The following is a 60948-nucleotide window of genomic DNA, read 5'->3' as shown; positions in this document are numbered from 1 at the left end:
CAGGTGGAAAGGTGTCACTCTGTTCCAGGGGAATATAGGCACAGGAACGTTATGGTTTGCCCTTCTCTTCATGAGGGCTTTAATGCCGTAGCCTTGAATAGAGAGTTCTAGTGAAAAGTGACTCAATCATGGGCGCAAACTGCGGCTTGATTTGTGTGAGAAGCTCTGGAATCCAATGCAGTAAAAGCTTCCTTGGTTTTGAAGGAAATAGGAAATCGTACTATGTCCAGTATGTCAGTTTCTCATCACCGGCTCTCTCATAAATTTCTCGTTTCCTTCAAACATTCCCTTAATTGATGAGGTATTTCTAAAATCTCTGCATTTTTCTTCCCATGTTGGCCCTGTACATCCGCAATGGTAACCATCAAATGGAAAAGATACGATAATTAAGATAAGCAATGAGATTAAGAAAGGCATGGTAAAGCAAGAAGCAGACCGAAAGTGGAGAAGGGGATCTTACAAAAACTGATCTCCCTCCGGGCAACTGTAATATGTACGTACATGGGTACCATACGCACTCTCCCTGTCAATCAACCAAGGGCTTTTGAACGATTGCTCTGGCGTTTCTCTCAGAACATCCTACCAACTTGGACCAAGATGGTGAAATGGGAAGAGGAAGCCGGGAGAAAATGCGATCCCTCGAAGAGAAGATTCTAACCTCACTGGTTCGTTTCCTCGTGCAGGGAACCCATCTTCAGCAAAAAGGATCTCTCTCACTGCTAGAAGATGGAGTCGAGTTCTGTCTCTTCGCTTCCGAGCTCTTCTGTGCTTCTGGAAGCTACAGAAGCTTGTGATTTTAATCCTCTGATGGTGTCAGATGAGCTCGACTGCTTCAGCGATGAGGCTTCCGCATTTTCTGGATTCTGTAATCTTGGTGTTCCATTCGATAGATTTTCGGAAGGATCTACTCTTCCAACTGCATGCAGTACTAAAACTGCAAGCTGCCCATTAGAGCCTTCGCCTTCATCCGAGGAGCTTGATGTCCTGGAGGCAGAATTGAAGTCGATCCATGATGCTTTAATGGAGGATGTTAATGTTGGCAACGCTGGTTTGGCCGAAATAGGGTTTGGACAGGACAACTCTTTCGGGAATACACCCAGAAGCGCCAAAAAACCATCTCTGGAGGAGGCCTCTGCTGAACAGAAATGTACCGACATAGCCATGGTTTCTCTTCATCTCATTCAAAACAAAAGGCCCTTCAAATGCTCTCATTGTGGGTGTGAGAAAACTTTCAAGAATCCTCAGACACTGAAAATGCATTCCAAGACTCACAGTTCCGATGAGGTTTCTCTTCAACTGAGCTCAGAACCAGTTCCTCATGCATGCAGGGCAGGACAGAACAAGAAGATTCCATGTAGATGCCCAGTCTGTGGAGGGACATTCGTCGGCCTTTACGAACTGAGGCGCCATTTCGGCAGGAAGCACTCAGAGGGGGAGAAGATGCATTGCTGCAAGAAATGTGGGAAAAAATTCTATGTTGAGGTGGATCTGAGAGACCACCTAAAGCTCTGCGGAGAGCCCATAGGATGCAAATGTGGGATGAAATTTGCATTCAGATGCAACCTTCTGGCTCATAAAAAAGCTCATCCAGAATGCATGTAGCCGCCTTCCAGTTGCCGACTCTATTCTCTTGATGCAGAGGCAGCTGCCGAAATGTCTCAAGATCGGATTTCACGCCTTGAGCTAGCGTTAAGTGAGTGCGAGATGGAAGGTGTCAATAGCTTCCTTTGATTCTGAAAAGAAGAACATTAGTTTGGTTGTTTTGGCGTAGATCGTCACCTTGTCCAAGTTGGATTTGATCATGTCACGGTTCATGGCTATGCTTCTCAATTTGGGCGGTACCGTAATGTTCAGGAATACAAGTAGAAAAGTTGGTTTTGAGGACTTAGTCATCCTTTTGATGACTTGAGCGCTCGCTTTTCTGTTAGATCTGCTGAAGCGAAGGACTTTTGTTTAGTTATGATTAAGAAATGAGAGCTAGTTTTTCCACCGTCATTTTATATTATCAGTGGATGCTCTGTTTCATGATCTTAGGCCGCCATATGCATTTGTTATTAAGGAAAAGCCTTGAGCAAATGTGCCTCTTAAGTGATCCATCAGTTTATTTTCTAAACCTGGCTTTGAAGGCCATAGAACTTTTGTTGCATGAATATATTTTCCTATAAATTGATACCAAGACACTTTTATACATGCCAATTTTATATATTAACAAAAGGTAAACACTTGTGGCTCGTCGCGTGTGATCCTGAAACTGGAGAAAAGATGAGACGAGATAGCGACATATAATACCGCAGGTCCGCAGCTGGTGATCCTGAATCTGTCGTCCTATAACTTAGAAGACACAATATACGCTGACCATTCAGTTCTGCAACTCCGCCTTTATTTTTGAACCGTTGCAGGAGGCCCACACATCTGAAATAATTGTGACCGTTCAAATTTCCGAATCCTGGCCCCCTAAAAGTAACTTGATCCTTTCACTGTCGTGCCCCATTAGGAGTCGAGGACTCCAGTTATTCCACTTGCTTAATACTTTTATCAAATTACGTTTTCTTGTCTCAAAATTTTCATGATCGCGAATGAGAATTCTCTTATGTCCACAGTCGTGACCATGTTTTGGCAACATTGCTGACTGATCTAAGGAACTCGTACCTTTCTCTTGCACCACCTGTCCATTGTAACGTCTATCAATAATCCAAAGAGGCTTTCAAACTCTGCAGCAGAGAAGGGCTGTAAGAATCAAACTGTAATGTTTTCAGTAAGTTGCTACATGAAACATTTTTTTTTTTTCTCGTTACCAACTGCATAATATTTCTCTTGAAGGGTTTTAAAACATTCACGGGTATCGCATATTCTGAAACATCTACGAGCACCTCCAAACTGGCCTTAACGGCTGATACTAGCGCTGCATCAGTTTGATCACCGTCATACAGTATCACCCGATACACATTGTTCCTCGTCGGCCTGTGTTTGTGAATTAAAACAATTACTTAAACTGATCAAAACAATAAAAATGATAAAACCATGGTCGGATAGAGAAGGATACTCAACATTGTTGTACACAGATGACGCCCTCTTTTTTCTCTTCGCTGTTTCTTTCATAGATATTCCCATCCCAAGATCCAGCGATTAGGCCAAAAGGTGTGTAACGGGCGAACTTGAGCCACCAGAATCTAATCAAATCTGATTTACTAAAACCTATACTGAGGTTCAAACTCAAATCGACCTTTTTGAAACTACATGTCCATCCAATTAGAGGGCAACTTCCCTGTATGGGAAAGCCGCAAGATGACTTGTTCATATGAGTTGAGGTGTTTGGGAACTGTAAAATCATGTGAATCGAACCCAAAAATTGGTTAGGTTAATTGAACACTTTAAAAGATGTTTCATGAATCCGCCACATTTTTTTTAAGTAGATGCATGGTAACGGTCATGTTCCCAAACAGCCCTAGCTGTCTTGAAAATTACAGATTAAATTTAAATACCACAGGTGGGAGCTAACACGTTTGCAAGGTTTTAAAAAGTAGCGTGATTTGACCAATTTTTTAGTCTTCAAAGACGTTCGGAACATTACTGTAACAGGTTTGATTTTCTTTAGCTAAAAAAATTACAATTTCTAGAAACAAAAACTAACCTCATGCGACTTGAAACTCCGATTTTCAACCAGTTATCACGTAGAATGGACCTGTGGACAAACAAATAAACATGCCCCATGACTGGATGCCTTGGTTAGACCACTCAGTCTGCGAAAATATATGCGAATCACAAGAGTTTTATGATCCATCCGTCTGCCTGCTGAAGTTGGCGACATGCTACACAAGTTCCCGGCACAAGAAGCGCACTTTCCACTATTTGTATAATTTAGTACAACAAATATGCCTCTATTTTGCACAGCCTTCGCTTTTGGTGCAAAGGCGGCTAAGCTGCAACATGAAACTCACAGGATCAACCGCTTCCCTTTGAATGTATGGAAACACCTTGAGATAAACAACTGAAGCCGCAGACCAACATAAATTAAAATAAATCAACAAGTACGTCATTAAGCTATGAAGACCATTTGAGATCACACAAATCAAGAAGGGGCAGCCTACCAGCCCGGCCCCCGCCCACAAACCAAAAAACTCAGCAAACTGGAGCTCCAATCCACCATGGCCAAGGCCCATGCTCTTCAGATCAACATAGCTCTGTATCAGGAACCCCAACTCTTTTGTAAGGTTGTAAGTGTACACATTTTTCTAAAACTGGTCTCATATATGCAGCCTCATATATCCAGGCTGCCTAGGTCAACTGAACCTGCATTGACCTGGATAAGCTCCTTCCGAGCATCCACCTGAAACATTAGCATGTAAATATTGTTCAGAGACGGCAGTTCCAACAAATTTTGAAATAAACCTAATCTGGCTAAACCAAAATCAAGAATCTGAAAAGTTGAAAATCATAGGAGATGAGTCCCTTGAGCACCTCTGAAACACATGGTCAAGCCGTTTGACAGACTAACAAGCCAGAGTCGAGGGAAAGCATTTTAGGCCTATATCCCCTATCCCTGTAAGCTCACTACTTGTACTTTGGGATGAATAGATTTGCTTGCGATATTGACATACACTATGTTGTTAAGGCCTCCCCTAAGCCTCGGTTAGGCATTGACTGAGTGGAATTCCACACCCGTCGCCTAAGTCCACCACTTAGGTGACAGGATATGTGTTGGTGCCTAAGTTCGCCTAGGCTGGCCTAGGCTCCAACATGCCTAGTCCATGGGAAACTGAAAAGTCACATTCCCTTTCAATTAAAGTTTCTTAATTGAGTGTAAATTGTTATGTACTTTATGTCATATTGATTACATATATTTATGTATTGTTATGTTGATTATGTTGTTATATGTACTTACTGTTAATCACTTAGTCTATTATATAGTATTGGGATACCTCACACCTGTCATATGTATAATATGGTTATGCCTTTCTTTAAGTACAAATTGGATTAAAGCCTTCTTGTGGATTTACATTCCTTCTTCTAGAGATTAGATCTAGTCTTTTTTTTTGGTATTAGATTACATTTAATGGGTAATGTTAAACTCCTATTAATTTTGCAAGTTCAATGAACTAAACAATTAAATTTTGATTGTTTAAGTTGATTATGCTTTGTTATATTGCTACTCCATATACAAATAGTTAATTAAAATAGCTTGACATATTTAACATAACTAAAAAAATTCAAAAAAATTGGTCGCCTTTTTTGCCTAAGCCTCGCCTAGGCGCCTAGGCAGCGCCCAGCCTGGGCGCCTTGACAACATAGCACATACATCATCTGAAAGAGAACATACACTGAAAGGCATTTGCTTACCCTATTACCCATAAGTGCAGAAAACACATGATTTGCCTCTGCAGCATCTTCAACAACCAACTGCTTTAGCATCCTTCTTTCCGGATCAAGAGTAGTTTCCCACAGTTGTGCTGGCATCATCTCCCCCAGACCTTTTTATAGAGGGAGAAATATTTTTAAGTGATGCGAGTAAATTTGCAATACATGCCCAGAGTCAAAAGAAGATGATCAACACTCAACTAACACAATTGGATGCAAACATATGGAAGTAATTATGCAAAACATCTTACCCTTGAACCTCTGAATAGTAAGAGGGGTATCAGGTGACAAAGAAGTTTGCAGCTTTCTTAACTCCTCTTCACTGTAACAGTAGTAAGCTTGTTTGCGACGTTCCACCTGGTTTTTAGATGGAAGTAAGTTTTCAAATGAAAATTAAAGAATAATTCACGGCTGATGCAACCAGAAACCTCATAAAACAACTAACTAATTTTGTTGGCCACAGGAACCGCACCTTGTAAAGTGGTGGAACTCCAACGTAGATGCAACCTTCTTCAAAAAGAGCTTTCTTTAACCACACGAACAGGCAAAGCGGTTAGTAAAACAGTAAAAATCAAACAGGCATTGACCCTAGTAGGAATCTCAATAATGGCTTCCTTAGTGCAGAGTTAAGTCTCAGCACTATACTACTAATGCCCTTTGAGAAAGCAACCAAGGGGCAGACCAGCTCTACTAAAGAAATAAGATCATTTTACAATTATGCTGAAACATACATAAACTTGTGCGCTCAACCTCATAATAAAAGCTCGTAGCACAGAAGCTCAACTACAAGCATCTAAATAGCCTGTCCAACCTAGCCTGTCTGCCAGCAGTTTGTAAATCTTGCAGTCAGTAATGAAACCAATATTTGGTTACCTGGTATCTGAAGAAAAAAGTCAGAAGAAGAGTACGGATGTGAGCTCCATCAACATCAGCATCAGTCAGAATAATGATCTTGTGGTAGCGAAGGGTGTCTATCTTAAATTCTTCTCCCTAATGTCACGAAAATGAAATGGGTCAGTTGAACAACTGAACAACTAAATTAGTTACAGAGGTAATGGAAAAAATCAAAGCAAACAACCTTCACACCGAGGCCCAATGCAAGAATGAGATTCTGAATTTCTTCATTTTTATACATTGCTGCATCATCTTTACGCTCAACATTCAAAATTTTACCTCGTAATGGCAGAACTGCCTGCCAAGAAAACATTTAGACAAATTATGGTCAAAAAGAAAGAATACAACCACATAATTTTGCCAGAGGTGGACTATGATGGTTATGAAAGAAAAGGCTTCCTGTACATAACTTCTGAATCCTGATATAGTCACTGATCAACAAAATCTCCTCAACAAAAGAAAAAGAAAACAACGTTTAAAGCATCTGACCTGAAATCTTCTATCACGACCTTGCTTAGCACTTCCTCCAGCAGAATCACCCTCAACTATAAAGATCTCTGCAAATTTTTGTGCCATTTAGAAAAACTCAAGAACTAAACCATGAATCAACTTGCACTTGAAAATGTTCCAGTACAAGCTGATGGCTGATCTTACAAGAAATGCAACATCCAATTCTACTGAAGCAATGAAAAAAGTACAGTGCAGACCAGTATATTATACAAATACTCGTAATCAAATGGTAGCACAATGCTCAACCCCTGGCTAGATATGCGTTACATGAAGTAGCTACAAGCCTACAACCAATTAGTCCACTACATCCCTTACAGATAAAGTAAGGTCTAAGTGTCATAATGACTGTAGAGTTTATCATGTCCTATCACCTTATCTATTATTAAATGCTATATACATTGAGAATCGTCGAAGTAACAAAAAGGACAGATTTCCTTAAAAATTGAAGTACCAGTGAAGGATATGAAGATCACAACAGGGATGAACTTGGAACAAAGGAGAAAAAAATTGTAGAATATGAACATGCATTATTTGAATCCAGAACAAGGAACCATAATCAATAATTTGGACTAAAAACCATACCACATTCTTCAGGATCTGTAGCAGAGCAATCTGCAAGCTTCCCAGGAAGAGAAGATGATTTCAGGACACTTTTTGTCCTCACTAATTCTCTTGCCTTTTTAGCTGCCAAAGCCGCCTAAATATAAAAAAGAAAAAGGCCTTCAGTTCACACAATAACCAGCATTAGAAAAACATTAGCCACAATGACAACAACCAACAAAGACAGGTAAGACCAGTTTACAATGCAAGATAAGAAAAAGATTTTCTTCAGGGGAAAACAAGGCACTTGGAAATGTAAGTAGATAAACATCAGTCTCCTATCAATTCCTGATTTTGAAAATTTCTCAAGTGAAATACAGGACCGAAAATATGGCAAAGTTTTACCATGAGGCGAAAAATCTATAGAGTACATTTTAAGAAAAGATGAGGATACAAGCATAGACCATATGGCCTTTTGTATGATAGCTCTGCAATGATTGCAATTTATTATTTTAGAGGACACAAGAATCTTTCTTGGCACTTAGCATTTTCCTCAGCAAAGAGATCTGCCATCCCTATAACTCAGCATGTAATAGAAGAAGTAGAATACCTTCAAAGCATTGAGGGACTTTGAAAGAATCAAGTCCAGGACATCCGGATGCAACTCTAGGTACTCAGTCAGGTAGTCATGGACGGCTTGATCAACCACTTTTCGCACTTCGGGATTGCCTAACCTTGTCTTTAAAGTTTAAAGTAACATGTGGGCACAAGCATAAGTATAATGCAACGGCTCTCAAAAACTTAAGCATAACATTTGAAAATTTGAACAATAATTCATAAATTGAAGCAAAAATCAGACAAAAATGGAAGCAACCTTAGTCTGGCCTTCAAATTCTGGACTCGGAACTTTGACAGCGATGACACAAGCTAATCCTTCTCGTACATGTTCACCACTTAGAGTCACATCCTTTTCCTGGACAGCAAGAGCCAAATGCAAATGAAAGTAAGGTGTTGAAACAACAGCTAGCAAGGTCATATATGTCAAATTTTACAAGATGTGCAACTATTTGTGCACATATTAATAGACAGGAGGCTGCTTATACGCAACATTTGTTACATCTACAATTATATGATGCAACAGATCCACAATTGAGCAGGGAATCGCAATATATAAACAACACATATCCACTTTTTCAAGTGGAACTTTTTATAACCCAACTCCACGAATATTGCACTCTGGACAGGAAGAGCCAAATTCAAATGCAAATAAGGTGTTGAAACAACAGCTAGCAAGGTCATATATGTCAAATTTTACAAGATGTGCAATTATTTCTGCACATATTAATAAGATAAGTTCGACAGGAGGCTGCTTATATGCAACATTTGTTACATCTAGAATCAATATCATCTACAACTATATGATGCAACAGATCCACAATTGAGCAGGGAATTGCAATATATAAACAACACATATCCACTTTTTCTAGTGCAACTTTTTATAACATCCACTTTTTCTAGTGCAACTTTTTATAACATCCACTTTTTCTAGTGCAACTTTTTATAACCCAACTCCACGAATGTTACACTCTTCTAGCTTCTTGTGCCACTTAACATCTTTTCAGTAAATATTTCCAAGCAATGATGATTAAGGCTCATTAAGAAAAACATGAGCAGAGAAAAAGACTCCTGCAGATTGAATCATCAAAGCCCACAGAACAACCAGAATATGCAACCATTAAAAAGAAACATCTATACAACAAAGAAACAATAACCAAGTGACAAGCATATCCCACTACTTTAAACATGCTTAATTGATAAGCACAGCAAGGTTGATTAATGCTAATAGCTCTGCAGTCGCGTACAAATGAATGGAAAAAAGGTGTGAGGGAATAAGGCTACACAGATGCAATAAGAAATGAGACCTTGATGACATTACAGTAACAAACTAATAATAGATTTAAAACATTTCATCTGGCAAACCAAATACTACTCACAAACTTGCTGCTACTTATACCTGCCATTACACCATAGGTTGTTGACTGTTTATATTACAAGGCTGAGAAATGCTAAAACTCATCAAAGTAATGGACCAAGCCATTTCCCACAATATCAGGTAGTCAGAAGACAATGAAAATGGAGAAAATGGAAAATACTCAATCTGCATATTTTATGTTTACCATGGAAATGCACCCCCTAAAAGTACCCTTGGGTACTTAGGCCTTGGAAAATGTTAACCAAGCCAGCCTATGTATTTTAGGATGAAATGGAAAACACCATGAAAGCCCTAGAATACAAGTTTTTACTAAACCATTATTTAATGAGAGAGACACAATTTTTGTAAATAATATCATTATAGTGGTTCATAAAAAAGGCAACAGACACCAATACACTTAAAACTACTTCACATTTTAGATCAAGCTTAATAAACCGTAGGTCATTAACCACGTTTTCACTCACAATAGCAGAAGAATGTCACATCACAGAAATATATAGAATAGGTTTACAAAGTACCACTCCAAGCAACAGAACATTACAATTTAAAGGATGCACCTTAATGATCTTAGACTTTTTCCCAAGGTTATTGAGTGTTCTTGTCAATGAGGCTTTGAGACCATCTATATGGGTGCCACCATCAATTGTCCTGATACTATTTGCATAGCCCAACACGGTATCTGCATATGCGTCTGCACACCTGATTGAGAAATAGTAAGTAGCCAAAGCAAAACAAAAGACAGTCTTAACATTATCCAATAAGAAAAAATCATAGGATAGTTTGAAACACAGCCAAATGTAATGGGTAAACACAATCCCAGTATGACATTTCTGGACAATCAACTGTCCTCTCATCACTTGGGGTTACCGACATTCCATGGCACTTAATTTTTATAGCCAAGACTCCAAAATAAAAAAAGGATGGTTGACGCCACGCATCTAACACTTCCAAGTGCTTCATAGTCAAAAAGTTAACCATCAAAATTGACCATCTAATATGTCATGTAAAAAATACTTAAAGCCTATATTTCTTTGTTGTTTGAGCTGGGGAGATTAAAGTATACATTCTAGCCATAGAATATTCTAATCTTTTAAATAGTACTCTATTTCTCAATATCTATGAAATACTGTAAGGCACAAGTACTGTGACAGACAAGTGAACGCTTGCATTTAAGATCATAAGAGATTAAAACCCTTGGCTGAACCCAACAAGCACTTAGCAGATGAGATGGAAATTTAACTTAAGTATTTTATATTTTTAAAATCACTCAATACCTCCGTGCTAAACTTGAAACTACAAACAACAACGCACAGAGGCATGTTCAAAAGGCACTTCTTGGTAAATGATAAACTGAAAAACATATTGGCTCTAATTTCTAAAGGAGAAAATGGAAAAGGTACAAATATTTTACCACTGAAGAGCTACACTAATGGTAATTCCATCCACTTCTTTAGTGAAAGACACAATGTCATGAATAGGTTTCTGCAAAGAACAAAAAGGATGTCAAAACTATTGCAAATGCAAAGAATGTCAATCATTTACTGAAAGCAGCAGTAATGACAAAATAAGATAGCCAGTGATGCTTGTTTCTTTTCATTGCCAAAAAAACTGTAAATTCATTACAAGTGCTTTCTGCTGTTAGATGTATCATGGCTTTTGGTTCAAGTTTTTTGTTTTACTTTTTGGGATGTATAGGGTAGGTCAGATCTGGATAACTGCTAAGCTAGTCACAAATATCGTTCTCGGGTTTTTATCGGCGAGGTTTTTCTTGTGGTGCTAAGGTAAGTTGTCCTTTATTTTAAATAGGGCAATTGTGACTACTGACTACGAGGTCAGGTCAAGGTGTTCAGAGGTCTAACCCAAAATTAGGATCCCACACCATAGTGTACTTAAATCTCAAAAGAGGCCATCAGGAAGGAAAGAAGCCTTGGAAACTTTCCACCGCAAAGCGGAACATTTTGCCCTAACCTTAGATTCCTTTTCCTTTCCTTATTTAAATTGAAGGCCACCAAGATGTTTGGAGGAGCCAACCAGTGCCTTAGTTGCAGTTGCTGACAACAAATCATAGGCATCTCCATAATCAAGGTATGACTTCAACCACCAGATTTATTGCTTGCCTGGAGCTTACACTATCATATATTGAATGTACTGGTCACTAAGTTTTTGCACCTTCATTATACCTCAAAGAACTGTGATGGTTGGTAAGTATTATAATTAGTCGGCATTATAATTGAAAATTTATGTCTTCAACAGTAACAGTCATTTTGCATTTACAAGTAACCCAACCTGTGTAGTAGTGATGCTTCTACTGAGCTCTTGCCATTTTTCTCATTCCATTTTTGTTGGGCAAGGTCTTTGCTAATTGCTAGTATCCATATGCACCTCTTGCATTATAGGAGAAGTGAAACATAAGTATTTATTATGTGTCCGTGCTATCAGGTGTACTGCATTCATCCTTTTACAGATCCCTTTTATAATAGACCATCATATCTGTGCTTTTGCTGCAAATAAACTACCCACATGCGAGAATTGCAGAATGTCTAAACAGTTCCACTACTAAGGTTAATTGTATGTGTGATAGGTCATGGCTTCATTGTGTACATCACATCACCAATATACCATGCCAACACCATATTTAAAAACGGATAGATGCCTAGTCAGGTCACCTCCAGACCCAAAATTTTTTATCTAACACCATATATTGTAGCACAATCATCAGAGTCCCTCTTATACACGGGTGTGCCTGAAGTGTTGGTGTCAACTTGCCTAGACACAGGTGCAACTACAGACATGCCTCCGACACGGCACGAACACGGTGCCTGGTACGGTCAACGTACCCAGGGTTGCATCCGACCTTTTCCGGACACGGTCAGCACTGACCGACTCCTCTTTTGTCCATTTTTTGATACTTTTTTCACTGACCGACTCCTCTTTTGTCCATTTTCTGATACCTTTTTTCACTGACCGACTCCTCTTTGACTTCTTTTTTTAGCCAACTGCTCCTCTCCATTACCTTGTCCCTGCATCATCTTCATCTCCATCTTTCATGTCATTTTTTCCTTGCTTCTTTTTTCCACTTTTCATTGGCCAATGATTTAAGTCCTTCCATTCTACAACACATTACAACTGCCCTGTTCTCTTTTCCACTTTCGTGACTGCAACTGCATACATGCTGTTATATATTGCTGTATCTGTAATTATATGTTCAATATACAACATAAAATTTATATATTCAATACATTACGATATAAGTATATGCATTGTATTGTAATCTTAATGAATGTATTTCTTCATATTGTGTGTGTGTGTGTGTGTGTATATACAGCCAGCCGTACCCATGTACCCGTGATTTTGAATTTTGTCCGCACCCGTACCCATGTGACATAGCATCAGAGTCTTCAATTGGTTTCTGAACTCTGTAACAGGTTTAGAAAGCTGAACAAGACTAGACCTCCTTTTAAAACAATGCAAAAACATAGAAATATAATACCTAAAAAAACATCACAAAAAAAAATTGCTTCATGGTAAGAAAATCATGAGAAAGGAAGACTGCACAAGCAACATGATCAGATAGTTGCCATTCCATGAAAAGAGTTTTTTTTAACTATCCACCTTCCGACCTAGAGGCCATTCCATGAAGAGAGATCAATACCAAACCAAAATTAAGAAACAGAGATTAAATATGGAATTGGAGAGCAAACAAATCAGGAAAAAGGAAACATACTAAAATCCTGGTAAAATTCAGGAACAAAAAGGGTGGGACCTCAAGGCAATCTAGAAGAGCACAAATAATTGATGGATCAGCATTACATGAAAAAATTATGCAAAAGGCAGGACAAAAGAACATACTTTGTCATTATTCAGCCACTTCACATACTCAACCAACCCACCAGCATAGCAGTACTCATTAGATTGTCCCTTTGTTGGATCAATGTCCTCTTTTGTCAATGTGATTCCCAGCTATAAGAAGAGGAGACATGTTCAGATCCTTTAGTCATAGTTACAGTACAAATTGTCAAAACCTAATCTGCTAATGCCACCTATGTGTGAAGCCCCTAGAAGGCCACACTGATTGGAACTGTGACTCCAGAAAAAGAGAATCCAAGTTAATGTACAACTGACACAAATTATTTAAACTAGCTAAAAAAGGTCGATATAATCTATCCTTGCATACTCTAATGTTTAAACCCATCGTACATCTTCTTTTCTACATCTGCAGAAGGAGATTAGAAGCAAATAGGTGTTTCCTGCAGCTAGGCTTGTGCATAGATAACATAGATGGACAGATGGACCCAAAATCTCATTTTCTTTATATTTCATATACTGAAATACTTATTGGGTTATTAACTTGTAAAGGACCATGACTGCAGAAAATAGAATAACAGAAAAACTGTACCCCAGGATTTAAGAAAGCAAGTTCTCTAATACGTCCAGCAATGGTGTTATAGTCAAACTGGATCTCTGTAGTAAACACTGAAAAAAAAAAAAAAGTATCAATGTTTACTTCACAGAATTCTAAAGCACAGAAAAAGACACACTATAGGCTCAGATATGTCAAATTGTCAACAAGATATCAAATATGTGAGACAAACATGAAAAACTATGGAAAGAAGGATACTCATGTTATGTTGTTAATCACTTAGACTTGCCCACATGTATGTACATACTGCTGTAGATTACAGCATGCCCTCGTTGAACAGAGACAAGCTTCATGCAATTCAAGATCAAGGTTGAAAACTGTAATTTGTTCAAATATCAGGGAGAGAAAACCAGCTTGATTGCCTCATGGGAGCAAGAGCATACACAACTTTGGCTTGTCCAAGGAGTAACTGCCAAAGACATCAAACCATAATGGCAGGTCTGACAACAATGGCTCCTTCCCACAACCAAACCTTATCAGATAATTAAGCGACACAACTGCACCTATATTCATGACATATTCTCAAAAATGCCCCAATGACATCTAATGAAGTTACCAATGTAAACTAGGCCTACCAATATGGTGATTATGCCATGCCAACACAAGAAACATATGCTAGTTGTCGACATGAAAAACCAACAAATTCACATGGAAAAAGCATACAAACCTTCTCTATCTGGCCAAAATCTTATTTGTGTTCCTTGACGAGTACTTGATTCAGGTGCAAGCTGGACGGTATCAAGAGCTGTTATTGGCTTTCCCCGTGAATAAGTCTGTTGATATTGTTTTCCATCCCGCCAAACCGTAACCTCTAAAGCCTGGTAAAAGGAGCCAAAAATGGCATGCTGAAGTCAATATATTCAGGCTTTGTGACATCTAAGCAATATAATTAGAAAACTTGGTGCTTGATAGGATCAGGTACATCCTTTTCAGTTACTAACAGTAAGTCAAAATTATTCATGCAATAATCCTGTAAATGTATAGAACAGATAACCCAGAACTGGCATTAAAACCTAGCAGCCTGTTTAACATAGTTTTACCCCAAAACGGCAAGATTATTCTACTGGTATAGTTTTGTTTCCAATGAGTTTACATCTAGCATGTACAAGACTTGACATCAGTGCATAGTCACAAAAAATGTTCTCGTCTTTTAAACGGCAAGGTTTTTCTCAGGTGTAATATGGCGAGCTTGAAAAAAAATGAGAAAAATACGGTAAATTTTTAAAAATAAAAAATACTAATGTTTAGGAATAATAAAATAAGTGAGAAACTAATAACACAAACATAAAAAAAGTAACTAAATAAGCAACAAATAAAAATTAGAAAATGAAAATGGTATTAAAAAAAGTAAAAGAAAAAACAACTAAAATGAAAAAAAGGTTACAAAAAGAACACATTTTTCACGCTTTTTCTGTTTTTGCATTTTTCTCCACAAAACTGTGTTTTCCTCTTAAGTCTTAAATGACTGACTAAAAGACCGTGATTTTTATGACTATGCTTCAGTGCCAGAAACTAAAGCTGGCAAGCTTAAAGCCTTAAAACATACCCCACAAATATGGGAAACTAAACATTGCAATGGAAGGAAAAGAGCCACAAGCAATAAAGGAACTATGCTGCATTAAACAAAAAAAAAAAGAAAAGAAAAAAGGACAATAGCTTTCTTAGATGGACAACATTGAAATGAATTCAAAATTTTAAATGTCACCAATTCCATTTGTGGAACCACCATACTTATTGAATCAATGTGAATCAGGCAAAAGATTCTGGAAGACTGGAACAACAGCTACATGACAGACCTAAAGAGGTCATTTGTATTTGACTTGATTCATCAATATGTTTCCGTCTTTATTTTCCTTTGTGCATACATACACATGCTATGAATGGTCTTGATGTAGTCTAAAAGGGAGGAGCTCCACAACAAAGATTCTCACATTCAGGTTAAAGTTTTATGTGATTATAGCAGCTAAAGCATCAACCTTCAGTTATAATAACATAGCAAAGATGCAATTCAGCATCTCATGGGCATGAATAAGAAGCTTGACCAACAAAATCAAATCCAAGAGATAAATAATGAAACTGAAATATGAGACAGAAGAGCACCTCAGACAATGCATTTACAACAGATAAGCCAACACCATGCAACCCCCAGAAACACTATATCCACTACTTGAACCACCAAATTTGCCTCCAGCATGTAACACCTGCCAAGTTTCAACTTTCAACATAAGGAAATAATGGCTGCAGAAGTTCATTTATCAATAATACTAATAAAAAAGAAAGCAGAGTACAAAATGCAATCAGAGCAGAACCTAACAAAAGAGGACATTTTGTCCCAATGAGGGGATGAAACCAGAACTCGGCCATTCCTACAGGCTTCAAGAAATCCAATAAATTTCAGTTTTTCTGGGAGTTCAACTGAATATTGATGCAAAAATGTAAGAAATCTTAAGTGAAAAACAGATTCATGAAATGAAAAACAGATTCATGAGATGTTTACAGTGTTTCTCAAGCTTTAGTCATGAATCAATCTATGCATGATTGTCTTAGAAGAAGATTTTCTCTATGAAAGAAATCTCTTTATCATTTGATGGAGAAAACGATTTAGAGGCTGAAATGTGAAATAGGAGTTTCTGAAGACATCAATCATTAGCAAAAAAAGTTCATTTAGTGTATTTAATATGCAATGACACACTTCTGCACTCAACACTTGCAGGTTCATATTAACAGGTTTATCTTGAGGCTGGATGTATAGAGATAAATTTCTACATATAGATCATATCTAGATTGAAAAAGATATCCAAAGCAGGACTAGGTTAATGTTTATCTTGTTTGCTATACTCAAAAGCTAATCCACTCTAGATTTAACTCTTCAATATGGTTATAGCTCTATTCTGAAAAATCATAAAAAGAACCTCTCCTGATAATTCAAAGCAAAACCCAGTTTCATCTTTTTCTTTTTGTCTAATGCATGCGGTGATACTGCTTACACACTAGTTACTATTTATTGTGGCAATTAAAAGAAAGACAACTAGTAAAACTAAGAATAAGAATGCTCCCACAATCTTACCGTCAAGACAGTCTCTAAGGAAGACTTCCTTGTAGTAGGATGTAGTTCAGTAGGAATCTACATATAAACAAGAAATTTCAGCTCAACAAATGGCTAGCAGGATACAATAAATAGAGTTTGATCAGTAACTGAAATTACTCTGGAATACACAATACAGAAAAGTTTTGCTGCCACAGTTATGAAAGTTGCAACAGAGAAAACCATAACACAGAGATGCAAGAAATGTATTTAACTTGATGCTTATTCTATCTATCAATCTCTAGAATAAATGCATCAGTAAAAAGAATGCCAGGAGATGGTTTTCAGTGACCAGGTAAAGAAAATGTCTGCCTAAATTTCCTGTTATACATTAGACCCTGCAGTAGAGTGAGTAACATGTAAACAAAGCAACTTTTTATATCAAATCATGTAAATCAATGACCTAAAGAAGAATATTCGCATAGCAAAAAGCAAAGATCATCATTATAGCATCTTCCAATTGATCATCATTCTTTGTAGCATTTTCAAATCTATATATTACCAGGGCTATCTTGTTGTTAACTTTAAGAAGCACTTGCTGGACATGGATACAACAAAAAGATCAAGAAGCGAGCAGTCTAGGGCCTGACAGAACCAAAATTCAGGCAACAGTTGACATGTCAAATACAGAAAGGAAAAATAGTTGATTATTTTCTATTTTGGCCTTAAGATAACATCCTTTCCATTACCAATTTTCATGTATACAAGATCACCAACTGTTTTTCATGGCTCCAAATTTTTGCTCAAAATGTTGAACTCAACATCTATTTCTTAAGGCAACCATGTCAATGACTTCAAAGGCCATAAAAGTTTGGAAATTAAAGTATGTGCCTTCAGCATCAAGAGAACAGAAAAAGAATGACCCTTCCATTTCATCTGGAATGCAGAATAGATATGAGAAGACAACGGCAAGGTGAACACATCATGCAGAAACGACAGATATAATCGTCTGACACTTACGATATGGAGAAAATCCTGCATAAAAGATGAGAGTCCAAATATTTGCCAAGGTATATGTCCTTGAACTATATCAAAAGCAGTCTGCACCCAAGTCTGGGTGTGGGTGTGGGTGTGGGATATGGATTGGACACAGCAAAATCATACTTTATACTTTTTGTGGTATATTTTGGTTTTCTTCATTTAGCAATTTATGTGAATTGAATATAAATAAGGAATAGATATTTTTTGCTTAACATCTTATGTCGCCATTCATCCCTACATATATATAATTGTGTCCTCAAACCCAAGTTTTTTAAAAAGCACTGTCTGCACTTGCACCCACCTTGAATCTAGTGTAATCTACCATAAATTAGCACGTGCCGAACCGTAATTGAACTGGAAATCTGATTTCCCATGTAAACTTGAAAAAAAAAAATCTATGGAATAGATAATATGAAAAGTTAAAAAATAAAATAAACTCTAATAATGAAATATCTATTTTGGTTGAGCTGAGAACGCTACAAGTGGCCAACCTTCAAGGTTCAATCATTGAAGGAGAAAAAGAATGAAATAGAAACTAAGAAAAGTACACCAACTTCACTGTTTAAGCTTCCATTGGCTGTACCCAGATTCTAGAAAGTTCGGTGCTTACCCCACGCCCATCATCAGTGATGCTTACAGAATTATCTGCATGCAAAAGAACATCTATCTTTGATGCAAAACCTGCCTGGGCTTCATCAATGGCATTATCCAATATTTCATAAACCTATAAAAAATACATACAATTGTAAGACTAAAAGTCAAACAACCAAGCAGACTGATACACATGGGGAGGGAGGAGAGACCAAGTGATGCAACCCACGAGGACCAGTGCTTCCAATATACATTCCTGGTCGTTTCCGTACCGGCTCCAAGCCCTCCAGTACCTAAATAAGGCAACATTGAATTAGCAGAAATTTTTCCCACACATCCTGCAAAACATATTAGGTTCATAAGAGGAATGTAATGAATCCAGGAACACATAATTTCTTTACTATTTTGCCAACTTAAGGGATTATATGTTAATGTTTTGCCACTGCTTGTGACAGTTTTTTATGAGCACCAAGATAGTGAATCTTGTGATGTATGAATACTCTAATATTAAAGTAATTGAATGTAGATGGTGAACATCCTCCAGTTTGTGTAATGAAAATGAAATTGCTGAAGGGATAGCCCAAAAAAAGAAAGACAAGATCAGGATATGAGAAAACTTATCATACTACATTCAATGATTCCATCTTAACAAAATAGATAGATATTATCTTGAAGGACAGAAAATACAAGTATCCTTGAATAGAAATGGTACCCAGACAACAGCAGCTTATGGATAAACCCTACTTTGCTGATGGAATGGAAAAACTGGCAAGAAGTTGAAAGCCACACTAGGCACAGAGGGGAAAATCGTATCAGTTTCTCTCATGTTTTCTGCCTTTCCTATAATTCCGCATTTTTTCAACTTTTCCACCACTAGTTTCAGCTATCACGGAAATTAGTTAAAAGTGATTCACAAATAAAGCATAAAAATCCGTCATATATTCCCATATTGATAGATGTTTGAACTATTTTACAAAATACTGATGGTAATAACTAATAAACCAAGACAAACGTCGCTGACCTGAATTTGCTCTGACCCATATGCTGTCGTGTTCCGCATCTCTTGAAAAGCTTCGGTAGATATACTTGAAGACATGAAAGCTCTACTCGCATGGACACTTCTTGTCGTAAACAAACTCGGAACCCTTCCATATTTTAATCTAGTGCTGCAATAAAATATGAAGCAAGAAATATTTTATAAAAATAAAAAATAAAACGTCAAACCCATTGTTTTGCAACAGAAATACTCCAATTAGTGCACGATTAAGAATCTAATGCAGCACCACAAGATAATTTTAACCATGACAATGTCTGCAGAGGAAAATGGGAAACCAACCCGATTACCTACATCGTGCCCGTCAAATAAAAGGAGCTCAGAAACCAATGAGAAACAAATAACAATTCAATGTCAAGAATCGCAAAACCCACAGTAGGATATCGGCTGTGCTAATGCATTTGATGCTTGGACGTCTGCTATGGTGCAGACCAACAGAATGCCCAAGAACGCGTTACATTCTTGAGTATTCATAACCCGACCAGATAAACAACGAGCATCGTGCAGGTTGAAACGAAAGACAAGACCCGCAAACTAATCCAACAATTAAATCGAATTTCAAATTTTCTCAGAAACTCAAAATCCCAAACCCACAACAATCATCAAAGCCATGAAGCTTCCAACCTGATCAAGCAAAGTGACGAATATGAAAACGTGGTCTCGAGTTGTAAAAGGATGAGATGATAAAAGGGAGGGAAGAGACTTCACCTGGTATTAAGGGTGGAGGCAATGATGCACGACCGAAACGAGAGGGATGCAGGCCTCATGAAACGATGAGCGATAAGGCGAACCGGCAAAGGAGGGGGCCTCAGAAGCGACATCCTTCCCCACTCACCCTGCCCCTCCCTATCTCTCTTGTCCCTGCGTCAGTTCCCAGCCCACGCTCGCTTCTACAGCTACGTTTACGCCTTCGATCCCTCGCGCTCTCCTTCCCGGACTCTCCGTCTCTCCCCCGCCTCTCCTCCCTCTCCTGGAGCGGCTCTTCTTTTTTCTATGTGATTACGGGAGGGAAATGCAGAAAACCCGTCGGAAGAAAGAATCAAGAAGTGCGCCAAGAACGAATGGAAAAGAAAACCCCGCCCTATGTTGTGTATCAGGTTCTAACGTCCACATTTACTACAATACCCTTTATATCGCGAAACCCCGCCATTTCTTTTGAGTCAGTATCCGCGGCTTGTGAATTACGAAAACACCCTCAATCCGCTTGGCCGTGCCGTACCGGGCCCGATTCAGTAAAACACGGACGGGACCAAAATATCGCGATATTTTTCTATTGTACCGTCTTCGAATCACATGATAAATAAAGCATGCAAGCAATCTTATGAAATCAAGCCCTATTAGGTGGAAATAAAAACACGAGCCAAGTTTTTAGCTACCCAAAATATTTCTTACCCCTTTTTTTAGTACAGAACTAAATTTTTGAGAAAACTCCTTAGTTCATGATTGATATGGCCCTTGAGTGAGAAGTATGTGCACTGGATCCCCTCGTCACCGTCTGGATGGCTATGCATTCCTTGAATTTTGATTTGCTTTGATGGTGGGAACAGTGATGTTCGTGACCTAAACGATGACGGATTGATGCGTTTCATCTAATCTCATCCCACCACATGGTTGATAATATGGTGATGATAACGGATATCAAAATGAAAAAATGAAATCTTACTTTTTAGAGCAATCAAATCTGATGCGCCAGTTCGACTTGTATGCGATCATTTTCAAGAACAAAGTGGACGAACTAATGGAATTGGTTGTGAAATTGTAAAGATAGACTCTAATCCGTAATTAGCGACTTGAAATGGTGAGACTTACTTGCTAATATTAAAAAAAAGTGAAATTTTTAGAGCGTTCATACAATTAATCGAAAGAACTGGTGCCCTTTCTAAGAATATTTTCACACTGCAACGACTATTGTGGAGCAGCTGAGAAGGCGAGAGAGAGAGAGAGAGCATGGCAGCAAGGGCAGCAATTCTCCGGCAGCTGCGCGTGCCAATCAGTGCCGTCCATCGGCCGGAATGGCGCCTCTCTGTCGTACGATGGTCACACTCCGACGATCACCTGGACAAGCGGGAGGTCATCGATCGCGTGTTGGACGTCGTCAAGTCCTTCCCCAAACTCGACCCGTCGAAGGTAATGTCTTTTCCCAAAACCCTAGTCCGGCGAAAGATTAAGAAAGTGAAAACCCCTAGAGCCCTAATCTCAGTGGCGGGCGTCTCTGTTCTGGTTTCCGTTTCAGGTGACTCCGACGTCTCATTTCCAGAAGGACTTGGGGCTGGACAGCCTGGACAACGTTGAGATCGTGCTGGCATTAGAAGAGGAATTCAAGCTCGAGATCCCCGATAAGGAGGCCGATAAGATTGATTCATGCGAGCTCGCGATTGAATACGTTGCCAGCCACCCCATGTCCAGTTGACGGGATCCCTCCCCTTGGTTCTCCCTTTATTTCCTTGCTCATTTTCTTTTATTTTTCTAAGGGGTTTGGTGTTCGACATGGAACTTTTCGTGAATTTGCACCATTCGTTGAATGGAGATGCTGAATTGGGATAGTTCGAGTTCGAAAAAGATTCAGAATAAGATGACATTTCTGTTTTGTAACCTGCGTTTGAAGACTCTTCGTATAATGGTTGGCTAGTTTTGATGACAATCTTAGCTTGAACAGAATTGTAGTTGCAATCTAGCTGCAGTTTCGACTACCGAGCTTTCCTGGTTCTTTTGTCTACCAAGGAAATGTCTACTTCGATGCAGACTTTGGCACATCTTCATCGATCTTGAGTGAGTTACATAGAAGGTCGATCGATCTCTTAAATGGTACTAATAGACCATTTTTTTTTATGCTAAAACCTTGTTTGAGACTTGGTGTTGGCGTCAAAAGTTGATTTGAGAATAACTGGTTTTAGCGGTAAACCAGGTTTCACAGGTTTTAGCGTCATCGAAACTGCTGCTAAATAGCTTTCTCGCTGTTTGTTTATTCTTGTTTTTTTTTTTTTTGGTTCATTCTTCAATGGACATGTTGTAGGCCTGCTTTAAGATGCGAACTCTCGGCATGTGATGTTTGACAAGTAGCTTAAAGGTTTGATAGGATCCTTTCTTGCTGCTTCGTGTTTCATCGTCAAATTTTGGAAGGATTGAAAACAAGATTCACTTATTTTTTGACTGGTAAATGTAAGCTAGATGTGTAACCATTCTCCATTTCTCTGGGATGTTTGCATGAAATGGTTTTTCCTTATCGAGGAATATTATTTCACCAATTCATCCTCCAATCTCAAATGTGAAGAATGTAGATGCACACCATCATAGGCTACCTGTACAAGTCTATCTCGACTAACAATGGACTTGGCCCATGGTTAGTGTTTTACTTGGACTGCAGCATTTTCAGGGTTCCAAGTGCTCCTTTTTGCTTAAAACCTCATGTCATGTCAGGTATTAGTTGAAACATTCTTCGGAAATGCTGGCAGTCCCATAATGGTAGCCGGTGCCAGTGTAGCCCTGAGCTGCGATAAGGAACATTTGACATACAGTATATTGATAACACAGCAGCCAACAAAAGATACAAATGTCGTAGTTATTTTCTGAAGCATGGTGTTGACATTCAGTTATTTGTAGTTCCATCCTTACATTGATATATACAATTATATATTTCTGCCCGATCTTGCTCAGTTTCATGTGTCTGTTTAATTTATTATTGTGTCACACGATTTTGTTAGGACGCCCATTGAATCAATGTGTTTTATGCCATCTTTTCCATTAAAAGTCATGATTGTTAAATTTAAGGGACAAAAAATTCACCAGTAATTTGATTCTTTTGCATTATATGTGGAACAGAAACACAATGGAAATGACATTGAAAAATGGAAAGCGTCTTATCTTCCATCTTCCTTTGGCACGTTCATTGGATTCAGGACGGTGAAGCACTAAAAGAATAGGTTTTATGACTTTTCGCCCCTGAAAAATGAAAATAGTTAACCTTTGAGTTTGTGGACTAGGTATGTATGCTTGGAACAGTCTAGGTAAGTTCTTTAACTACGATACCCACTTATCTTCCATTTAGAGTACAAATTTACAAAATTCTACCTCATGGTCATGTTTGGCGAGCTAGTTTCATTTCACAGCACTGCTCCACAATTTCACTATTTCTTTCTGTCTGCAAGCACTTGCACATCTTTATCTTTCACCATGACAAGTTTGATTCAGATGGATTTTAAACTGATATTAACAAAAGGTTGATCTGCGAACACTTGCATTTTATAGTTACTTGTGCTTTTGTATGTCAAATCACGATAATTGGACTCCCCAGGATGCATGCTTCAGAATCAGGGCTAGATATGTTTCCAACGAGGAAAGGAAGAACCATGAAACTCAAAATTGAGTTAAGAAAAGGTCTTTTCGTTTCGTGAGGGAATCAACTTAACTGGTTGTTTTTAAGGATGTGATTTTTGTTGCTGCAGATTCATTCCTTTGTTCAAATGATTGAGCGATTGGAATCACCTCTGAGCTTCCAGAAGGTGAAGCTTTGTTGTTTCCAATGGTTTGTGCCGTATTATCCTTGTTGTCTTTATCGTTAGTACTGGTTGCCACTTCTTTTTTTGCCTCTTGCTTTTGCTGAAAAGTTCACTGGACTATATATTATTTAAGCTTCGATAGGTTGAGTAGGTTTAATTCAGCTTATGAGATCATAACGTAATAACGTGTCTTAGTTCTCATTTCTGTATGTCAACCTTACTGCTCCTGCTACATAATTGCAAGTTGGGCAAGTTTGCTTCTGCGAATCTCCGTCGCTGCTTTGATTTACTAGTGTGCTTGTGAATATAAGTTGCTTTTTTTGCTGTTATTCTAAAAAATTTCCCCTCTAATCTGCTACCTGCTAATGCAATTGTCAAGGAAATCCCCGTTGGAAGCTTTTCATAGGCCTGTTCACAGCTCAGTGCTACTAACATCAGTACGTGTACGGATATGTGAACTCAGATTGTAATCTCATGCGTAATCGTTATGCCTTCGTTTCTTATCCACATCCTTCATTTGAATGTAGTTTACCCTGTCAACTTGAGGATGTCCTGAGCAGTAGATAGCCAGGGTAGTCATACAGCTAGCTATGAGCTGCGTATGATTGAGCCGTGGTCTTTCTGGCTGGTCATGTGTCGCGTGCCCCTGTTGGACAGAGAAAATAAGGAGCGTTACATGGTCGTGCAATTTCTGTGGAATACTTACGACCTTATGGTGCGATGAGGATGCGAAGCTTTGGTGACAAGCAAATTGACACTAAACTCCAAAATATAGATAGGAATACTAAGGTCTCCTAGTATGACCATCTATCACGGAACACAAGATAATGCTTAATCCCGTCGTCACGCAGCTGCACTCGCCTTAGGGCCTAGAGAAGACTGTTACAAACCATGCTAAAAAATGAATTTCGATTTCCAAGGACACCTCTGTGAAAATGTTCGCTAGTCTAATAACTCAGAGTTGAATTTACAATTAAATTGAATCAGAAACAAAAAGAGAGAGAGAGATAGAGAGAGTTTTATCACCGAAAACGGGGAAGGAAATGTACTTCAATGAGTTCCAGATATAAATACGACATTAACAAATATACCTCCCCTTAAGGGCAAACAAGCAACAGTTGGTCTGTCTGGTAGGGGCATTCACCATCTTCCCATAAAAGGGAAAAATTTCATGCCCAATACCTTGGCCTTTCTGTCCGCCAGTTGCCCATCAACCAAGCTGATAAATGCAAGCACACAAGCGCAAACATGTTATTTCATTGAGATTATCCTAAAAAGGAAATGACTCAACTTGCAAGTCAAATAAAGTCGTAGATATCTTGGCACCAAGTGCAAACAAGAAGCACACCTGATATCATTGCTATAGAGTTCCTACTACATGACGATGAACGGGACTCACTAAGAACAGCATAGGTGCTGGCCGATATCACGCCATGCACTTACCGACCATAAAGGATAGGACGTTCAACTTGCTTGAACCTGCAGCTAGCAGAATATGGAACCTAACCTGTTAGCTAAACATAATATAATATGAACCCATACGCTTGATCTAGGCCAATTTGGACAAATTGCTAGCGTGCCCGGAGACATCCTATACAGTTCGACGAAGTATCATGTCTTACTTCTTGAACGAAATGCTTTGCCTATTTCATATGCCGTATTTTCCTAAAAAAGCCAAATATTTAGAATACAGCGAGATTTCTCCTGCCAAGAATTTCTCCAAAAGAAGTCATTCATTAACTGTGTTTCAGACATATGACATGGATAATGTAAGCACCCAAGTCCATGTTACCTTCCAGGAAGCAGCTGGGACCTATTTGCAACCCCTTTCGAGCTAGCAAGGCGCCGTGCCCTTAGGTTACGTTCCTTTTCTGCTCTCATTGCAGCTACTTCCTTTTCCATTGCGCCTACTTCTGTTCGCATTTTCTTAGCCTCAACATCCATTGGTTTTGTCAATGTCCCCGCCTTTTTATCAAGCATCTGGATGAAAATCAAGTCCAAGAAATTGGGAATTAGGTTTCATACAAGACGCGGTGAAGTATTACCAAAAAAGCATATATACTATTATCAAATGAATAAAAAATCACCATACAGGTCCTAAAATACCCTCATCTCCCCAAGTAAGTGGAAATCCTAGATCTTTAAGTGCAGACAAATTCAAAATTGTATTTGATTTGATGGAGATACAGATGCCTAAAAATTGAAGAAAAATCATAAATAAAAGCTAGAAAGATGAAACAAACACTCAGAAAAAAGTATAACTGAACATCTCTTTTCTACATAAAGTAAAAAAAAATCTGAGAACGTGCATTTTTTGAAAGCGCTGCCCAAAGTCTATAGCAAAAGAAATGTAGACATGAAATCAGTAATTTACTTTATGAGGTTGATAATGCACATTAAACGCCTTCTCTTTCGTGATCTTCATTTTGTCGGTGTTGATGACATACACTTATTAGTTGTTAGTAGTCTATGTTCAAAGCTTCTACAATATGGATGGGCTGTAAACATGCTAAAAAAAAGGCCAGGAGTCCTAGACGCAATGATGTAACTAGTTAAGACTTAAAGATGAACTATAACCACAATATGCAGTTAAAGGTAGATGCCTAATGATATCATGTATATGTTTGTAGTGGTTCATAATTCAACTCCTATCAATTCAGAGCCAGCAGTTGTAGGGTATGCAAATAAAGAAAAACCCAGTTAGAATTTCATGTTATATGATAACCTCCATGCGCTACAGTCCTTCCTCCAGCACAGCTTTGCTGCAGAAACTTAATTTAAGATGAGATCTATGGGGACATGACTTACTACCAAATGTTGCAAGAAGTTTTAAACAGAGTATGCACCAAACTGGCGAGTGGTTAGACTAATAGAAGAAAGAACCATGGGAAGGTCAACCTTGGTGAAAAGAACGTGAACGTACCAATCCTGGATACAGTAAACAAAACATTTACAAAGCAGTGTTATCCATATCGTACAATATGCACGTATCGTATAAGTTTAGAAAACTTATACAGTATGTTTATGATACATGATATGTTCATGTATTATAAGTGTATCGCTCTTATCGTGCTATATGAACATTGTATTGAATGATATGAGTGATGCACCCCGGTATCGTACTATACAAAAAAAAACATAAAAAGTGATGCACACCAGACTGACTTCCCCTTTTGCGTTATGTTTTAAAGACTCTACATGCTTCTCCCTCCCTCTCTTATTGTTTTTAAATACTGCAAGAGACATGGGAGAGAGAGATTTTCCTCATTTTCATAAAAAAATCACTAAGGATTCATCGTCAAATCATGAAAGATGATGATGAGGATTATCGTTGAATCATGAAAGATGATAGCTATATGTTTTGAACTTATAAATTATGATGTAATCTATGTCATAAGAGACTATGTCTCCAAGTCCTCGGCCTTTAAGTCCTCAGATTCTATGAAATTTTCAAGTTTAAAATTTTGATAAATGTTTATTATGTTATTTTGAATATTTGGTTTCTTATTTTTGAATGTGTTGTTGATATAAATGAATGTTCATTTGAATGCAATTTTTTTTCTTATTTTTGCTTATTTTGTATTATTTTATCTATTTTTTATTTTTTTAATATTTTTTAAAAATTAAAAAAATTTAATTTTACAATAAGTTGGCTAGTTACGATATTGCAAATAGGTTCCCAGCTGATACACGTTAGGCTACGGCTTTTACTACATTGCCACAATGCACAATATTTTCCAACAATTGCCTATGGTTTTCATATGAAGCACTTGAGGCCTGCTCAACAATATCATGCTCTGCGAAGCCTAAAAGAACATAAAATTTCCAATGGGTAACTCAATGACTATTATTAATGTTGACAAAGAACACTACCATGCATGTGTTTTTTCTAGTAAATCTTCTCTACACCCAAAAGCACATCATCATAGTGTTCAATTGTTATATAGATGTTGCATGCTTGATGAGCCGATGACAAACCGTAAACCGAAATAGAATCCTCAAATGGAAAAACAAAAGGAGCAAAATTCTAGGGAGTATTTTCAACTAGTTTCAAGTTATAGGTGGACTGGTTTGAAAAGGGGCTTCAGACCTGCGCAGGGCTTGTGCGTGATTGGGGCTTCCCATAATCCATTGAAACTCTCTGCCAGCAAGAGAGAGAGAGAGAAAAAGTCACCCTCTGCCAGCAAAAGCGCAGTAGAGAGAGAGAGAGAGATGGCGGAGGGTTTCCGCCTGCGAACCCCTCTGCCGGTGAAACCAAAAAAGAGAGAGGCGCCTAGGCCACGCTCATCTAATTGAAAAAAAAATTATAAAAATTGATTTTTTTTGTTGCATAATGTATTTTTTATATTTAGATTTAGTTTGACTCTAAATAAGTTCGTTAGGTCGTTTGACTCACTTTTGAAATAAATCCTCGCTCTGCCCACCGGATGGGACATATCATGCACAAGTATAAGCAAGGTTCATGAGGCTATTCTCGGCATGCGATTGTTTGCCTGATGGTCCGAACATGGTTGCAGATGATCCTTACAAGAAGCAAGGATATGTCAATATAAGTAGTAAAAAAAGAAGATCACCGTACATGCTTTCCAATATTATTAAAATTCCACTTGTTAAAATTATCAATTCTTTATCAAGGACAGCCCGCCCGATGGAGAGAAAGAAACCGTATTATCAATTCTAAGAATGTTTCGTAAGCTTTCCGTTTTGAATTAAATTTGTTTCTAGGTTTTCAGTTTGATTTTTTTTTTTTTTTTTTTTTTGTGGTGACCGTGCAATCTGTTGAACCAGACCCCTTTTCGCCCAAATTTCACTAGAACGGGCCTTTTAAATTAGTTAAATTAAATGCAATGATGAATTTACATATCATCTTTCAACAGAAACCACAAGTGGCGAGACATAGCTGGCTGCTCCTGTTGTTCTTGTGTTGGCACAATGACCTTTTCAAGTGTACAACAAAAAAACTATCGAAATACCCAGACCTCACTGTAGCATTGAATCTTGAAGGCAAGGCAAAGGGAAAGATGAAAGTTTAGCTCCATAATCTCACCGCCTCCTAATCTTCATTACCGCCGCCAACGGCTAGGGACTCAAGGCCTATCCTTATTAACCGTAATGACCTAAGGATAATCCTTCAGTTCATCCTAACTTAAAAAATCAAATTAAATAATTTACCTAATGGTAATGATTTTGAAGGCGATGAGTTTGCTCGGTTGACTGCTTTTTAAGTCCTGCATTTAAACCGAACCATCATACCTTAAGGGCAATGCAATACCATTTGTTTAATAAAAGGCGTCACGTTGATCTATTCATCTGACTAGCGCACTTGAGCTGAAAAAAAATTTCTTTCTGAATCTGAATAACATTATATATATAAGGATTTCAGATCCACAATCGCCGGATGCTGCAGGAGGCTAAAAAATAAAGAATTCATCGCTAAAAGAATTCGTCACAAGATATTCCAATGTTCCTGCCATGCATCTGTATCTTTGATGGGTGGGTGCTTAAAGTTTGCGTCCTTGGCCATATTCATCTACTATCGTATAACAAATACTACATGCACACAAGTATGTATGCATGCACGCACATACTTGCGTATATACATATACACATATACACATACATGACTAACTAGATCTTGACGACTAATTAAAGCAACTCGAACAATATCCCCTCAATTCAAATTATATATATATGTGTGTGTGTGTGTGTGAGAAATTGGTAAGTACTACACCCTTAGGTGCTAAACTGTATAATTTTGACCATCCATCTTGAAAAGAATGATGGAAGATGAATGGACAAAATTATTTCTTTTGCGTCTAGCACCTAAATTTCTCGTATCTACCAATTTTTCTAAAACTGCACTCAGCATGGCCATAAAATTGTACAACGTTGTGCTGCTTGTGCTCACAATATACTTGAAAATAAGAAACACTTTTTGTACATCTACAACCACTGTCAATGGATTGGCATGGCTTACATACAAACAGGGTAGGACCCAGGGCCTCGTAATAAGAAAAGAGGATAAATAGAATAACACAATATGCATACATAAATGATGCCTACACAAAATACAAAAACAATATGTATTTCAAAAACCGTGCTGCCCCATCCATTAGAATATATGCTACAGGAAATTCACATCTCTAACTGGAAGAACTGGGGATCTTATACTGCTTTTTCAGGAACTGAGATGCTTCCGTGTCAGCTCTGTGGCACAAGACCCTCAGCAAAGTTTCGGTATCGGTCCCTAGTTTGCTCCTGTTTCCTTGCATGCTAATGGCCTTCAGATCTTCGATAAGTTCGCGTGTCTGAAGAAACATGATAAAGCGACATTACAGTTCAGCCTCACCCAATGACACTGTTGACATTCGTAGTTGAGATAGGTCATGACGAGGGGTTAATGGATAAGCATAAAGATCCAGAAATCATCGTCACTTTCAGATATTTCAATAAGCCTTACGTAAACCAACAATAAGAAAAGGACAAAAATATGTTTTATGTCATGCTTTTAGAGCATATCTTGATGCGCTGGAATGCTGTGGTCTGAGGGGTTGAAGCGTTCCCCACAGTGCATGGTACCACACCAGTGCAAATAATGGACACAAATGTGTCATGCTGTCCAACATGCTGCATTCAAGTGCATGAATATGGTGTGCAGAATGCCAAGGAACAGAGGCCTCCATTTTAAAATGGGGTGTCCGCTTTGCTGCACCTAAACACAGACCAGAAACGGTACGTGGCGTGCAGCGCAGTTCGTCAAACGCAAAGAATGGGAATGCATCCTTAGTGGTAACAAGCTTGTTGAGTAATATGAATTATGAAGCATGTTTTTACACCACGCTGCTAGAATAATAATTCTTTCAAACTTCAGCTGGTTTCACGATACAGCTAATGCCTACTGAATAGACCTAAAGTTTTAGCCCTAATTTTTCAATTATACTTTGTTTTCTACCCATCTTGAGTGCGAACTCATTTTCACCTCAGGATAATAAAGATCAAGCTTTAGACGGCTAACACAATCAGGCAAGCTGCAGCACCTATAGCTTGGGTTTTTCAGCTTGTTTACCAGCGCGTAGCACATACCAATCTTTGTGGCCGATTCAGCTTGTTGCATCAAAAGGCGTAAACCGTTGTCAAGAGTATTGATCTTGGGGTTATAACAGCAGAGGGTTTTATAGGTGGCAAAGTTGTTCTTTTCGGGAGAGCAAATCTGAATATTTTTTTTTAAAAAGAAAAAGATTCTAAAAATTAAGTAAAAATAAAATAAAATACAAACTAATAAGACGTAAAAAATAACTAGAATAAGATGATAAAAATAATTTTTAATGATGATAACAACAACGATAAATAATTTAGTTTAAGGTTAAAGTGCAATCCATGATGATATTAACGTCAAAAAAGAGAAAAATGAAAAACATGGGAAAAAAAGAGGATAATTTTTTATTTTTTTTGCAAAAAAGTGTGCTTTTATAGAGTTTTTTTTTTTTAAACATCAACATCACCTTTCTCCAGAAAAGACATGATATCTGTGACAATGGTGTAAACTTCAACGCGTCAATCAATGGACGGCAACTCTGCACCACTAGGTGGAGATAAAAGAAACTAACCTCAAGGCCATGTAGCTTAATGACCAGCTGCACACGTACCGCCAAGTTCTCAACCTTCCCACGTGGCAAACCATCACCACCTGAAATAAAGAATTCCTGCATGTACAGAAATGAATGACTAATAAAAGCTGCAGGCAAAACATACTTGTCAAGAAGTCTCTTCTTGATTGACAGAGAATCGATGATAGATTGAAATTGTACCAAAGAGACATGAGACTTGGGAGTAATATGATTTGACAAACAAAAACCATGTATAACTTGATTGGAGGAACCTAATATTGCCAAATAATTATTTCAATTTAGGCAGATGGCTGTGATAAAACTAGTAAGCCCATGCTTGCAAACAAAGCACCAAAGTAAGGGCCCACATGAGTTATCCAGTCCTAGGACAACAGACAAGATCATCAAATCAAAGGAACAATGTAACTTTGAGTAAACAATTACCCGACTTAAGTTGAAAAACACTAATGCTGTCATGCAAAATAAAACATCTAATAGTCAATTTTTGACGAACTTGGATGCCATGACTACCTTTAGTAATAAAGGTTGGGGACTTTGCCCTAGCAGGTTGATTACCAAATGGAGTGGGAGTCCTCAAGCCCACAGCAAAGAAAGACAGTTCCAATTCCCAGTAAAACTTGGGAAACGAAATTGAGTTTTATTACTACTAAAAAATCTGCAAGGTCCTCATTTCCAAGTTGATGTACCACAGTAGGAGAAAGTTGCATAGATGTACAACCAACCATTTTGTACAAAGATGAACTTGTCTGTGCACTAGAAGCACAGGTGACAAGCTTGAATACAGTTAACTCAATCAGAACCAGGTAACTCAGGTATTATTAACAAGGCCCAAGCCAGCTGAGGCACAACTAGAGAGTCAAAACCCCACTTGCCATTCTTCATTGCATATGTCCTTAGTTGGATTAGTAACCATAACTGCATAAACCACCAAGTTCTCCAATGCTTCAGGGGAAAGATTCATTGCTAAAAACATTACCTTTAAGATTTCAAGATCTTCTTGGAAAAGTCTAGCATCACTTTGGAAAAAGATTCGCAACGGACCACCATCAAGTAAAACTCGAACTAGTCCTGCCTGGCAAGAGTGGCACAATTTTGTGAACAAAAGTACGTTTTTCTTTTTTAATAACACAAAAAAATACACGACTTTCAGACCAGCGATGCATGAAGAAGCCCAGATACAAGCCTGTCCCTAAGTGGCTCCATGATAATATCACAGAGTTGGATGAGCACCTGAAACAAACAGGAGTAAACTGAACAAAAGGAAACATAGAAGTGGTGTTTTATTTTAAAAAGGAAAAGAAAACACAAAAACAGATGCACATTATTGTCATTGTTGTTATCAAGGTAAGGCATATTTACATAGGATCAACTTTTAATCTTTCTATTGCCAATTTCTCAATTTGGCAAAGAGAAAAGGAAACCAAAACATGTGAACCATCAACCAAGGGAGACACAAATTGTTTGACATAGTCAGATCACCTAGTCTGCCTGCCAAACTTTCAAACTGTGTGGTTCTTATTGTCTCCACACCCTTTTCAGTTTTAAAAAGGTTATGATGCAACCAGAGTGAGCAAAATTCAACCTATCACAATATATCAGCAGAATGACCCTCTAGAGTAAGTTTCAACATTTAGAGGATGTGTCCTCGGTAAACCAAATCAACAGTTAGATTTGGGCATCTATCCACGATTACATCTGAACAAGCTCAACCCAGTCCAGCCCATATAACTAAAATTTTTTCTAATGCTTATATATTAAAGTAAATTACATATGATATGAAAGTTTCATAGGTAATCAAGTCAAGTTAAACTCCAAGCAAAATATATACCAGACCTGATCAGATATTCTTGTGTTTGGAATTTGGATCAATCTGAAGAATTGGATTATCATGCCCATACGAGTACTAAGGTTTTTGTTGGCCAAGTATGTAATAAAGGCTACAGGGACCTTTCTTGCAGAGAATTCTATAATTTCACAAAAAGAAACAATCTCTTGACAAAACTGTATACATTATCTACAACTGAAAATTCTGACTACAAGTAAATGGAGATTAGCTTGAGCATATACTACTGAAAATATGCTATCATTTTTCAGGTGATTCTTAGTAATATTGTAGGTACACTGTTACAGCAAAAAAAAATTGGCAGGATTATGTAATCTTTCCTCCACTTGATTTGTAATTTAATGAATACGAACTTCACAAAACCATCTTTGACAGAAGACGAGAACTTGTGAACTTCATTTCTAACATGGGTGCAACTAGCTTCAGGAATTTATGAGAAATAACAAAAGATACAGCTTACCCCATCAAATGATTCAATCAGTGCTTCCAACCTGGACTGAGAAGCAGTAGGTTTATACAGCCCATCTATGAATAGTTCCCTTAAATCCCAGAAGACAATCTTCGTTCCTGAAGAGGTAATACCATGACTTGACTGAAAAAGTTGAGAATTTTTGCATAGAGTGAACAAATATGAATACTTACCTGTGAACTCACAAATTTTGTCTATTGCTGCATTTATGTCTTTCCTTGTTCCATCAAATGCATCTGTTTGGCCGTTATTGAGATCACTTCTTGACAAATCATCAATTGTCCTCTCTAGATGAAAGTGAATAAGAATATTATGTAAAATAAACAAACAAAATTGACAAAAAAAATCATCAGTTGACATCATTGACATGCCATCACAGTGCACATAAATGCCGCAAAACAGACAACACCCTTGTATTGTAAATACTATAAATCAGACAATACACTTTGCACTTCATCTGCCCTAGAAAAAAACTAATAATTCAGCAATTCCTAGAATAGTGTGCATAGTTGCCAGGGTACAGATGCAACCAATGCAAGCTAGGCTTAGTAGCTCAGAAGATTACTAGCATTCAAATTTTCCTGAGGCGCTTTACTTGACCATCTCTCTCGGATGTTATCTTCCAATTTGTTCAAGTGGCTGATGGCATACTGCAGTCATCAAAGAAACATCATGTCATACAACTTGTATTTGAATGCAGCAAAGAATAATGCAAACTTGAGGTGACTGTTTAATGCATATCCAACTCCTTTGTGCAATACAATATGTCGATGTCATGCTAAAACATTAAATATAAATATCAGAGATTCAGGACTTCCTTAAAAGTTAAAACTAAAAACTGGCTGCACCATAATAAATAGCTAGTTGGCCCATCACCAGTTGGCACTCAGCAGCTAATTGGAGCTAATGATGGTTTCAAGAAAGCTATCTAATAGCAGAGCAAAAAAAGATGAGAGAACTAGTCCTTTCCCCCACCCCCACTCCTCCCCATCTTTATTCCTTTTCACAGAATCATCAGAACAACATGTCCATGTTTACATTCTATTTGAGATGTGATGCGTCCAGAAGCTAATCACTTCCCAGATATAGTTTATTTACACAAATATGTAGCCCATGATAATCTGCATACTTAAATGTGTAAAACATTATAACTAGCTAATCTTGAAGCAGAAGATGAAGCATTTTCCCCACAGCATCTTAATAAGAAGAGTGCACTCACATAAAGAGTGTTCAACTGAACACATAGTTTGGCAGTGGAGAGCACATTGATTTGGCTAGATCTCCGATGATCAGGCATTCGAGGATCAATCAACTCTTTCTTGACAAAAGCTTTAATCCCAGATTCTTTTTTATACCGCGTAAGGATAGGCAAGGGTGGTATCAAATCATCTTTGTTTCCTGTAAAATGACACTTCGTCTCAAAAGATGGAAAGTAAATTATAAAAAAAAAACACTTAAAATATTAATCTTCTTTTCAGTATAAAGAAGCATGAACTCTTATATCCTAGAAAATTGAATTTGAGATTAAAGCCTACTTCCTAGTTATGAAATTACAAAAAGTCAAGTTGGTTTAATTAATGAAAAAACTGAAATAATAGCAGTGGAGACTCTCAACAAAAGCAACCTAATTAGAGAACCTAAACAAGTTTAAATTATTATAGATCCATATTCCAACTTTCACCTAGAAGCTGGAGAGAATAATAAAAGCAGGATTGCGACAGGCAGAACTGAAGATGACAAACAGGCGCAGTAAAATGTTAAGCAAGAATCAAACTCACCTATCTGGTCAACAACATTCCTTGTGTAAACTTGAAATGCATTATCAAGACCACGGAAGAGGCTATTCAATTCTGTGAGCCTCATAGGCACTTTCAAGGCAAAAAACTGATCAACCGTCTACTTATTAAGAAAAGAAAAAGATATCAGACGGATGAAGACATGAAAAGTTTTCTCTTATAAAGCCTGAAGTAAGCAGAACCAACATTGTACTTCAAGAAAGAACATTAAAGAAAACATGCCATGCCATTGCTGAATATGACAGTCCAAGGGTGTTGGCAAAGAACATTCAAGAGCACACGAGTCAAATGTAGGAGAAAATGATTAAACAGCTGCAAACCGTCTCCCAGAGAAAAACCTGCTGGAAGCCTGGGAGTTGATTCTTTCCATTAGAAAAATAAGATATGTGAAAGTTTCACCTCTAAAGTCAAACATATCAAGGAAAAGAATATCAATCCCATGACCAAAATCAGCTACAAGATTTTTTCTTTTTGTTATCCACTCCAATACAAATACCATGAACAGTACAAATTAGACTTGTTGCATCCTGTACCATGTCAATACAGGAGTCCACAGTTGTGGAGTATTGATAACAAGACCATTGTGCATCAATACACTTCAAAGGCCAGTAACTTCGGAAGAAAAAAAAAATGGAATTTGACTAAATGTAAGGTTGAAATGCTGAATTTAGGACTGTTCACGAAGTATTCCCAATAATTATAAAAAGCTAAAATAATTCATAAGCATACGAAGGATGACTTAACCTTCAGCAAACAGGCAAATTTGGGGGCATGGAAAAAGGACTCCACATGAGTTTCCCTCAACCTTTAACAAGATAAACGTGAAAGTTCAAAGTAATCAAGGCAAGTTTTGGAAAAGGTGTTTCAAGCAGTGAAGGAAACCTAAGTAGTAAGTTCTATTCAGAAAATTGTCAAGAACACACCAAAATATTTAAAAATAAAATAATAAAAACATGTGTAATGCTATTCAACAAACCCGAGTTTTTGCACTGTCAATAAAAAAGACCTCCTGTTAATTGAACCATAGATTGTTCACTAATTACATTAGGTTAATGAGATAGACTTATTAAATTAGCATCAATGTAAAAAATAAAAACTTACAACCGACCACTCAACCTTTGGGCTAATAACAAATGGATCATCATTTTTTGCACCACAATAAATAGGCAGTCATCTTTTCCAAGAAACTTACAGATGACTCCTTATAAAAAGACATTAAAATACATCTGCAATTTTACCATTTAACCTTCCTTTGATTTTTTTTTTTAAAATAAAAATTAAATTAAAAAATCACTAGCACCACTCTCCTGCAAGGGGTGACTAGTCACCCATCGATCTCCACCAGATGGTGAGGATTGGAAAAGCAGCATCCAATTCCTAAACAGACAGGGTCTCACTCGCTCCTTTGTCGTTGTATTAGAACAACGATGGTCAAGACACTCAATCCTTGTTGTTCTGGCAAGGGTCGAGCCATTGCCCTTGCCCAACAATATGGTTGAGGACAGCTCTCACCTTCGCTGCTTCGTTCGACAACGAGGGTCGCTTGGGGCGGTGAGGGTCGGGTCATCCTCAACCCTTGTTGTCAAGCAAGGGCGAGGGCTCGATCCTTGCTGTATCGATGAGGGTCGAAAAAGCAATCCAGATGCCGCTGCTCGGATCCTTTCCATCCTGCCAAGGTTGACAGGTGGTCGCTGTTGCGCTTAGCAAAGCAAGCCGACCGTGACTTTTTCTATTTGTCTTTTTTAAAACTAAATTATTTAATATTTTGTTTTTTTATTTCTAGAAGAAATAAGTTCATATGAAAGATTAAAAAATAAACTGCTTTTACATTTTAATGATTTCTTACAAGAAGAAGTTGTCTGTGAGTTTTTTGGAAAAGTTGAGAGCCTATTTGTTGTAGTCCAAAGGTTGATGACCTATTTGTTATTGGCCCAAATGTTGAATGGACCTTCCTAATTTTTTTTTTATAAACAAACATCATGTTGATTAGTAAACAAACATCATGTTGATTAGTTTGTGTTAGCTTCTTAAGTGATTTCAAGGTTGCTTGAGTTCATTTTCATTTTGTTTCAAGCTACGCACATCAATTTCCTTTTTCTTACTTTAGCTTCATTATTACGCACATGCAATTTCCTTTTTCTTACTTTAGCTTCATTATTGCTTCAATATCTAGTTTGGTAACTTTGCTAAGAATCTAAAGGCATAACGTCAGTAACTACAATCCACAATGTTCATTTTCTACCATCCATAAGCACCACTCACAACAAAACACACACAAAAGGAAAACCATAATGCTTACCAAATTGTCTTGCCAAGGCGAATGTCTCTAATATTTCAACACTGCATCTTTCTTATTTATACACATTATAAATTGGAATATCCATCACACATAGCACACATGTATACATGCACATGTGTGCATGCACATACACACACAAGGGTAACTGTGGATATACCTCCTCTATGATCCGATATACTTCAACAATTGAACTCCCATGGCGCTGTTGAGGTGATAAAGGTTCCCATTTCTGAAAATATTGCAGCACACATTAACCACAAGAAGGGAAAATGGAGAAAGAGAAGAGAAAGCAAAAGAATATTGACAGAAAATAGACACTGCACTTAGTTAAATCCCAAGAATGAGGAGCAGCCAAAGAACATACAGGAACTCCATCCAGAATAATATTTGTTGCAACATAATGATCGTTTAAACTTTGACTTTATACCCACAATGCTGGTATAAAGATCTCAAAAAAGAAATGAAGTGTTGTGTTGATTAGATCCACTAAAGAGTTTGTATACTGCAACTCACCTCCTGCTGAATTGTTCTTTCAACCCACCCTAAAATCCTTCCCAGTTGGGAGTTTACCCAACGCATTACCAGCATTCCTGATATTGACTCGACCTACCAGTACATGCAAAAATCAAAGCAAAACCAAGGTTAGAAGGCATACAATGACTGTGACAGGCAATGAAAAGGAAAACCTGGCATGGCAAAGAAGAATGCGCCGAATGAGAGAAGGAAATGGATAGAGGTTAGAAAATCACAATAGAAATGACTACTACTTAAGACATGAACAGATGAACTCAAACCAACAAACATGCTTCCTGCTACAAATTGCCCATGTTCAGAGTACCGGATTAGGATTCCCAACTGCATATGCTTATCTGACGTTCAACGGTTTACTCATAGTAGTTAGTTTCTTTTAGGTAAGCCACATGGTTGAATTCACTATTATGAGTCCATATCCATCACTACGCCTGAACAACAAGCAAAGCAGCTCGAGCTTGACTAGTTAAAGCTCAGCATGAGCATGAGCTTGAGCTTGAGCTCAAGCCGGCTCTTTTGAATTTAAACTCGAGCTCAAAAATAAATTGAGTTTGAGTTGTCTTGACTAAACCCAAATAAGCTCGATTCTGCTCGATGTAATGTATATAAATCACAATTTTATTTTATGTTCAGTAGATTAGGTTAAACAAGCCTAATAAAAAATCTTGTCATTTAATGGGTATTGCTAAATGAGCCGAGCTCAAGCTTCGACTTGGTGTACGAGCTCAAGCTCAGACATTGTGAAGCTTGACTTGAGCTCAAGCCAAGCAATCCCGAAGTCAAGTCAAACTCGAGCTGGCCAAGCTTGGGCTAAACTCAAATCGTGTTGAGCCGTATCCATGACCATATTTTTGACACCAGTATATTTGTCAAATAGTATCTTTCAGTTCTGTTGTATGCTCTTTTCTCTCTTTTTTTTTTGATATAAAAATGTAAATGGATAAGGTATGACCAAGTCAATGAGTACACCTACACCACCTTCCAAGAGTTGGGACCAAATAAGTGGAATGCAAGTTACTTGATTCTTTATTATAGCTTTGACAAAAGAAGTTTAAAAATATAATACCACGAGAACACGAATATGACCCCGGTTTTTTTTTTTTTTTTTTTTGCTAACTAGACAATGAATTAAACAGGTTGTTGAAAGAACACACTATTGGCATAACGCCAAACTAGAGCACACATGCACAGCAGAAATGTCAACTAAGGCAAAATTTTCCCAGGATTCTGAAAATTGAAGAATATTCCATGGAACACTATGGGGCCGTTTGATGGCCAGAAACATATTTCTGGAAAAAAAATTCCAGAAATATATTTCTGGAATTGAAGAACTGGAAATATTTTTCAGTTTTTCCAAAACCAACTTGTGTTTGTTATAAAGGAAATATTTTCCTGAAAAAAAAATTCTTAGTTTGGTGGAAATGGTGAGGAAGAACGAGGAAGAAGGAGGGAGGAAGAAGAAGGACGCGAGGGAGGAAAGGAAAAGAATGAGGAGGAAGAAGGAGGAGGAGGAGGAAACTGTCTGCTGAAACCCTCACCCAAACCGTCTTCCCCTCTTCTCCTTCCCTCCTCGCTGTGCCCTCTTCTCCTTCCCTTCTTCCCTTCTCCTTCCTCGCCGTGCCCTCTTCCCCTTCCCTTCTTCCCCTCTTCTCCTTCCTCGCCATGCCCTCTTCCCCTCTTCTCCTTCCCTCCTCGCCGTGCCCTCTTCCCCTCTTCTCCTTCCCTTCTTCCCCTCTTCTCCTTCCCTTCTTCCCTTCCTCTTCCTCCCCGTCCATTCTTCCTCCTCCCTCCCTTCCTTCTTCCTCCTCCCTCCTCCCTCCCTTCTTCTCCTTCCCTTCTTCTTCCTTCCCGTCCATTCTTGCTCCAATGGTCCAAAAAATATTTCTGCAAAAATTTTTCCGGAAATATATTTCCGAAATCACCTCTAACGGTCCAAAATTTTTTTCCATGTTTGATGGATTGGAAAATTTTTTAAAAATTTAAAATAAATTCCCTCTGCTACAGTAGATTTCCTGCCCATCAAACGGGCACAGTACAAAATTAAGAACCACAGAAAATGTTGATTACAGCAGATTATATGGTTTCCAAACAGGAGATACACATGTAAATATTCTTCAGACCAAAAAATAAAAGTATCACAATGGACTTCCCTCCAGTATACGAGTCATAGAAAATGAAGCTCTAAAACTAGATTCAGACAGAGCATTTCCGAATAAATTGAATAGAATTTCCCAACCCAATTTCAAGATTTCTGGAAGCTCTGTGGAAAAATGTTTGCAGACCTGTTCACTTCCCAAGGGAAGCAGTTAAAAGATGAACACAATCATTTAAAACAGAAAGTACTTAGTTGGTAAGGACCGTAAGGTTATTGCTAAATAAGAAAGAAAAATGTATAAAAGAGGAAGACTTACCTGGTAAGGGGTTATCTTTTTTTTGTAAAATTCATCAATCATTTCATCTTCACATGAAGTCACAACTACTCCCATCATATACCGCTCTAAGTTATCAGCTGCTGAAAATACAGAAACCACATCCTCCGTAAGGTGCTCAGCTCCATCTAGAAATGGTCTCTGATGGGGAAATGCAAAAAAATGGTTACTAATGATTAGGAAACATTATTAATATTTCAAGAAGCCAGAGACGTGGTGAATAACAGAGAGAGAGAGATATACCAAGCGGCCTCCATACAGCCGATGAAGCAAAGAAACAGATATAGCAACAGCTTGTGGATGCCAGCAAGATAATATAGGTGAGAACATGGTTGACTCTTTCTTTAAAAGTTTTCTCAATTCTTCAGCAAGCAATGCTAAAGGATGCTCCCTGGTTACTTCTGATGCATCATCAACATCCCGTAAAACCTAAGAGTAACAATGAGCATAATGCAAGCATCATATAAGGCTGAGATGGACCCTAAGCCTGAAGACAGTTAAAAATCACACAAGGAATATACTTTAATTGCAGAACTAATGCCAGAAAGGAGTTTTTTATAACAGAGAAGCCACTCCTACGTGGACACCTATCCATGCCCGTAACTTGCCTACCTCTATGGGTCAGTTGCCAAAAGAGTAAAAATCTGAGTCAAGGCCCCTACAGCACAGAACTTTCACCAGAAAAAAAAATGACCAAACTCTAATGCATGTGGCATATACATATATATTCTAAATGAATGGTCCATCAAATGTATGAAGGTAGTAAAGATATGGTTAGTACATATATACAAAAAACACGTTTAGATGAGGACTTCTTTCAATTTATTGTGCTTTTTTGTATCTAATCCAGGCAGTTAAATGAAAGAATTCAAAACTGGGTACACTGTTGTTAACCCTTCAAAAAGTTGAATGCTTTTTTATAACATTTTCAATGGAAATAGCACTCTCCAACTACAAATTCCAAAGATGCTCAATTCTGTCAATACATTAGGAGGTTCACGGTTATTCATGGCAAGAAAAAAGATATAAATGACTAACATCACTGTCTGTATCAGTCCAGGAAACATCATTATCACTCTTTAGTAATTAGAAAACCATAAGAAAACTGATATGTAAGTTGCATGTGAAAGAATGCTACACCCTTCCTGTTTAAATTTTGAGTCTGAGCACATAAAGTTTTTATATGATCATGTGCTTGCATAGAAGTTATGTAGATACAAGGTATTTGTTGCTTGTGTGCTTGAAGAAGCTGCTTCGTATTAGAGCTTACAAACACCTGCACCAGGAGCTGCTACAGGTACTCCACAATGCATTTATATGCTAATGGTAGGAAAATAGTCACTTACCCGTGTAAATGCATACTTGATAGAAGAAGAGATGTAGCCCTCAACCTGGTCTCGATCTGACTCCCTCCCCTACACACAATGATAGATGAAAAACTGAAGTGGAAAAAACGAAGCTGATACTGCGACTTCAAAAGATACCCCTATACTTTATTTAATACTTAAAATCATTAACATAAACCCACTTATGCACATTTTTAGTTGAATTATAGAATATGAATTTGTAGATTTTCCAACAATAAAATTGTTTATGAAAATGTAAAAATAAATTCATAAAGCAGTAAGAATATATGAACCAATTCATTAGCAGCCAGAAGGAACACAAAACAGGTATTTTATATGCATTTGCCTGATGAAAATTAAGAGCATTTCTGCCACTGAGGCAGCAAAAAATTTCACATTTTTTTAAAAATGTAAGGAGTGCAAACTGATCAGATACTAGTTAATGAAATACATAAGAAGTCAAACTCATGTCAGAGTAGGTGAAGCCAAAGAAAGGACAATCCCCAGGCTGAAACCAATCCATTGCCATCCCCAGCAAGCACCGGTTCGCATCAGTAAGAAACATCTACTGATAGGTGGAACAAGTGAAATCCTATGTTTTAGATGGTTGACAACGGGCTGTTATATGTTTTGGTCCCTTTGTGCACCTAAAACATTCAATAGTTTTTTCGTTGGGATTAAAATTTATTAGTAAACTAAGCCAGAATCAATCATATGAAAAGGCCAGATGTTATTTTCCTCCATGAAGAAAAAACTCGCAGAGGCTAATAGGAAAGTGATCCACTATCATATGCAAATGATCCATTTCCCAATGGTAACTAATAGTTGCATACTTGAGAGAACTCGCAGATGCCTACGCTTCCCCATTGGACAGCTTTTCATATTAGACATTATCACATAGAAATATTTTTCCTAGGGGAAAATTAAAGGTTGATATAAGGCTGGAAGGTTTCCAATCAGGACTGCCTCCCAAAACAAGGGGCCTTGCCGTCAAACAGGGAGGCTGACAAAGTCCGCACAGCTGTACAAGAGCAATCATTGTCCTTCATTGCCATAGTAATTGAACATAACACATAAAAGTATTGCGGAGCAAACAAAGCAATGTCAGGTATCTTGATACCTGATTCATCTTCTTAAACTCCTATTTCTTATTAGTAATTCAGGTAGTCATTCAACAAAATGTATAATAGCAGTACTGAGCGAACAAAGCAATTTCAGCCATCATGTATACCTGATTAGCTTCTTCTACTAAAAGCCTCCTAGTAAGTACTGCAACACTTGCTATTCCCTCCATCGCACCAGGGTGCTGTAAAATTTATAGGAGAATTACACATATAGAAAAAGCATTTAACAGAGACATCAGCCATGTAACTAAAGAAGAAACTCTTTCATCTTATCCATTAAGATGCCCATAACTACCATGACAGAAAATAATGACATAAACACAAAAATGAAAAGGACAGAGAGTTTTCTCTAATTGTGTTCATAATTCATTTTCGAAGAAACAAATTTCAGAAAATGACAGTCGAGCACCTGTGATACCAGATGTTAGCCGTCGGCTAACAGAGCTGTGATATAACTCACAAACGCACTCAATTAACCTAATTCACCACTGAATTAGAGCCAAAAACTTCCTCAGCACGAGAAAGGATCCATTTCATTAAAAAACATAACATCCCTAATACAGTATCAGTCCCTTTATATAAGAGGGAAAATGGGTCGCCAACTCCTAAGACCCGACCCATACTTTATTAGCCGCGCCCTATACCATTTCTAATAAGACTGTTCAGGGTCAGAGGCTAACAACCGGCCTCAACCTAAAGAAGAAAAAAGGTGAGCTAAAACGATAATCCACATTTAATATGAAAATTTTCAATTATAGTAATAACAAACATGAAAAACACTCACAGACAATAAGTAAAAATATGAAATGTCAGAAAAGATTTATAAAAGTGAAAATGAGCAACCATAAATCCAGAAATATCACGCAAAAATATCAAAAACTTAAGTTCTGCCTAATATCATAATATTTTTTTTACTCTTTGTCGCCTGAAAACAAGTATTCAACATCCTATCCAGAGAAAAAAGGAGCATATTTCCTAAAAAAAAGAAAACTCTAGAAGCTAGAAATTTTGAAAAATACTGGCTGCCTGTATTTACATGCACTACATCAGGGCGGACCCATCCACATGGACAGCATGAATCAGTAAAAAAATCAATACGCACAGACACATTCGTTGTTCATATGTACTTGGTAAAAAAATATATAATGATTATTACTCTGCATCATGGTTAACCTTCATGATTCCGTTAGAGAAGGGGATACAGTTTGCAAGTATACTTTCTTTAAAAGAACATCTGATTGAAGTCACTAGCCCATATGTGGTTCCTTAGGGTCTTCACCAATCTTTCCCACAAAATAAAGGAAGATAATGATTGAAGGCATTTGGGAAACTAAGAAGATAAGATATTAAAACTTTAGAAACTTACACAACTAATCTACATGCTTTTTGGGCAGAGCCAAATGTTTGAAGTTTCTATGCCATAATTTTGAATAGAATAGTAAAAAAAAGTCTCATACATCTCCTCAAATATCCTGCTATTTTGTTAAAAAAATCCATATACATGTTTTCTATCATCTAAAATTGCAACAACCTAGCCCATTCTTACATGGGCTCAGGCTGCCAGTTTAGCAAACCCCAACCCACCCCCTAACAGTTTTGGTTTCTCCCTGAATGAGCTATGAACCAAGACAATCTATCTTTTAGCTAGCATTCTTATAAATCCTTCAAGATATTTCACAATCATAGATATAGAATTAAACTTTCAATTTCATTCCACTCAAGGCACACACATCTATGTGTATAGGACCCCAGATCCAAGTGTTGAACCAGCTCTTATACCAATTATAACAACTCAGCCCACTCCCACACGGGCTCGGGCTCCCGGCTTGCCAGATCCAAAGCTGCCCCTAGCAGCTTCAGTTCCTTCCTCCAAGGGGACAGGAACAAGCACAATCTATCTCTTAATGGCTTTATTATAAGTCCTCTAAGATTTCTCATAATCATGCTCAATATCTTCCTGTATTTGATGACCATCATATTCAGAAATACAATCCACTAAGTTATTGTAAACAGAGGCTAACCTCAGAAAAATGGCAATGATAATCCTCCAAACGCTTATCAGCCCACCGCTTTATAGGTGACAACACAGAATGCATAAATGTTAATTCTTGATTCCCTATTTCTCCTTCAATTGAAGAACGGAGGCCTTTCAGATATAACTTTTCCTGCATACTTCGTTGCTCTTTTAGTGGAATCTTTCTTAGCATTTCAGTGGCATGTTGTAGAAGCCGTTGTTCACCAGTTACGACAAACTGTTGACAACAAAAGCCAATATGGAAACCACTACATTAGTTACAGTAGAATCAAAAGAACGTGACAGCAAAAGGAACATAAATTGTTTCAAATGTTTGCATAAAGAACAACAGGATTGATAAAGGCAAAAGAAAAACACTTCTCAGCAATTAATGTCATGCTTGAAAGTTTCATAATTCAAACTTCTCAAAGATAATAATATGGCCTCTCAGTATTCATGATAACAAATTCAATGTCACTAAAAATAGGGCCTCATAAAAATATGAATTAAAACAGATGATATTTCCACCAATTTCTACAAAGCTTTGTTTGAGAAAAAGAGAAAGTCAAAGAAATAAACCTTCTTTCTAGAAGTTTCATTTTCAAAACATATCAGTATGCAAGAACTTGGATACTGCAGAACACTGCAATAACTGAAACAAAAAAATCATTTCAACAGAAGAAAAAGATATGTTACAAAGAGATACCTGCCGAAATAAGACCCAAGCATAGCATGTACCATGAATAGTCTCTGTGATTCCTAGAATTCGCCAGGTTGATTTCAAGAGTTCAAGAATTGCTCCTGCTTCCTGCAAAAATGAGATGAGAAATAAAATATTTGCAATTAGTGTTGTTCAGCCAACTAACCTTTGCCAACAATTTCAGTTCGAAGCAAACCTCAGCAAGTTTTCCCTCGTCCAGTATGTCAAAAACACTAAATAGCAGCTTCTCATATAATTTAACATTGAGATGGTAACCATCTGCCCAGTGACAGACATCACCTGTAAGATCACCACGTGCAGGCCTCTCAGCAAGTGCAAGGGCAATATCCCTCAGAGATCTGAGACATTCATTTCTTTGTATTTCACCTGCAGAAGATGGAAGAACCTATAATAGAGAAAATAAAACAGAATAAGATAAAGCAAAAACAATTGCAAATGCATTGAGCAATTGAATTTGGGAAAAAAGGAGTGAATATCTCATGTAAAGTTAAAGAAAAGGGAAATATTCAACTATATAGAAGGTTATACCTCAGATTCTTCAATCTTTGCCAAAAGTACTGTCAAATCACTTGGTTTATGGCCTGACTCAACATATGGTACCACAGGATGGTGTAGAAGCCCTTCTTCAAGTACATTAAACTACCAAAGAAAAACAGAAAAAGCAAAAGTTGACTCCTAGCCTGGAAAAGACGATCTTACAGCTACAGCTTGAAGAATCCACATACCACAAACCTGCCTTTTCTGCCATTTTAGATATGATTTTTTGTCAGAAAAATCTGCCTGTGAAATACAACACAGTAGTTCTAGTGGAACCAAGAGGGTGTCCATCCTTTTCCCAATTCTACCATTGAGTGCATGAAGAAAGCCTTGCCGTGTTCTGACATCCATGGCATCTGAAATCTGAATAACCAAGTGATTGAGAAAGGAGAGAAAATAGCCATACATGCATCAAGAATAAAACTGAATGCCAGCATATACTTGTTGAGTGAGAATTAAACTAGAAAGAGTCAAAGACATACTCAGCAAGCTCTGAAGCTCAGTCTATCAATATAAGGGTGTGCTGCTTTCATTGTGAATCTGAGATCCATGATAATCTGAAATCACCACGGATCTCAGAGAGATGGATTTAAGGTCAGAACCCCCCCCCCCCCTCTCCCAACTCCGGCCTTAAATCTATGGTTTTTTACCTATAAAGTGGATTTAAGATTCACACTACTACATATTGGACACCTTTTAATGCAGCCTTGGATCTGAGACCCGAGGCTATCAAACACTACCTCAGTGAAAAAACAAAAAAAGAAGAAAGGGGGAGGATCCTGGATGCCTACTTGATGAGAAAAATGACATAGTAAATCAACTTAGTTAGAGAAGTGGTTGACAGCAAGAAGAATTAGATACTTCATCTTTCAGTAACACACTCGAGTCATTATAGCAATTCACAATTCCGTGAAATGAGTATGTGTAGAATAACAGGTACTCCATGGTCCAGATTTGGATCAGATGCAGATCCGACCCATATTCTTAAGGTGTTTGTAAACCAAACTTCATTTTTGTTGTGGATCTATGAACAATTTTTTTTATCTCTAATCATAATGCATTATGTATGAATGCATAAAACTATTTTGCTTGAATTTTGTGGATCACTGTAATTGAATACATATAGGCCATGAATGGGTTAAATTTTTGTGAAGCGTTATATACATACACGTGTGTGTGTGTGTATGTGTATACATTATATATATATAAACGCACATGTGTATAGCATTTTCTGAAATTTCAGTATCATACCCATACCTAATATGAGTTAGAGTTAGCTTTTTCATCAACATTTTGGGACTTTTAGATAAAAAAAAAAAGCAGCAAGATTGCAAAGCAACAAAATTAATCTGACCAAATGATAAGAACAAAATCATAACTGGTGGCTACAGAACAAAAAAATCCTACGGTAATATAGACCATCACATGTAGGAATATGTACAAGTACTAAAAATAACATTATAAATAGATTAGGGAGGAACCAAAAACTTATGAACAAAAGTTTAGATGCAAATTGGTGCAAAAGCATAGTTTTCACATGTGCATGTGTGCTGTACACAAAAATGTTTGCAATTTATCAAGCAAGATTCTTGCTTCTACATAATACATATAGAGCCATGCTTCACATTTTAAATTTGTATCAAACTTATGATAGATATTGAGCTTTTATAGAGAAGGAAAGAGATTCGTCAACCAACACACTTCAATTTCTGGACCCAAGCACCCAATACTTTAACCAGGGAAGCTCAAACAGATGAAATATTCCAGCTCAAATCATCTATATAGCTACTATTGCTGCATATAAGTCATAATTGTTAGATATACAGTAAGAGAAATCAAGGCCTAGAATAGCTGCTCCAATGTCCAAGATGGAATACTTCACTGAATCCAAAATAAAGAGTATGAAACAAGTCATTGGCATCTCCCATAAGAGAGCAAGGCAAAAATACTTGCCAAGAAATAAAATCACTGTACTCCATGGTTTGCTTACCTCCATTTGCACACGTATTGCCTCCAAAAGTACAGCCAAACCTGATTCATGTGAGGCTTGGGATGCAACGGTTTCACTCTTACTGCGAGCAAGCTTCCTTAACAATTTTGATTTCTTCTCCTTCTTCTTTTCCTTAGATGGCAGAGAGAGACCCCTGTAATTGAAACACCGAATATAAACATCTAATATGACATGCATAAAAATGAGATTATATGCAAAAGAAGATTTCTATCAGATATTCATTCTGCAAGAAATCACAACCCAATTATAGAACAAGAACTATTCAATCACTAAATGTTGTTTTGCAGGAAACTAGAACCCGAGAGAATCTAATCAAGAGCCATCAATCAATTAAACATGCGGTTTTCCACCACTAACCAAATGGATGCAAACCAAGAAAAGGACTGCTGGTTGAAAAGTTTGATCGACATTTAACCTCGGAAGCAAAAGAAAGTGCAAAGGATGTTGCAAATGTACCTTGTAGCTCCTACAGAAGCTAAGAGAACCTCATATGCTGTTTCGCGAAGATCATCATCTGTTATACCTGTCATCCATAAAGCATGTTATTACTTGGATTTGAAATTTAGTAAATATCTGCATCATTTTCACAGCCAAATGAATGGTTTCCATTAATTACAAATGTATTATGTGAATCCGTCCTTATACATTACAATCACAGACATCCAATGTAATTCAATAGATAAAAACATCAAAGTAACTGTCGGTATTATATATATGTGTGTGAGTGTGTGTGTGTGTAAGGAATCAGCTGGACAGACCAGTCACAGTTATGTTTATGTTTTTTACTCTTTTTCTTGTAAAATCAACTATGAATGTGACCTTCGTAACTAAAACATTATAAATCCATCTACAAATGACATTTTTAAGTGCGTGACTAAGATTTATAGAAGTATAATAATCAATAGTCATAAATATTTTAGCTTATAAAACTCATGTTGTAGGTCAAATACAATTTTTGTGTTGGTTTTCATAGTTTTAGGCAAAGAGAACACATCTATATAATTAGTTTTTAAAAATTACAAACAAAGTATGACTGGATGGACCATTCTCCTGCTCTCTCTCTCTCTCTCTCTCTCTCTCTATATATATATATATATATCTATATATATATATATATATATATATATATATATATATATATATACATATATATATATATATTCAACTTGAAGTGGATGGCTGACATACCTGTTGAAAATGGAGGCAACTCAAAGATGAGGTCACTTGCATCATTTCGTTGACGTCTTACAACCTTGAGTTCATTAAGTCCTGCATCATCATCTTCATCATCAAAATCCTCAATGTCATCTATTGTTAACTCCTGAACAGGTGGGGAATGAAGTGACTGTGACTTTGTCAGATTTGCCACAATAGCTGCTGGCACGGTATGGACAGGAACTGGAGGTGGTGCCCGTGATGGAGGTGATCCTGAGAATTCTGGCCTAGTAAGTAAAAAAAATTCTTCTGCTGACCCGCCCTTTATCTGCAAGCACAAAGATGATAAATGACTGCACTATGCAAAAGAACACACAAAGCAAACCAAATGCTTCCAGACTGAAAACTGAATAAAAACCATACGGAGAGACTGTAGGAGAAGAAGCATCACACCCTGGAAGGAAGTTTTATATCCATCAATATGAAAAAAACACCAAAAAAGGGTTTGATTTGAAGGAAATATTGTAAAAGAAAAGAAAATAGAGACAGTCGCAGGACTAGCTATGTTTATTGACTGGATGACTTCAAGACCAATGTAACACAGTCAGTGCTATCTCAATTTGAACCTCAAGCAGGACATAAGCCTGTCTAGATTACTTCTTCAGCTTATTGGGGAATGAAGTACACATATATATACACACACATGTATGCACACACAAACATAGAACATTACTTGTTTGTTCGTTTGTTTGTTCACAGATATGTTTGTCTAGTTATCTACCTATAGGCACTTGTTAGTTTTTATCCATCAAAATACTTCATTTAAATTCTTCAAATAGATTGACAAACTAGAAAAGACTACATATCCATTAATTAGAACCTGGAAGTTTGTGAGATAATAAGAACTGCGACAAGAGAAAAATAAGTGTACAAGAATCTCACAGTCGCTGGAAGGATGACTTTTTCATAATGATCTCTGATTGCTTCTGATAATTCCAGCACATCTCCTGTAACAAGAGCAAGTTCCTAAAAGCTCAAGAAAGAAAAAGGAAAAAAAAAAAGAAAAAAAACTAATTGCAATAATTTTTTTTCTTTCTCTTATGGCTGCAGAAGTTGAATCAGTATAAATCTTTTGTCACCTAACCTTTTTTGGCACAGTTAAGAACATAATCAATGCTGACTTGGTCCAGGTCAACATCATCCAAAGAAACAGCACCAGGAGGCATCACAACTCTCTTAATCAAGTTCCCAGATAAGATAAAATTCAGCAGAACCATTCGATCTCGCCGATAACGCTGGATCAGCTCCAACTGCGATTGCCTAAATTCACCAATCAATTAGGCCAACTCATTAAATGACAAATACAATTACAGGAGAAACTCATTTTTAAAAAATATAATATAAAATTGAGCCAGTCCCGTGACTATACTCTTCCATCTCCATAATCAATCAACAGCTCCAAGCAACCAGAGCCGTAATCAGTTATCTTGATTGCATCAGATAGAACGCTGATGAAGCAGACACCTAAAATTTAGAAGAAACCAAAAGAAACTTCAGAAAACATTATGGATAACACACACAATGTCCAGACAAGACAATTGACCGATGTTCAATTTTTTGACGCATTTTGTCCTCGCCAACAGACCACCAGAATAGAAAACAGATCTAAAATTTAAAAAATGAGTATGAAATTTTAAAAGAAGGATAGTCAGCCAAGCATAAACTCCCACCAACAACATAAATGGCAAAAATCAAATACGCAAATAATCAATAAACAGATCCATTTCGTCACTGTCAGTCTAATTCATAGATCGGGCCTGTAAAGGCCTTAGGCCTTAACTGAACCGCACTCAGCAAAGGTCACTGTGATCCAGAACTACACGAATTTCAGCCGGTAATTCGAACCAACAGTATCGCATATTTCCTGCGGTAAGCTCTCTATCGACAGGAAGCACCCAAAAATAAAAAATCCACAGACGGCATCGAACCGCGCAAGAATCTGAACAAGACTCAATCTGCGGGTAGACAGAGAAGCCAGTTCCGATCAAAGACTGCAAATGTTGTCCGATGATCGCTGGTTAAGTCATGGAAGCCGAAGCTGACGAGACCAGACACTCGAGCCATACCATTTAGATCCAAGAAACCCTAAATCAAGCGAACAGAAAGCGTAGGACCAATGCTGCATGTTCCAGCAACACACACAAAATCCCGATTCGATCAAAGTCACACACTGCAACCACGAAACATACAAGAAATTCAAAGCAAATTAAACAAATAAACTGAATTTTTACGGCATCCGCAGTACCTTGACAGATATGACAGATGCGTATCCGCCTCCCGTGGCGGCAGACAATGAAACGAGCCGGAAGAACGGTAGACGACGATGACGACGACGATCTAGAAAGAAAGGTGAAAGCTAGAAAAAGAGCGTGTACATCATCCGCGGGGTTCAAGATTTCGGTGTGGGAGTCCGAGGGAAGTCCACACTGGACATTGGAAATTACCTAAATAGAAGTAATTTCCAATCAAATGACGAAAACAAACTTGAACTGCCCTCGTAGGCCTCGGACCTTTCGTCGGTTCTCCACTTAACCACCGCCATCGACATTCCGAGTGCCACTGTGCCAATGATGTTGTTAACGGACAAGGACCCGAATAAAGACCGTCACCCATCATGTCCCAAGTCGGATTGTACCTTTCCACCATCACATCCAGATTCTTGCGGTCTTAAGATATACATTCCAAACCAAAATGTAACCCAGAAATAAATGTTTCTCTGACTAAAAAAGACTGTTTGATTGTGAGAACACCATGTTCCAAGAAATGTCACAGACAGGTGCACTGCTCCACCTTGTGTACTCCCTGAAGTTCACCCGTTCCATATTCATAATTAGTTCAATAGGTCAAGATAGCAGTTCAAAAATTTCCCTTCCGCTGTCTTTATGCCATGCATCTTATGAGGTTTCCTCTTGACAGAATCAAGAGGCACTATTGGGGTTTAACATTGCTTACTGTTTGATAAACCACGAGTGCCACCACCAGTTCTCATTTTTTTTCGCTTTTCATCCATATGTATATATCATTTTTCATTTTATTGATCTATAATTGCTTTGAATTGTAAAAATGTATATCCGTTGATTTGGTTTTTTTGATGTGATACCTTGAACCCTTTCTATATATGCTGTGAGACAGTTGCCCACAAAGGACGAAATAGACATAACACAAGACAAATGCCAAATCGGCTTCTGGCTTTTCAGATTTATATCCAAATCCTTGATGTTTTAAGGTATACATTCCAAACCAAAAATCTAACTCACAAATAATTGTTTCTGGTGACTCAAAAAGATGGGGTTTGGTTGTGCAGAACACCATGTTCCAAGAAATGTCACACAATCACTCACAGTACTACAACAATATCATTGAAAAAGACATGCAGTCTCATGATCCTTTATTCCATATAGTGAAGCAGTGTCAAGAAATGCGAAGACATGATTGCGAGTGCCTTATGTCATACGTACAGAAAAGCTAATATACATAAAAAAGCTAATATGCATGCAGAATTTCTTGCTTCATAGGCCTTTCAAGGATCTTTTAGAGTGACCATTCTTACCAATCCACCTAGTCATTTACATCGATTGATTGAGGAGGATCCGATTGGTGTAGTTCGACCTCGTGTTATAGTTAGTTAATGCGGTTCTAAACCGCTCCTATATACAAAAAAAAAAAAAGGACCTTAGTAACTCGTTTTGCAACATGGTTGAATGCATCCGTCTGCCACACAAACATGTACTGAAAATTCTTGGTAGTGTGGTGTCTCGTTTTCTATTTGCACATGTACAAATGTAGATAAAATCATCCATTTTCTCGTGGACCTTTTCTCTCTCTCTCTCTCTCTCTCTCTCTCTCATCCCAACATACTCATTGTAATTTTCTAAAAATATTTTATATTGTCAAAGCTTAAGCGACGATATTTCTTGAAAATTCGTTTTTGGGTATCATGAGGTATGCAGCTTTACCAATCTCGTCCTGGCAGTATTTAAACAGAATATGTTTACAGCAAGATTTCAACATAATTTATTCATCTTGTTCAAGTTATGAAAGCCAAAGAAAATTTCCAAGGAACCGTCCTCGTTGGGAGTTCCCCTTTCAGAGAAAATCTTGCCATCGGACCATCGTATCAATTAGCGTAGTGAAAAATGGTATCGGCTTAAGGCCGAAATGTATTGTTAAATAAGATTAACGTCTATCACCTTTTTTTTGTTTCACAAGTTAGAAAATAATCCAAAATATTTCAAATTCAATGACAAACAAAAAGACAAATAATTTAATAAAAAAACTAGTATTGACTTTTATCATATGAATAGGGGCTAATACAATGCTTAATTATCAACCGATATGCTTGGATAAGGAGAGATATTACGCTAGGTTTAAAAAGGCCTAACGCATTGCTTGGAATCAGGTTGAAAATTTGGTTTCAAGAGTCAAACCAATTTTTTATACAGAATCCTACTTTCCCGTTCTCTTCGCTGATATGATAAGAAGATCAGGTTTCTGAAACTTCAGGGAGAGAGCAATGTTTTCACCCTTTCCATCTAATTCACTTCACAATGGTGGAGAAGTTTCACCATTTTCCGGCCACCAGTCGACCAGAATGATATCGTGCCTATACCAGTTTGAACTACCTTGGCCAAAACTCAACAAAAGGATCCACCTTTCTTTTACAGACGACTGCCAATATATAAAATGGAAAATGAATTGACCAGGGCCACTTTACATGGGTCTTTTTTGTTTGCAAACTCAAATTTTGAAATCCAAAAAGAAAGAGTTAAGTTCAAGTTATTTGCAAATTTAATTTCTCCAAAAACCTGATTTATGTGCAAAACCTCGCCTGTTCCCTCTATCATTCAAAGGGGGCCAAAAACACCGTTGGTGCTCCACACCATTCTTAACAATCCATCCTTGTAAAAATAAATTCTACAAATTTTTTTTTTTGCTGGCTTTTGGTTTCTCCCCCATAATTCATTTTGCTTGACAGACAAATTAATGTATCCCCTAACTAACCGTTGCCAACAATTTCCTCGGCAACTTTTCACTGGTCTAGTATGTCAAAAACACTAAATAGCAGCTTCTCATATAATTTGACAATAAGATGGTAACCATCTGCCCAATGACAGACATCACCTCTAATATCACTCCCTGCAGGCCTTTCAGCAAGTGCAGGGGCAATATCCCTAAGAGGTCTGGAGGCCTGAGGCATTCATTTCTTTCTATTTCACCTGCAGAAGATGGAAGAAGCTATAAGAAAGAAAACAAAACAGATAAGGCCAAAACAATTGCAAATGCATTGAGCAATTGAATTAGGGGGAAAAATGATTAAATATGTCATGTATAAGTTAAAGAAAAGGGAAATATTGAACTACTTACAAGGTTATACTTCAGATTCTTCAATCTTTGCCAAAAGGACTGTCTGACTCAACATATGGCACCACAGGATGGTGTAGAAGTCCTTCTTCTATTCTATTTAACTACTAAAGAAAAACAAAAAAAGCAAAAGTCCACTCTTAAATTGGAAAAGAAAATCTCACAACTACAGCTTAAAGAATCTATAGACCACAAACCTGCCTTTTTAGCCATTTTAGGTATGATTTTTTTTTTTTCAGAAAAATCTGCCTGTGAGTCATTCTTTTCCCAAGTCTACCATTGAGTGCATGAAGAAAGCCTTGTCATGATCTGGGCATCCATTGCATCTCAAATCTGAATAACCAAGCAATCTAGAAAGGAGACAAAATAGCCATACAAGCATCGAGAATAAAATTGTCGGCCAGCATATGTTTGTTGAGTGAGAGCTCCGAAGCTCAATCTATCAATATAAGGGTGTGTTTCTTTTACTGTGGATCTGAGATCACCATGGATATTAGAGTCGTGGATTTATGCCCGGATAAAACCCCCATGCAACAAAACAAACAGCGGTGGGCGCATCACCAGTATACCGTACAACGGTGAAGTCGATCACCGCTATGGGTCCTAGTCACCGCTGTAGATCTAAGTGGAAAAGGTCGCCGCTATTACGGCTTTACGGTCCGATGGCCGTCCTTACCGCTATTTCACTATACAGGCGATTGGTATCATCGGTGGAACCATGTGTACCGGTGGCACAATCACCGCTATAGGCTAATACCGGCGATGTGAATCACCGCTGTAACTACAGTTACTAAACCGGCACAAGAAAAGTAATAACGGTTTTTTTTTATGGCATTCCGGACAAATTAATATATCCCCTACATATATATATGTTTCTTCTTTGATGTCGACCTAAACAGCTCTAGCCTTGATTCCTTTGAATGCATCTCGACTCCCAGTTCTACGTTATCAAGTTTCGCACCCTCTGTGGTCGTACAGATACTTTCGTAAGGGAGATGCAATGGAAGGCATGAAAAGGGGAGGATACTTCAAGGCTAGGGTAGATGGCAACTGAATATAAACAAAATTGAAGGAACTCATACAACAGCAATCATGTCATTTGCGCACTCCTCATTGGCATTGGCCGTTGCATTGGCAAGCAATCATGTCATTTGCGCACTCCTCATTGGCATTGGCCGTTGCATTGTCAAGCACATAGCCAATTGCAGGGTCAAAGGCGTTGGAGTAGAAGATTGGCGATGGAGGTATAACTTTAGACATTTTGGCAGAATGCAAGGCCTCCATTTTAAAATGGGGCGTCTATTTCGCTGCACCTAAACACAGACCAGAAATGGTACGTGCCATCTATGGCATGCAGCGCTTGTTGAGTAATATGAATTACGAAGTATGTATTTACATCACGCACATAGAATAATAACTCTTTCAAACTTCAGGTTTCACGATACAGCTAATGCCTACCAAATAAACCTAAAGTTTTAGCCATAATTTTTCAATTATACTTTGTTTTCTACCCATCTTGACTGCAAACTCATTTTCACCTGGGGATAATAAAGATCAAGATTTAGACAGCTAACACAATCAGGCGCTGCAGCACCTATATCTTTGGGGTTTTCAGCTTGTTTACCAGCCCTTAGCATATACCACGCTTTGAGGCTGATTCAGCTTATCACATCCAAAGGCGTAAACCATTGTTGTTTAATGATGATAACAATGATAAATAATTTAACGTGCAATCCATGATGATATTAACGTCAAAAAGAGAAACGAAAAAACATCGTATCTGTGAGAATGGTGTATTTTTTCAAGTGTGTTTTTTTCAGCTTTTTTTAACATCTCAACATCATTTCTCTGGAAAAAACATTGTATCTGTGAGAATGGTGTAAACTTCAAAGCGTCTATCAATGGACGGCAACTCTGCACCACTAGGTTTGAGATAAAAGAAACTACCCTCAAGGCCATGAGAAATTTTGCATAGAGTGAACAAATATGAATACTTACCTGTGAACTCACAAATGTTGTCTTTTGCTGCATTTATGTCTTTCCCTATTCCATCAAATGCATCTGTTTGGCTGTTATTGAGTTAGCTTCTTGACAAATCATCAGTAGTCCTCCCTAGATGAAAGTGAATAAGAATATTATGTAAAATAATCAAACAAAATTGACAGAAAAAAAAAAATCATCAGTTGACATCATTGACATGCCATCACTATGAACATGAACGTTGCACCCTTGTAATGTAAATACTATAAATCAGACAATACACTTTGCACTTCATCTGCCCCAAAGACAAACTAATAATTCAGCAACTCCTAGAATAGTGTGTATAATTGCCAGGGTACAGATGCAACCAATTGCAAGCTAGGCTTAGTAGCTCAGAAGATTACTAGCATTCAAAATGTCCTGAGGCGCTTTACTTGACCATCTCTCTCGGATGCTATCTTCCAATTTGTTCATTTGGCTGATCATGTCATACCAACTTGTATTTGAGTGCAGCAAAGAACAATGCAAACTTGAGGTGACTGTTGAATGCGCATCCAACTCCTTTGTGCAATACAACATGCAGACGTCATGCTAAAACATGCAATATGAATATCAAAACTTCCTTAAAACTAAAAACTGGCTGCACCATAATAAGTAGCTAGTTGGCACTCAGCAGCTAATTGGAGCTAATGATGGTCTCAAGTAAGCTATCTAAATAGCAGCAGAACAAAAAAAGATGAGAGAACTGGTCCTTCCCCCCACCCGCACTCCTCCCCACCTTTATTCCATTTTTCACAGAATCATCAAAACAAAATGTCCATGTTTACATTCTATTGGAGATCTGATGCGTCCAGAAGCTAATCACTTCCCATATATAGTTTATTTACACAAATTAGAGAATCTAAACAAGTTTAAATTATTATAGCTCCATATTCCAACTTTCACTTAGAAGCTGGAGAGTATAACAAAAGCAGGATTGCAACAGGTAGAACTGAAGGTGACAAACAGGTGCAGTAAAACGCTAAGCAAGAATCAAGCTCACCTATCTGGTCAACAACATTCCTTGTGTAAACTTAAAATGCATTATCAAGACCATAGAAGAAGCTATTCAATTCTGCGAGCCTCATAGGACATTTCAAGGCAAAAAACTGTTCAACCGCCTACTCGTTAAGAAAAGAAAAAGATATAAGACATGAGGACATAAAAAGTTTTACTCGTATAAAGCTTGAAGTACGCAGAAGCACCATTTTATGTCAAGAAAGAATATTAAAGAAAACATGCCATGCCATTGCTGAATATGACAATCCACAAGTGTTGGCAAAGAACATTCAAGAGCACATTAGTCAAACATAGGAGAAAATGATTAAACAGCTGCAAGCTGTCTCCCGGAGGAAAACCTACTGCAAGCGAGGGAGTTGATTCTTTCCATTACAATAGGACCGGTATCAAAATGAAATGATGAAAACAGATGAAACGTTCATTAGTAAGACATGGTAACATTAGTATACATAAGTGTTAGAGACACCCAAAATGCGCCTGCATGACAATCCCATGCAACAGTTCTATGACAAAAAAGGAGTTCTACGACAAAAAAGGAGATACGTGAAAGATTCACCTCTAAAGTCAACATATCAAGGAATAGAATAGAAACATCAATCCCATGACCAAAATCAACTACAAGATTTTTTTATTTTTTTAGCCACTCCAATACATGCGTCCTGTACTATGTCCATACAGGAGTCTATGGTTGTGGGGTATTGATAACAAGACCATTGTGCATCAATACAATTCAAATGCCAGCAACTTTAGAAGAAAAAAAAATGGAATTCTACCAAATGTAAGGTTGAAATGCTGAATTTAGGACTGTTCACTAAGTATTCCCAATAAAGGACTCCACATGAATTTCCCTCAACCTTTAACAAGAGAAATGTAAAAGTTCAAAATTAATCAACGCAAGTTTTGGAAAAGGTGTTTCAGCAGTCAAGGAAACCTAAATTCTTTTCAGAAATTCTCAAGAACACACCAAAGTATTTAAAAATAATAAAAAACATACCTAATGCCATTCAACAAACCAAAGTTTTTGCCCTGTTAATAAGAAAGGCCTCCTCTTAATTGAACCATAGCTCGTTCATTAATTACATTAGGTTAAAGAGATCAAATTATTAAAATAGCATCCATGTAAACAATAAAAATTTACAACCTACCACTCAACCTTTGGGCAATAACAAATGGATCATCATTTTTTGCACCACAATAAATAGGTTGTCTTCTTATAAAAATGACACTAAAATATATACGTTATTTACCATTTTAACCTTGCTTTGAATTTATTTTTAAAAAATGAAATTTAAAGTAACAAATCACCAACCGCAAGGGGAGAGGGTGGCCATCCATTGATCTCCACCAGATTGTGAGGATTGGGGTGGCAGCATCCAATTCCTAGATGCTCGGGGAGGGTCGATTGCCCAACCCTCGCCATCCCACTCACTCCCTTGTAATGGAACAACGATGGTCAAGACACCCAATCTTTGTTGTTCTGGAGAGAGTCGAACCATTGCCCTGCCCAACAGTTATGGTTGAGGAGAGCCCTAATCTTCACTGACCCGTCCGACATCGCTTGGCATGGTGAGGGTCGGGTCATCCTCAACCCTTATCAAAAAAGGGCGAGGGCTCGACCCTTGCTGGATCGATGAGGGTCGAAAAAGCAATCCAGATGCTGCTGCTCCGATCCTTACCATCCAGCCAAGGTTGACGGTTTACAGGTGGCTACTCCTCATTCTTGGGGATTTAGCTAAGTGCAGTGTCTATTTTCTGCCAATATTCTTTTGCTTTCTCTTCTTCTCTTTCTCCATTTTCGATTCTTGTGGTTAATGTGTGCTGCAATACTTTCAGAAATTGGAACCTTTATCACCTCAACAGCACCATGGGAGTTCAATCGTTGAAGTATATCAGATCATAGAGGAGGTATATGCACAGTTACCCATGTGTGTGTATGAGCATGCACCATGTGTGATGGATATTCCAATTTACAATGCGTGCAGTGTTGAAATACTAGAGACATTCGGCTTGGCTTGACTAAAGATTTAAAAAGAGGTAAAGTGTTGCATTGATTAGATCCAACAAAGAGTTTGTATACTGCAACTCACCTCCTGCTGAATTGTTCTTTCAACCCACCCTAAAATCCTTCCCATCTGGGAGTTTACCCAAACGCATTGCCAGCATTCCTGATATTGACTCGATCTACAAGTACATGCAAAAATCAAGCAAAACCAAGGCTAGAAGGCATACAATGACTGTGACAGGCAATGAAAAGGAAAACCTGGTATGGCAAAGAAGAATGCACCGAATGACAGAACGAAATGCATAGAGGGTAACAAGTAACAGATGAACTCAAACCAAACAAACATGCTTCCTGGATTCCCAACTGCATATGCTTAATTGAAGTTCAACGTTAACTCATAATAGTTAGTTTCTTTTAGGTAACCCACATGGTTGAATGTACTATTATGAGTCCATATCCATCACTACCCCTGAACAACAAGCGAAGCAGCTCGAGCTTGATTAGCTAAAGCTCAGCTTGAGCTGCCTTTTTTGCTATACAAGTTGAGCTCAACCTTAAATTTAAGCTCCAGATCATAAACGAGGCGAGTTTGAGTTGTCTTCACTCAATCCAAATAAGCTCAATATGGCTCCATTTAATGTATATAAATCACAATTTCGTTCTA

The 60948-nt window shown here is 37.7% G+C and overlaps 4 protein-coding genes across 7 annotated transcripts; 2 read left to right on the top strand and 2 right to left on the bottom strand.

The window, feature by feature from the left end:
• Positions 1-726: 726 nt before the first annotated feature.
• Positions 727-1602, top strand: LOC116246547 (uncharacterized). The gene has a single exon (XM_031618414.1). It carries the CDS (start codon positions 727-729, stop codon positions 1600-1602), a length of 876 nt encoding a protein of 291 aa, XP_031474274.1.
• Positions 1603-3818: 2216 nt separating this feature from the next.
• Positions 3819-20506, bottom strand: LOC116263939 (DNA gyrase subunit B, chloroplastic/mitochondrial-like). Its single transcript, XM_031643775.2, is given in 22 exon segments — positions 3819-4327; positions 5338-5468; positions 5607-5712; positions 5828-5881; positions 6229-6345; positions 6434-6547; positions 6739-6806; positions 7342-7456; positions 7910-8038; positions 8174-8272; positions 9850-9991; positions 10704-10774; positions 13142-13252; positions 13689-13765; positions 14380-14530; positions 15813-15853; positions 15856-15913; positions 16780-16836; positions 18389-18502; positions 18582-18662; positions 19391-19535; positions 20132-20506. Coding segments are annotated over 22 exon segments (2163 nt in total). The 5' UTR covers positions 20245-20506; the 3' UTR covers positions 3819-4258.
• An 803-nt stretch (positions 20507-21309) lies between these two features.
• Positions 21310-22015, top strand: LOC116263948 (acyl carrier protein 1, mitochondrial). Its single transcript, XM_031643787.2, has 2 exons — positions 21310-21550; positions 21657-22015. The coding sequence occupies exons 1-2, from the start codon at positions 21371-21373 to the stop codon at positions 21831-21833; spliced, it is 357 nt and encodes a 118-aa protein (XP_031499647.1). The 5' UTR covers positions 21310-21370; the 3' UTR covers positions 21834-22015.
• A 7793-nt stretch (positions 22016-29808) lies between these two features.
• LOC116254104 (protein unc-13 homolog) lies at positions 29809-52411 on the bottom strand. Of its 4 annotated transcripts, XM_031629212.2 has the most exons (28): positions 52128-52408; positions 51949-52052; positions 51252-51346; positions 50967-51142; positions 50765-50829; positions 49856-50150; positions 49124-49190; positions 48647-48800; positions 46852-47019; positions 46648-46758; positions 46295-46504; positions 46105-46206; positions 45406-45636; positions 43492-43566; positions 42261-42329; positions 41158-41343; positions 40897-41055; positions 38468-38560; positions 38112-38183; positions 35638-35755; positions 35079-35257; positions 34425-34509; positions 34033-34146; positions 33851-33957; positions 32700-32777; positions 32524-32619; positions 31527-31622; positions 29809-30227 (listed from the first exon to the last, which is right to left on the bottom strand). In XM_031629212.2, exons 3-28 carry the CDS (start codon positions 51263-51265, stop codon positions 30063-30065), a joined length of 3285 nt encoding a protein of 1094 aa, XP_031485072.1. In that variant the 5' UTR covers positions 51266-51346; positions 51949-52052; positions 52128-52408; the 3' UTR covers positions 29809-30062. The 4 variants fall into 4 exon arrangements, with proteins under 4 accessions (XP_031485072.1, XP_031485087.1, XP_031485063.1 ...); XM_031629227.2 differs by lacking the exon at positions 51949-52052 and having other exon boundaries at positions 31527-31606; positions 52128-52411; XM_031629203.2 differs by lacking the exon at positions 51949-52052 and having other exon boundaries at positions 52128-52407.
• Between the last annotated feature and the right edge of the window lie 8537 nt (positions 52412-60948).

Source organism: Nymphaea colorata, chromosome 1 (assembly GCF_008831285.2).
Source record: "Nymphaea colorata isolate Beijing-Zhang1983 chromosome 1, ASM883128v2, whole genome shotgun sequence".
In the NCBI taxonomy this organism is placed as follows: Eukaryota; Viridiplantae; Streptophyta; class Magnoliopsida; order Nymphaeales; family Nymphaeaceae; genus Nymphaea; species Nymphaea colorata.
Note: the sequence above shows the minus strand (reverse complement) of the source record. Positions and strands in the feature narration are given on the sequence as shown.

Excerpts from the sequence above, each read along its gene's own strand:
- LOC116254104 (XM_031629212.2), bottom strand. Across the intron at positions 46,759-46,851 it reads TAAAATGGCAGAAAAGGCAG|TTTAATGTACTTGAAGAAGG; the intron begins GTTTGTGGTATG and ends TTTCTTTGGTAG. Across the intron at positions 46,207-46,294 it reads ACGAGGGAAAACTTGCTGAG|GAAGCAGGAGCAATTCTTGA; the intron begins GTTTGCTTCGAA and ends TCATTTTTGCAG.
- LOC116246547 (XM_031618414.1), top strand. The coding sequence starts at position 727 with ATGGAGTCGAGTTCTGTCTCTTCGCTTCCGAGCTCTTCTGTGCTTCTG.
- LOC116263948 (XM_031643787.2), top strand. The coding sequence starts at position 21,371 with ATGGCAGCAAGGGCAGCAATTCTCCGGCAGCTGCGCGTGCCAATCAGT. Across the intron at positions 21,551-21,656 it reads CCAAACTCGACCCGTCGAAG|GTGACTCCGACGTCTCATTT; the intron begins GTAATGTCTTTT and ends TTTCCGTTTCAG.